The 72,089-nt window shown below is 36.3% G+C and overlaps 5 protein-coding genes and 2 pseudogenes across 7 annotated transcripts; 3 read left to right on the top strand and 4 right to left on the bottom strand.

The window, feature by feature from the left end:
- Positions 1–2,543, bottom strand: part of LOC143563000 (putative protein phosphatase 2C 59 pseudogene) — a 6,894-nt pseudogene extending 4,351 nt beyond the window's left edge.
- A 29,092-nt stretch (positions 2,544–31,635) lies between these two features.
- LOC143562999 (disease resistance protein At4g27190-like) lies at positions 31,636–33,819 on the top strand. The gene is made up of 3 exons (XM_077050652.1): positions 31,636–33,309; positions 33,512–33,562; positions 33,605–33,819. The coding sequence occupies exons 1-3, from the start codon at positions 31,734–31,736 to the stop codon at positions 33,817–33,819; spliced, it is 1,842 nt and encodes a 613-aa protein (XP_076906767.1). The 5' UTR covers positions 31,636–31,733.
- A 292-nt stretch (positions 33,820–34,111) lies between these two features.
- Positions 34,112–39,645, top strand: LOC143562998 (calmodulin-binding protein 60 B-like; annotated as a pseudogene). The gene is made up of 12 exons (XR_013140586.1): positions 34,112–34,116; positions 34,246–34,348; positions 34,502–35,130; positions 35,461–35,621; positions 35,706–35,906; positions 35,987–36,095; positions 36,301–36,460; positions 36,638–36,763; positions 36,915–37,145; positions 37,413–37,536; positions 39,397–39,450; positions 39,544–39,645. The product of XR_013140586.1 is annotated as a calmodulin-binding protein 60 B-like (transcript).
- Positions 39,646–47,955: 8,310 nt separating this feature from the next.
- On the bottom strand, positions 47,956–49,557 carry LOC143562990 (uncharacterized). Its single transcript, XM_077050645.1, has one exon. The coding sequence runs from the start codon at positions 49,339–49,341 to the stop codon at positions 48,193–48,195; it is 1,149 nt and encodes a 382-aa protein (XP_076906760.1). The 5' UTR covers positions 49,342–49,557; the 3' UTR covers positions 47,956–48,192.
- A 1,989-nt stretch (positions 49,558–51,546) lies between these two features.
- Positions 51,547–53,089, top strand: LOC143562991 (ras-related protein RABD1-like). 2 transcript variants are annotated; one of them, XM_077050647.1, is made up of 8 exons: positions 51,547–51,601; positions 51,690–51,762; positions 52,045–52,092; positions 52,199–52,246; positions 52,354–52,425; positions 52,511–52,642; positions 52,741–52,844; positions 52,922–53,089. In XM_077050647.1, the coding sequence occupies exons 1-8, from the start codon at positions 51,588–51,590 to the stop codon at positions 53,004–53,006; spliced, it is 576 nt and encodes a 191-aa protein (XP_076906762.1). In that variant the 5' UTR covers positions 51,547–51,587; the 3' UTR covers positions 53,007–53,089. The 2 variants fall into 2 exon arrangements, with proteins under 2 accessions (XP_076906762.1, XP_076906761.1); XM_077050646.1 differs by having other exon boundaries at positions 52,511–52,666; positions 52,922–53,087.
- Positions 53,090–54,143: 1,054 nt separating this feature from the next.
- LOC143563008 (ras-related protein RABA2a) lies at positions 54,144–57,278 on the bottom strand. Its single transcript, XM_077050659.1, has 2 exons — positions 57,111–57,278; positions 54,144–54,766 (listed from the first exon to the last, which is right to left on the bottom strand). The coding sequence occupies exons 1-2, from the start codon at positions 57,273–57,275 to the stop codon at positions 54,287–54,289; spliced, it is 645 nt and encodes a 214-aa protein (XP_076906774.1). The 5' UTR covers positions 57,276–57,278; the 3' UTR covers positions 54,144–54,286.
- A 1,834-nt stretch (positions 57,279–59,112) lies between these two features.
- LOC143562989 (C-type lectin receptor-like tyrosine-protein kinase At1g52310) lies at positions 59,113–61,980 on the bottom strand. The gene is made up of 5 exons (XM_077050644.1): positions 61,915–61,980; positions 61,768–61,822; positions 60,796–61,191; positions 60,148–60,718; positions 59,113–59,836 (listed from the first exon to the last, which is right to left on the bottom strand). The coding sequence occupies exons 1-5, from the start codon at positions 61,939–61,941 to the stop codon at positions 59,311–59,313; spliced, it is 1,575 nt and encodes a 524-aa protein (XP_076906759.1). The 5' UTR covers positions 61,942–61,980; the 3' UTR covers positions 59,113–59,310.
- Between the last annotated feature and the right edge of the window lie 10,109 nt (positions 61,981–72,089).

Below are 72,089 nucleotides of genomic sequence, written 5' to 3'. Positions count from 1 at the left end.
GTATAAAATAAGAATAAGGTGAAGTTAAATTTTCTTTTTGATTGTGAATCCTAGAGTTAGTGAGGAGTAGATGTTAGTGTTAGATAAAATATAAATCTTTGTATATAAACAACAAACTGGAAACAATCTTAAATGATTTTGAGATTTTGAGGGGTTAAAGCTTAAAAATTTGAGATTTTGAGGTTTATAGAGTCGGAAAATCGTACATGAACCACCATGATTTGATATTCCAACTCAAAAAAAAAAAATTTATAAAACACAACGTTGGAGTCTAAACATGTGCACGAATCACCGCAATTTTTTTTTTCATGTTTTCGACTTAAATAACGATAATAACACCATAAATCGGGATACAACGTCATGTCAAAGCACTAGTCCACGAATCACCGTAGTTCTATTGTTTTGACACCGAAAAATTAGGATGGCGACCGGAACGCTCGCATTCGACTACTTAAAGTATTGACATGTATAACATGGTTTGTGGCCTAGAAAACGAGCACTATAATCCCACCACTCCAGGTAAGTAAATCACCTTCGATTCTTGGAATCTTTTTGTCAAATGGTCGTTTTATAATGTCTCGCTTCCTATGAGGGCTACGAACCCGATATAAATGCAATCTTTAAGGGATTATAAACAACGGGATCCAAGTTAATCTTGTAATCCATAAAACACAATGAAAATCTACTTTTTGCGTTTTAAGGTAAGGATACCTTGGAAATACTATGAAAGTGTGTGTATGTGAACATTTGGGATATTGGTGAATTTTAAACAAGTTTATAAAGAATATGCGATATGAACAATCAAAATAGAGTAAACACGTATGAGCACACGTATAGGACCCTAAGCATAACAATACTAGGTCGTTACGTCTAACCACCTATCCTATTGTCATGGCTCTGATACCAATCTGTCACACCCCGACCAAAGGCGGCGGAACATGCCGAGGTGTAACGATTGTCCATAAGCACATGACACTAATTAAAGTGACAGTATTTAATAAACTCATTTCATTTCACAACATCGAAAATGTCACATAACAATTATCCATAAAATAACCATAAACAAGTATTAATAAGGCTACATAAATTAATTAAGATGAAAGACCAAAATCCTTCAAGAACACTTAAGAAGATAACCTTGAATCTTTGATGTTTGAGAAAGTTTTTTTTTTTTTGGAGTTGTAGCAAGAGAAAATGAAGAGGAAAGATGATGTATATATAGGGTAATGTTGGTGGTCAAATATGGGTGTGAGACACAAGAGTTTTCATGCAAAATGGATCAAGACAAAAACACAAAACAACAAAATAAATAAATAAATAAATAATAAATAAATAAAAATAGGATGTTTTCAAGACCCAACAAGTGTGAAACAATATTGTAACATAAATCCATCATTTTGATTATAACATAAGCTTCGGTTTACAAATCGGGTCGGTTTACATAATAAACAAATACAAAAACGAATACAAACAAGACCCGAAATTGACGAATGTCACAATTTTAATTCATTGTAATTTTGCTAGAAATAGATTGGGCATGTTCAAGTTTCATGCAAATTGGTTGCTGCTTCTATCTTAAGTCTTAAAAGATTATTTGGATTTCCATTTCTTGGTTACGGGGAATGATAAGAAACAAAGGATTATTTGCAGGATTTTCTTTGTGCCGCTGTGCCTATGGAGTATTTGGCGGGCTCGAAACTATAAGGTGTTCAACAACAAAAAGGTTTGCATCAGAAGAACCATTGATGGCATAAATGTTACAAGTTTCATATGGATTAAAAGTAGAATGCGCCCTCTCTCTCTCGAGATGAGGCCACCGAAATCAGTACAAGTATGATTTCATATACTGTATATTTATTTTTTGTTTAATTGGTGTTAATCTACAATTTCATTATGAGTCTTTAATTATGTTTGTTCGTTTACTATGAACATATATGAACAAACGTAAACGAACACAAACAAACATATACGAATATAAATAACTATAAATCGATTTGATTTTTCGTTAGACAACTATTTTCATATTGAAGAAGAATAGAGCCAGATTGGGAAGTGGAGGACTCTCGCTCTTCTTATGTTGAGACCATGGTAATAAATCAATAATACTTCTCTTCTTTAGAAAAAGGTCACCTTGAAAATATGTAATCTAATTAATTCTTCTTTTTGTTTTCTGTATATATATTATAGTCGGGTCATGATTCATATGTGCATGATCTCCTAAGACGGGCGCACCTTCACCCAAACCTATTCGATTTGTCGACCCGTTGTTACACTTATGAAAGGTGATTGGGGTTATGCTTTGATCTTAATGATGACATGGAAATTGAGTCTTGCACTGCATTCTTTATATTCTAACAATAATGCATACTAAATGGTTTTTATTGGTCCCAACTTTTTCATTTTTACCAGCGCTGGTCCCAACTTTCATTTTGGCTGGCAACGGTCCCAACTTTAACATTTGTTGCTTCCACCAGTCCTCGACTGACGGAGCACTAACTCCGTTATGTTTTTGCTTACGTGTCAATCTGAGTTGGAAAAATCATATTACGTGGCAGCCACCGTGGATTATTGGTTTATACATATATCTTATATCCAGATCCTTAACTCTCTTCAACGGCTCAATCCCCAAATCAAATCCCCAATTGATGTCCAGAACCCTAATTACATGCCACTCCAATCAATTAACGACGAACAAAGCAGCAAGCCCTAATCTTTAACAATGGATAATCAAATACGGATTTCCTTCCACACCAATGGGGCATTTGACGTTGCACCACCGATATTAAGGTATGTTGGTGGAAAAAAAACTTCATTCATGTTAGATGTTGACAAGCTTTCATACTTCGAGCTACTGGATTATGCAAAGGAGTTTGGTTCATACAAATCGAAAGTTGGTCTTTGGTTGTATTGCAAGATTCCAGATGATGGTCGTTTAAAACTATTAGTCAGTGATAAAGAAGTCTTTGAGGTGTTGTCTTTGATTGGTTCCAGTTCCGGGTCTGCACAAGGTATGGTTTTATACGTTCAAACTGATAAGTTAAGGAAACCCACAAACAATACCAGTAGCCCTTAAGCCCAGCCCATTATCTCTCCAGCCCAGCCCATTATCCCTGAAGCCCAGCCCATTATATCTCTAGCCCAGCCCATTATCCATGTAGCCCAGCCCAGTAGCCAACCAGAAGCTTGCTTGAGCCCTAGTTCAGGAGTTAGGAGCCCTAGTTCAGGAGTTAGGAGGTACTCTAAGCTCACAGCTAGAAAACAAGTACCACCAATTGACTTAAATATATCACCAACTAAGGATACATGTACACCACTTAAATCACCAACTAAGGTTATTAGTTTGTCACTTGGATCACCAGTTAAGGTTACAGACACAACACTTAAATCACCAGGTGAATGAGCAAGATGTTGAAACACAAAAGATGATGAAGAGTGGAGGTGTTCAGTTGCTAAGTTACAACAGGTGAATGAGCAAGATGTTGAAACACAAAAGAAGTTACTTGAAGACTGTCTAAAACAATCTGCTGATGCAATTAAAGAAGCATCCAGTAGTTATGAAGATTCTGATGCTGATATTAACACACCTGGAGAGAGTGAAGATGATGACATAAGAGGTAAGAAACACAAACAAGATGTTCCAGTTGTAAGTGAAGAAACTGACTGGTCAAAGTTTAAATGGGTTGTTGGGATAAAGTTTGCCACTAGGGATGCTTTCAAAGAAGCAGTTAGAAAGTATGTTGTCTCAAATGGTAAAAATGTTTACATTGCTACAAGTAACAAGAGTAGAGGAGGACGTGTAGGTGTTAAATGTGTGAAAGGATGTCCATTTAGTCTGTATTGTTCATTTCACAAGGGCAAGAGTTGCTATATGGTTAAGACTGTTAATAGTAAGCACAATTGTCAGAGAAACATGGCAAAGAATAGACAACTGACTGCTAAGTTGTAAGATCCGAGCCCCGGTGCGGAAGCGTGAATAATGGTCGTTATAAACGGTGGAGCTCGGATCTGAGCTTGGATCGAATCGTATTCGCTCTTGAAAGGGGGTTTTGGACGGATGAGTGGTGTTTGGGAGAGAGCCTGAATCAATTACAATGAGCAATAGACTGGATGAACAAACTTAAGCAATCGATTCACAAAGATAAAAAGGTGGTAGTATGATTTCATTAACCAAAAGATTGTCATTACAAAGCACTCATACATACACACATACATACAATAAAGATCAGCCACCTCCAGGAGAGCTCATCCTGGAGGCGGCGGCTCTCTCAAAGAGATAAACCCTAGAGCTCACACAATACACTCATACTAGACAAATTAGCAAATACATCTATTTATACTAGTCTAGCATGTCTTGGTCTTCAAGCCATCCACCCTTGGTTGAGACCAAAATATTAATTATTTTTCACCCATAATTATAATAATTCGATGCGTCGGTCTAAAATATAAGTCCCAACAATCTCCCCCTTAGACCGATGCCATCGAATTTCAACTCTATGTGATCAGCAAATAATCTTCCATTCTTCAAATCCATTTCTTTCCTTGTAAGTCATCTTCAAACCTTTCATTTGCTAGGTATGCTCGATGAGTGTCTTCGAGCAGATTTTACTTGGAATATATTCTCTTTCGAAGAATACATATTCCCTTTGAGTAAGCTTCATTCCTCTTGACTTGTTCAAGCTTTGCTCGAATAAGTCCATAGAGCAAGGTCATTCTTCTTGATGTCTTCAGCTTTTCTTATTCAGCAATCTTTAGCATGCTCGGATGTAAATCTTGCTCGGTAACTGAACTGTGCTCGAAGTCTTTGCTTTGATTCACGTGACATCCTCTTATTTCATCCATGCTCGTCGCCATGTGCTCGATCATCCTGTGCTCGTAACACTTGGTTAGAACTTGTATGATCAAGCTGTTTGCTCGATTGGCAATCCATGCTTGATAGAAGAATACTCTTGTTCGTTGAAGTGTAGCTTGCTCGAAGCCTTTAACACTTAGAAGAATCAACCATTTAAGGTTCAGAACCTTGCTCGAAGTAGTAAATCATGCTCGATCGTACCATACTCACAAACAATGAAACATCTCTAAAGAATCTTGGATTATTGATCAACTTTTCCTTAACTTGAGTCTTTTCACTTGATTTGTAGCAAGCAATTTGCAATGAAATTCAAGAATTTTTACTCCCCCAATTTCGTTGCAATTGTCTTTGAAAATTGTGTCTTCAAATCAAGTATGGGTGAAACAACCTTGACCATCCTTATCAAGATTGTTGATTTTGTAATAAACAAGGATAAACAAAACATTATGTTGGTTGACACTCATAAGGGATTAAACCCGTGAGCTTGGTCAACCCTTTTCTTGTAAAGCTTTTTGATGAAGTTGTGAAAAATTGATAAGGCTTTGATTTCCTTTTGCTTGTTGATGATTGGATAAAATTTACCAAAATACCCCTGGTATATATCTTCCATAAAGATCAGCTTGGTCAAACGGTCAACGGCACCAAAAATCTCAAGTGTAATTCATTTACGAGCATGGATTCAGTCCACGAGCACACATAAGTCAAAGTCCATTCATGAGCATACTCAGTTTTTACTCAAGCATGCTTGAAAACACTTGTGTTTTTTTTTGTCTTTCATCGAGCATGCTGGGGAGCTTGCTCGAGGGCTTGCTCGAAAACACATGTTTTTCTTTCATCGAGCATGCTGGAGGGCTTGCTCGAGGCCCTTGCTCGAGAAATCACTTGTATTTTTCTATTGTTACTCGAGCATGCTTCTGTCTTTACTCGAGCTTGCTCGAGACCTTGCTCGAAAATTACTTAGTTTTTCTTCTATTCCTGAGCATGCACAAAAGCAAAGTGTGCTCGAAACCAAAAGATAGATTTTGAGATAAACCAGGATGTGCTTGGGGTTCATGTGCTCGGAACCAAACTTGATGTGCTCGATATAAGATACGCTCGAGATAAGCTGTGCTCGAAGCAACACTTAGTCATTTTACATACTCGAGACCATTCTTATCATGCTCGAGACATCCAGACTTCTTTTCTGCATTATCAATCAATGATTTTCCAATACAGAACCTGCTTGAATATTCCCTTTGCATCTTCCATCTGCTGCTACAAGCAATGATTAGATTGCTCATGGTACCTGTTCATTCTTGACTTCTGCATATCAGATTGTACCAGCAGCAATGTTCTTCAATACTCCCTTTACTGTTCAAGCAGCACACTCATATCAGAAACAGTTACAAGCACATAAAACCCTAATTTTTAGATCAAGAACCAAGCTTCTTCATCTAAAATTAATCGCTGTAGCAATATCCCAGTCATCTCAATATCAACCATCTATCTTCAATCTATCAACAGCCGTTACAGATCTGAGAATCATCTTCAATAACAGTTTTGCGCCAAAACGAGCTAAAAACACTGTTACATCAAATCTAGACCGATATGACCAAATAAACATGAAATTGATGGTGAATCTCTGAACGAGTCATCAACCCAAACATCAATCCACATAAATTTTACCCAAATCATCAAATAATTTCAAAACCCTAAAAAAATTTTCAACACACCTCATCGGCTTAACGTCCATGGTGGATTCAAGAGCGAGATGAATTAGATTCAGAGGTTAGTCTGAACGATTCGGCGACCCGCTCTGATACCAATTGTAAGATCCGAGCCCCGGTGCGGAAGTGTGAATAATGGTCATTATAAACGGTGGAGCTCGGATCTGAGCTTGGATCGAATCGTATTCGCTCTTGAAAGGGGGTTTTGGACGGATGAGTGGTGTTTGGGAGAGAGCCTGAATCAATTACAATGAGCAATAGACTGGATGAACAAACTTATGCAATCGATTCGCAAAGATAAAGAGGTGGTAGTATGATTTCATTAACCAAAAGATTGTCATTACAAAGCACTCATATATACACACATACATACAATAAAGATCAGCCACCTCCAGGAGAGCTCATCCTAGAGGCGGCGGCTCTCTCAAAGAGATAAACCCTAGATCTCACACAATACACTCATCCTAGACAAATTAGCATATACATCTATTTATACTAGTCTAGCATGTCTTGGTCTTCAAGCCATCCACCCTTGGTTGAGACCAAAAATATTAATTATTTTTCACCCATAATTATAATAATTCGATGCGTCGGTCTAAAATATAAATCCCAACATAAGTTTATAGCTAAAGACTTCTTGCCATTATTCAAAGCTAAACCTCGATGGAATGGTAAAGATATCCAGGATGCAGTTAAAAAGAAATATAAGGTGCTTATACGCAAATGGTTGGCTTACAATGCCAGGAAATGTGCATTTAAGATGCTTCATGGGTCAATGAGGGAGCACTACAGTAAACTTGGGTCTTACTTGGCAGCTTTGAAAGAAATAAATCCAACTTCAACCTTTGAGTTGGTAATTGCCCCACCAGGGTTCAATAACCAGGAACCAGGTTCAAACTTGGAGACATTCTTTAGATTGTTTGTGTGTTTTGATGGGGTGAAGAGGGGATTTTTGGCTGGTTGTAGGAAATTTTTGTGTTTGGATGGTTGTTTTTTGAAAACATTTTTAGGGGGTATGTTGTTGGCTGCAATTGGGAGAGATGCTATTGACCAAATGTACCCTGTGGCATGGGCTGTTGTTGATGGTGAGTCTAATGATAGTTGGGAATGGTTCATGGAAGAACTAAGAAAATGCCTAGATGTCCAAGATGGTGGAAAGGACTGGACACTTGTCTTTGACCAACAAAAGGTATGACTTCACTTTGTTAATATCTAAGTTATAAGTTGTAAGTTCTAGATGTCTAAAGCTTATTTGATTTGGAATAATAATGACAGGGACTAGTGAATGCTGTATCTTTGATTTGGAAAAATGCAGAGCATAGAAACTGTGCAAGGCACATCTATGCAAACTAGAACAAGAAGTTCAAGGGTAAAGATTTAAAGACATATTATTGGCAGGCATGTAGCGCTTATAGTGAGCCTGACTTCAATGATGCTATCAAGGAGATGAGAGCAATATCAGCTGATGCAGTGGAGGCTTTCATGAAACAGAATCCTAATTGCTTTGTAAGGTGCTTTCTTAAGGGTCATACATCTTGTGATGTCATAGTTAGTAACATGGCTGAGACTTTTAATGGAACCATAGTTGAGGCAAGATCTATGCATATTATAGACATGTTAGAGTCAATCAGGGTATCAACAATGACAAGGATAATTACTACTCAAATGTTAGCTAAAGATGTTGTTGTGTGCCCAAGGATACAAACTAAACTTGATAGAGGAAAAAAATGGGCTCATAAATGTACAGTGTTCCCATCAGCATATAATGTGTTCCAAGTTAAAGACTTTGCTGATGATCTTGCTGTGGACTTGAATAACCGAACATGTTCATGTAGGAAGTGGGACTTAGCAGGTAGATTAACCATTAATCATTCAATAATTAAGTTATATTCATACAAATGTGTATAAAAAAAACTGTATTTTGACAGGTATACCATGTAAGCATGTGTGTGCAGTTGCTGGGTTTCTTGGAAGAAATGCTGAAGAATTTGTTCATGATTGTTATCTTAAGGAGCATATTTAAGGTCATATTCATACACAATTCCACCCTTGCCTAGTGAGAGATACTGGCCAAGAGTTGATTATCCTTTAGACCCTCCTCCCATCAAAAGTCAACCAGGAAGACCAAAGACAAAAAGAAAGAAAGATCCCCATGAAGATCCTAAAAAGCCAGGTAAATTGACAAAACATGGAGGAGAAATGACTTATAGCAATTGCAAAGAAACTCGTCATAACATTAGAAAGTGTACAAAACCTAAGACTTATAAGAATAAAGCCACATCAAAATCTGGTGCAAGGGGAAGGTCAACAAGGTCAACTCAAGCCACACATGAAAGTCAACCAACACAGCAGTCAGTAGGTTCTAAGAGACCAAGGGGGATGACCAAAGATATGCCAAGTCAACCAACACAACAATCAACAAGTTCTAAGAGGCCAAGGGGAAACACAAAGGCCAAAGGCAAGGGGAAAGCTACTTGATGGTTTATGGTTAATGTTTAAGTATGTTAATAATTTTTTTTGGAATGTTTAAGACTGTTAATGGTTAATTATGTTTATGTAATGATGCTGACTTTGTTCGAGCACATGAACCCCGAGCACATCCTGGTTTATTTTAGAATCTATCTTTTGGTCTCGAGCACACTTTGTTTTACTTGAGCAAACCTTCTTCGAGCACACTTTGGCTCCTTAGCATGCCCATGAAAAGAGAAGAAAAATACAAGTGTTTTCGAGCACACTTTTGCTTTTGAGCATGCTCAGGAAAAGAGAGAAAAAGACCAAGTAATTCGAGCAAGGTCTCGAGCATGGTCTTGAGCATGCTTGATGAAAGACCAAGTAATTCGAGCAAGGTTTTAAGCATGGTCTTGAGCATTGATGTGTCCAAATTTATTCATATTTATTGCACATCTTTTACCTCATTCTACACTCTTTTGGTGGAAATTTAATAGAGAATTGTTGGAGTGTATACTTATATATTGAGTTCTGAATTTCCAGGGGTTGGCGCTGAATAATGAGAATTTTGGAGGAGTAATGTGGAAGAGTGGAGTCTGAAACGTGGAGTCTGCAAACATATGCAAAACATGATCATGTTAATAAACAAGCATGACCATGTCATACACATTTATTCACACATGACCATGTCTTTGTAATAATATGATCATGCCACTCCTTTCTACATATCTAATTAACCCCGTGCAGCAGTATCTTCAAAAGAGAAAGTCATGCCCTGCCTTTTTATTCAGGAATTCATGTTTACCAAATCTAGCTTATGTCCAGTTGTATTCCCATGCCTAGTAACTTCAATCTATAGGGAATAGTTTCTTGGATACCAAAGAACCAATCAGAGGCTTAGATCTACATTTTGCTTGAACATGACCATGTCTCTCTCAAAACATGATCATGTCTCCCTTTTACAATATAAAGAGGTCGTTCACGCAGAAGGAAATGGGGAGTCCTAGGGAGTTTTGAACCCACTGTTTAACTTCCAAACCTTGGTGATTTCCATCCAATTGCAAGCACTTTGAAGGATTCCAACATCAAGAGAAGCATCATCCATCATCTACATCATCTAGCTTGGATTTTTGGTTTGATTCTTCTTGATTTTACCATGAATTTTGTTGTCTTTTCAAGCTTGTATGTTGTTCTTGAGCTCATGATGAGCTAAACTCTTTGTTATCACTTTGATTTAGATAAAGTTTAGTAATATTTGATGGTATTTATGGATTACTGGTAATGATTGTGTTAGTGTTATAGCAATTTCATGATTATTCTTCAATGGTTTTGTGTATTTAAAGGTTTGTTATGCCATGATATTCAAGACTTATGGTTGTTTGGTTATGTAATGTTGGAAAACTCATGATTTAAGCATCCATTCATGGATTTGTATATTTTTTATGCTAGTCTATGGCTTTTGAACTAGGAATGGTGAATGAAGTCTTGATTATTGATTATTCATGATAAACTCTTGAATGTGCATCCTTATGCTTATGTTTGGAAAGACAAAGTATTTGTTATGATTTGTCATGTTAAGTGCTATGTTTATCTAAGGTTTGTTGACACGAACCTCTAGTTTATGTAATCTTGATATGTGTAGGTTCCCAGCCGGATCTACACGAGATATCGCGTACTACGCATGTGCGGAATCCCTACGTAAGACGTTACGAGTATAGAAAACAATACGATTAACACACGATAATCAAACACGTTGTATACCAACCTTAAACACGTGATACGAAGATCACTTGATTACAGACTCTCTCTGACTCGAATACACGAAAACTCGTAATCTATTAACTGACTGATATTAAGCCGTAACAGATGGCTTATATAATCACGACAACTTCGCCTGGCATGTTCAGGCGAAGCTGTCACTAACTTCGCTTGTCTAACAAGTTCGCCCATATCAGCGAACTTGTTAGCAACTTCGCTTATACAAAACATAAAACATTACAAACACGATTACAGACACTAGACACTGAACTACTGACATCATGCACCAACAGACTCCCCCTTGGCAGTAGCTTCATCTCTTTAGCTTCAAACACGTGTCTTGTAATCTTCAACCTTGTATCTTCACGCATGCACTCCTTCTCGAACACAAACCGAGACAACTCGTTGATATTTCCTCGCTTCGTCTTTCCAAGCAGGAATATAAAAGATTTTCTTCTCATTGAGCACCTGCAGATCAGCTTGCGATAAGTTTACCAAGTGCATCGGATCGTACACTCTAAGCACCTCTTGTTCATCCTCGTCTTCCATCACTGCCTCAGCTGTCTCACAATCTACAAACCACCACTTTAGGTCTTTAAGCACATCCTTGGGCATTAGTTTCATCGGTACTTCTTTAAGGCACCGGATCGGTTTATACTTCATGATCATCCAAGGTTTTCCATCAGCTCTCAAACCTCTATCCTTGTCTTCAACAAGTCTTCCCTTTTGTGGTTTTAACAGCTCAAATTTCTTCTCTTTTATACTTTCTTTCCATACAATTTTCCCAATGACTCTAGCCATATTATCGTCACTTCAATTGATTAACCCCAATCTGGCTAAGTCTTTCACTTCACATTCTGGTAAACGGCTATCCCGAAGATCCAATGGATCAGCTGGACCGACCACATACAAGTATGTGTCCTTCTAACTAAGTATGATCGACTAATTTTCAACGAAAGAATACAAACACATCATAAACCGCCCCGGTCACTCTTAGTCATCTGGTTAATGGCTATCCTCAGATTCTACAAGTAGAAATGAGGACCAAACATATCCGAAGAAATGTCCATCAAACTAAGGCAACCGACATAGTTCTAAGCGATAGTGACGTTTTTTTTTTTTTTAAAACAAACATAGAAAGCACGGTTACTCTGGATTGATCATCCCATTCAGCTCAACAAGGTTTTGAAATCTAGATTTGTTAAACGCTTTCGTGAACAAGTCAGCGAAATTATCTAACGTGTCAACCTTTTCGAGCTCAATCAGTTTCTTCTCAGCACAATCCCGTATAAAATGATGACGTATGTCAATGTGTTTAGTTTTACTGTGCTTAACGGGATTGTTAGTTACTGAGATAGCAGCTGTGATTAGGGTTGATATTGTAATTGATTCAATGATTCAATTAGGGTTCTGGACATCAATTGGGGATTTGATTTGGGGATTGTGCCGTTGAAGAGAGTTAAGGATCTGGATATAAGATATATGTATAAACCAATAATCCACGGTGGCTGCCACGTAATATGATTTTTTCAACTCAGATTGACACGTAAGCAAAAACATAACGGAGTTAGTGCTCCGTCAATCGCGGACTGGTGGAAGCAACGAATGTTAAAGTTGGGACCGTTGCCAGCCAAAATGAAAGTTGGGACCAGGGCCGGCAAAAATGAAAAAGTTGGGACTAATAAAAACCATTTTTCCTTTTTTTTCTTGCAATTTTTTCCGTTACCACTTTGCTAAATTCAAGTAATTGGTTTTGTGTTTTTATTTATTTGTTTATTTATTTTGTTACGTTTGGTAAATCCTCTTTGCTAGGTTCAAGTCAAGTACTCGAGCAAAGGACAAACTATGCAAGCGGAAAGAAGCTTTAAAGGGCGGCATCATGGTGTAAAGTTGGATCCGTAGTCTCTCAGACCCTATTGAACTGAGGTTTCCAAGTCTCTTTCAAATTAGTCTATTCATTTCATTTTTATGTTTATAATATGATTAAAACTCAATTTATTTTTATAGTTTTTAGATGATTTCTTTTATGTGAAGAATGAGAACTAATCAATATAATATATCAACTTCATCATTGTAATCACAGGAACACTCAGCTAGTGTTTCAGTTTATCGTGATGAATCGACGAAGTATAGGTAAGCTTCCTCTAATTTTGCTATTATTTATTTATTTTATTGCATTAAATGACAACTGACATAAAATTAAACCAGAAGCATGAAAAACTCTATATAATAGTGTTTTAATATTGTTTTATTAACATTTAACAGCAAACCTTGTGGAGTATATGTTAGGAGATTTTGAGTTTGAACTTCAAGTTCCTTATCTACTCCACTGAAATGCTTCTAAAAAGTGAATGGTGTTGGGGTATGGTACTAAACCCGGCTTACGACCTTAATTTATTATGTCTGGCTTATTTTATTATATGGACTAATACAATATTATTGGGCTGAGGGGGTTTTGTGGAGGTAACCCTAACTGAGCTAGGCCCATTAGGGTACCATGATGGTGGCCATGAGGCTCCCTATATAAGGAGGTCTCCACCTCCTTATTAAAGGTTGTTGTTCTCAATAAGAGCCACCACCATAACCATTTTTGTGTCTGTAAACAAGAGATCCTCGAGATTTCTTAGCAGTCACCTCCACACCCCCAAAAACCATTGCAGGTCTGAGCGGAGGAGAGCGAGATTTGGTTACATCATCCCGTAGAAGACGATCCGAACTATGCCTGGTACGTTTCGTGCTTCTTCATTGGCGCCATCCGTGGGACGGTAACGAACCACGTCTTGATCTTCCCCGTTTCATGTCCAGATCTGTGTTTCTAGAGTGACGGAGGTTAGATCTGGTTCTAATTCCTTTAGATCTGATTCCGTTTGAGCAACAGTTACGTTCGATATTCTTGTTTGTCTCGCTAGATCTGCGTTCATGCGCAATGGGTGCCGGATCCAGATCTGATTTTTCAGTGTTCAATGCTGGAATAAGTTCTAGATCTATAGTCACAAAGCAAAAATTGGGTGTAAAAAAGGAATACACAGGTACAACTCTTTTTGCAGTGGGTACCATCATATTTGCATATCTTTGACTCATGTGGAAAGGCATCTTCTAGGAGAATGACAGGCTGTGTACAGCCTCAAAATAATAGCCATCAATATTATCCCATTTTGGGGTTTCAAAGAATTATATGGTGTGCATGAATGCGTGCAGCCGCGGATCAACACTCCACCGCCCGTGGAAGGCTTCGTCACCATGCATCCGCGCGCCGCGGCTGATGCACCACCATGCATGCGCGCACCGCAGATCAACACTCCGACGCCATACAAGTGCGCTGCGGACAAACTCTCCCGGCCATGCATGCGTCGCATCGGAGGTACACCCCGACGCCATGCATGCGCAGTGCCGAGGGTCACTTACCGCGGGTCAACACCTGCGTGCCACCATGCATGCGCGCCGGCGGGTCCTCTCTCCGCCGCCATGCATGCGCAGTGCCGAGGGTTAAGACTCTATTGCCATGCATGCACGCCACCAGAGATCAAGTCTCTGCTTCCATGCATGCGCACTGCCGAGGGTCACTTAACACGGGTCTCTTATGAACGTCGCGGGTCTTTATGAACGCTAAGGGTCACTTACCGCGGGTCACATGTGTGTTCCTTAGAATAAATTCCAAACAGCTGGAGGTCACCCACACACGCATATCGGTGCTCCTCCATCACCACCGGAGCAACTAAAGTTAACAGTCTCGGAAAAACTCCGCCACCGCGGAAATATCCATGCTCCGCCGTGATGCATGCGCGCCCGCGAGTCATCACTCCGTCGCCATGCATGCGCGCCCGCGGAAACCACCATGCGGGTCGGAAGACGACTCCATGCCTTCGGTTTTACGCAGAAGACTCCGCCTCAATGCATGCGCACCCGCGAGTAACCGCTCCGCCGCCATGCATACGCACCGCGGATCAAAACCCCATGCGGGTCAAAAATAGTACAATATGAGCTTGGAAGACGACACCATTCATGGGCGCCGTGCTCCGACATAACAAACTCTGACCAAGGCGGGTCACCTGCAAGTTCCGCAGGTAAGCACCCGACCACCGTTCATGTGCGCCGATGGGTTTCAACAATACGTCACCATGCATGCGAGCTAAGGATCATCGCGTCACCGCGCATGCATGCGTGTCCCGCTGATCAACTCTGCGCCGCCATGCGTGCGCTTCCGCAGATGAACAACTCTCCGCTATGCATGCGCGCTCAACTCCCGCCATGCAGGCGCGCTCAACTCCCCGCCATGCATGCGCGCTCAACTCTCCGCCATGCGTGTGCGCTCAACTCCCGCCATGCATGCGCGCTCAACTCTCCGCCACTCCCGCCATGCGTTCGCGCTCAACTCCCCGCCATGCGTGCGCGCTCAACTCGCCGCCATGCGTGCGCGCTCAACTCCCCGCCATGCGTGCGCGCTCAACTCGCCGCCATGCGTGCGCGCTCAACTCGCCGCCATGCGTGCGCGCTCAACTCCCGCGGGTGACATAAGCGCTCAGATATTCCAGCCCCGGCACAGTGCCACCATGAAACACTAACGGCGTGTCATCTGGGCACTCACGAGGATCAACTAGCAACCATAAAGAGCCGCATGCGCACTCCCACAAGTTAACTTCAGCCATCATGGATGTATCGCGGGTCATTTCTGGCTCCCGCAGATCACGAGAGAGTTCCATAGCGGGTTGATTCGCGTCATTCCGCGTCCGTAAACAACTTTTGCGGGTTACTACCGGGGCTCGTCACGCTTCCGCATGGATGAAATTCACTCTACCACCATCATCGGGGACTGAAGAAGCGATCTGGATGTCTTTCGTATGATGAATGAAGGTGTTTTCTTGATGTATGAGTATATAGGATTTGCATGAAATGGCACAAAAAGTGCTTATATTAATGCAAAATATATGGCTACGCGCCAAACATAAAGGTCGGGAGCCTAATAATATCCCACATGGCCACGCGCCAAACATAAAGGTCGGGAGCCTAATAATATCCCACATGGCCACGCGCCAAACATAAAGGTCGGGAGCCTAATAATATCCCACATGGCCACGCGCCAAACATAAAGGTCGGGAGCCTAATAATATCCCAAATGGCCACGCGCCAATGTAGGTTGGGCACACCTCATAATTGGCCCGAGGATGGGAACCTTGTAATACATCCACTTTTAGTTGATATGTTTTTGCAGGTTCGGCTACGAGTCGCACAAGCACCTATGACATTATTATTATTATCTGGCCGTTTGTGCCTCCATTATTATTTTGAAAACAAGTTGGGATAGTCATCCTGCGTAGAAGAGGCCCTTGTGGGCCAGTCATTATCATCATATTATAGCTCATAAGCCGCAACTCGCGCATGCTCCATTATTTTATAGCTCGTAAGTCGCCTCGCGCGCAAGCTTCATTATTTTTATAGCTCGTAAGCTGCCTCGCGCGCAAGTTGCATTACATTATTATCGAGATGCGCACTCTATCTTTTATCAGGCCCCGCGCCACTATTGTTATGATGCGTGCTATATCTTATTCATGCCAGTGCACCATTATTATCATAAGGATCACAACATGTCACCATCATGGAGAAAACCTCTCAAAACTAAAAGACAATAAAGACAAGGCCGAAGAAAGGGGAAAAAACCGCCTCATATCCTAACACACCTTATGAAGTCCAGCGCTCCACCTAAACGCTTGCACGCCTAGGAGCAACACTGGACTTGGGGGGCTTGTAGGGGTATGGTACTAAACCCGGCTTACGACCTTAATTTATTATGTCTGGCTTATTTTATTATATGGACTAATACAATATTATTGGGCTGAGGGGGTTTTGTGGAGGTAACCCTAACTGGGCTAGGCCCATTAGGGTACCATGATGGTGGCCATGAGGCTCCCTATATAAGGAGGTCTCCACCTCCTTATTAAAGGTTGTTGTTCTCAATAAAAGCCACCACCATAACCATTTTTGTGTCTGTAAACAAGAGATCCTCGAGATTTCTTAGCAGTCACCTCCACACCCCCAAAAACCATTGCAGGTCTGAGCGGAGGAGAGCGAGATTTGGTTACATCATCCCGTAGAAGACGATCCGAACTATACCTGGTACGTTTCGTGCTTCTTCAAATGGTATTTGGTTCTACAATATACGTGAGTGTGAAGATTATATATAGCAAGATTATATCATGGGATAGAGCAAGAGATCTTGCTAACTGGAGTGAAATGCCAAATGTTGTAGATGCTCTTTTAAGTCTCGTCATTGCCAATGGTGGTGAAACAAACACGAGAATCACCTTATCTGAAGTGCAACTAAGATATACAAAAAATTGAAGGGCAACTAAGATATGTAGAAACCTGCAGAACTACAACAGATTTCGGCTATGTGATTATAGACAACTACTACAAACTTATAAATTCAGTTGACTTATATTATGGTGAGCGTTGATAGCCTAAATCTGAATTTTTGAGATTTTATGATAATAGTGTATTCAATAAATCCATCTATATGAATTTTGGTATTGTGAGATTGCACTGCATTGTGAGTTTATGCCCTACAGTCCCGCGCTCCTGCAGTGACTACAGATTATTTGTTTCAAGTTTCCCTGTTTGACCAATAATGAGTTCACTTTTCATAAAGTAACATTCTCTCTTTGACTTTTCCCTGGTGTTTTCATCTAATCTAGGTCTCCAAATGAACCGAACGAACACGAACGGGGGCATGTTCATGCTCGTTTATTTAACTTTAACCAAACACAAACACGGCCAAGAATGCGATCACGAACATATATTCGAACAAATATCTATGTTCATGTTCGTTCATTTAGAATGTTCACAAACGTAAATAAACACGAACGAACAAAAACAAACTTAAATGAATATAATAGAGCAAACATAAGCAAACACAAATGAACATAATTGGCCAAACATATATACACATAAAATATACAAGCACCTTTTTATGTTTATATTTACATAAATAACTACTTACGTATTTATTAATATTAAAATTTAAACGAACATAAACGTAAATGAACCAACATAAATGAACCAACATAAACGGACATTCATGAACGAAAAAAACATGTGTTCGTTCGTATAATTAAATGAACAATGCAAGTGAACTTCTTGTCGTACAGTTCACGGGCGGTTCATGAACGTTTGTTTCGTTTGCAGGTCTAATTGGGGTTTTTTTATAGGTTTAAAGGATCTGCAAAATGTGGAACTGGAATCATCAGGAATACGTAGTTAAGGTAGTTTAGAAATTTCAAATATTAAAGCTTTTGTTGCTTCAAAATTAAACTTTTGGCCTATAATTATGCGATGATTACATAGTGATTAGTTGTGATGTAGGATTTTTGTTTTCAGCTTACTTGCATCTGCTATTGACAAGATCCTCTCCTGCTTTCCACATTTAACAAGGTATTTATACTTTTAACCAATAATGTTACCATAATTTATGTGGTTAAAATTAGGGGTCAATGATTAAACTTATACATGTTCTCAGTTTGTAGTTCTTGATAAATTATAAGGTCACTTCTATCATGGGCGGGTTGAGTAACGGGTCAAAACATGTTTCGGTAAAAAAAGTAAACTTTTTAGGGGTCGTGGTCGGTTGACCCAACATACTTTTTTGTTCAAATATAAAGAAATAATAACCTAACTTTATGCACACAAAAATTCATGTGGTTTTATGAATTGAAGTTACGCTCTGGACAATTTTGACTTTTTGGCCCATCTAACCCATTCTACATATCGTTTCACTCATTTGACCTAATTAACCCAAGTTAGACGATTTATAAGTAAATGGGTCCAAATCATCACATCAGCAAACAATGATGGTATTGTTAAAGTGAAATAAGTTATTATAATCTATTATTAATCTATAGGTTATAGATACAACCTTTGAGAACAAACCCAATGGGTGCGTTGCTTTAATGATGAGAAGACTGTTCTAGCCTTTGATATCATTAATAAAAAGGGAATTTTGTATTATTATATCTTAACTAATACAGGTTGCAAAATGCACGGGCTGGATTTAAGAGTAATGTAATATATTAAAACTAACGAACACTTTTTTCTTTATTTTATTTTATTTATTTTATTTTGAATTTTATAAATAATTAATGAGCTAAGCCTAAATATGATTAAAAACTATATTATTACATTTTAACCTAATTTTTATGCGCATTATTTTGTATGTTTAAGGATTAAGAAATTACGGTTGATGAAAGATCAATGCGAATAGCATTTAGATCTTCGAAAGCAAGGATCTGTGAAACGTTTGCAGTATAATGCTACATTTCGTCATGTGATGGTTCTTTTTGCCCTGACCCTAAAGTCATATAAAAGTTGCTTAATACAATAGTGACGTTCAAGATACTTTACAACATGTATACATGTAAAAATTTCAAATTGAAATAAAAGCAATTTGTATATGTTGGATTTGTGTCTTTGTGATATTCATGTTCGTTATGGCATTGCATCAGATTTGTTTACAGGATATAGAGCGGGACATACTGTTTAAAACTCATGATTGCCATAAAGCGTCTTTTGCTTATGGATGGAATTTATTGCGTGCGTAACAAAACTAATTCAAAGAAACTATTAAGTAAAAATCCTTTATCTTTACCGTCTTTATAATTTTGAATTAAATTGTGTTAGATTGGATATATAATTATCACTATAATTGGAAAGATGATCTATAAAGTGTTGGAAACAATGGACCGGTCCGACTAAAAAAAAAATCCAACAACCAAACAATTTGAATCCAAACTTGAAATGAAACTAAAAAATCCGAAGTAAAAAAAAAACCAAAAAACGACTGAAGCTGAACTAAAATGAAAACTACAACCAAAAAAATCAAACCAAAACGAAATCAAAAAATTATAACTAGAACTGAAACGAAAAAAAAAAAACTAAACCCTAAACCAAAACGAAACAATAAACAGATGAATGATTTCATTATCTTCATATGAATATGTCCAATACACACTAAACATGGTGTCTTTCCGATAATTTCTTTACCGTTAACGGTAATAAATTTTCAAAACTCACGTAACACGCGGGCTAAAAGCTAGTACTTTAATATATGTTAACAGGGGGTTGGACAGTGGACACTTAATACAAAAGATAAAAAATTAAATAAAACTTAATATAACAAACAAATATACCTGACAGAATTTTCAACCCAAATTATGAGCCTTACTTTTTACATAGCGACCAAAGCATAGATCACAACTAGGGCCGGCTCAACGAATGTGTAGGCCTAAATCTAAATAAGATTTTGGGGTCTTTTATGACAATTGTTAAAAAAAAAAAATTGCTTACTACAAGTTTTGAAATAATCACATATACTTTAGTAACATAACATTCAAGACTACCACCACATCAGTACATTATTTTGAATTTGCTTTACCTATTATAATATCTATATACAATGTTTTTTGGATTTGGAGACCTTAATTAAGTATGGGCCAAATCCTTAACTTGTTTTCGCTGATCCACGGGTTGACCCTAATTACGAGTGGCAAAGTAATTTTCGTTTTCTTTACTTTTATATTTTCATAGTGAGCACGAGCATAGTGGATTCAAAATATTGACCTCTAATTCAGATTTTAAAACGGTATAACTTATAAATTAAGTTCTAGCGAATATTTTTATTTACTATCGAAAGAATAACACTTTATATATAAGTTATTAAAATGGTACTCAGTTAATTGTAAATAAATAACAACTAGCAGGTTTACACACGCGTTGGTGCGTGCGTGTTGACCGATTAATATATTTAAGAAAATGTCACATTTATAAAACATCTCTTTTCAAATGTTTTTTTAAGTTATAACAATAAAAAAAATAATTAAATTATATGTACCATGGTGTGCTATAAATTTACACAAAAGTTATCTTATTTACATGGTAAATAACCGAAAATTTTATTTTCTACTGTCCTTTGATGTGCTATAAAATTAATAGATGTAATGTTAATTATTAGGAAAAGGTGATAAAGAATAAATCTTTGAATTGAAAAGTAATTTAAAGCCTAGGATGCGAACTTGGAAGGAAGAAAGTGGGTATGTATGGTAAGCCTCACAAAAGAAAAACTAATAAAGTATGAATATGAAAGGATCGAATCAGATGAATTAAATATAAATCTAGAAAAGGGTTTAGCATATCCATTTTAATTATTTTATGTTTATTATTTTCTTTGATTATTTATTTTAGGAAAATTGGTTTTTATTGGTCCCAACTATTTTATTTTTGTCGGCGCTGGTACCAACTTTCATTTTGGCTGGCAACGGTCCCAACTTTAATATTCGTTTCTTCCACCAGTCCGCGACTGACGGAGCACTAACTCCGTTATGTTTTTGCTTACGTGTCAATCTGAGTTGTCAAAAAACATCTTACGTGGCAGCCACCATGGATTATTGATTTATACTTAATATAACCTCAAACTTTAGGGTCTAAACTGAAATTATAAATTTGAAATATATTAAATTAATAGAAAATAACCCCCCCCCCCCCCCCACCACTGTAGCCCGTATTCCCAGCGAGCCGCCGCCGGCAACGGCGTGAGGCTCCGACCACCGAAAAACACCCCCATTTCAGCCGTTCTTGACCCGTTAATTTTGAATAACGTAGTTAGATGGCAATAAACAACAATAATTAACATTCTAATTATATTTTAACGCCTTAACCGTCGAACTAATTCCCGTAACCTTCACCGGAAAATCGGCCATAAGCAATTAACACTGATTAATGATTTTCATCGCAATTACTAGTATAAATAGGACCCACACACCAAGCTAAACTTGCTCATCCTCTCAAATATCACTGATATATCCTCTTTAACCCCGTAATCCTTCCTCCAAGCTCGGAGCTTCGGCCAACTTCGTTCACCCCTTTCCCGGCATCATTGGAGGTAATTAAAACATGGTTTTGAATCATTTTAATCCACTAATCAAAAACCCTAACTTAATTTTAACAAACATGGATTAGATTAATCAATTGGATTTCTAGGGTTTGCAGAATTATGGATGAACCTGTATTATTATATACAATAATCCACGGTGGCTGGCACGTAAGACGTTTTTTGACAACTCAGATTGACACATAAGCAAAAACATAACGTAGTTAGTGCTCCGTCAGTCGCGGACTGGTGGAAGAAACGAATATTAAAGTTGGGACTGTTGCCAGCTAAAATGAAAGTTGGGACCAGCGCCGACAAAAATAAAATAGTTGGAACCAATAAAAACCAATTTTCCTTTATTTTATTTGTTTTTAATTTACATTATTTTAAAGTAAGCAGAGAAAAATAAGGTGCATGATCATTGTGCATTTAGAATGACTTCAGTTTTGTTGAGGGTTGCAGTAACTTAACATATATTGTAAGTTTTAGTAAATTACTTTTACCATTCCCTTATGGTAAAATCTCTATCTCAAGGGTCTAAGCATAAGTTATCGACAACTGCCATCATTATCGGACAGAAAACAATACAAATAATTTACAAATTCTCTCTCCATCTTTACCAATCTACCAACCATGATTTAGCGTGATGAAACGAACAATGACGGTAAAGTATATATGCCCCTGTTAGTAAAAACATGCATGTCGCTGGCTGGAGAGCAAGACCCTTGGACACTTCCTTGGTTTTGCAGAACGCGTCTTCGGCTGGAAGGGCCACCAAACCGTCCGGACCCTCCTCTTGTTTCGTCAATGTTTAGAATTCTCGTCGCCTTAAGGTTCAGAGTCTTGTAGCGGTTCTTGCCAAGCTCATCGTCCGACATGCTAGCGGCTAGCGCTCTCGCTTTCACATGCCCATCATTGGTGATGAGAACGATGGACATGGCGATGTATTTATAGGTTTGCGAGTGGTGGTGGTTATCATTAATTATAGTTATAAGGCAGCTATAGGAGAACAGACGCAACGATTAATGATCATTATTTTGTTTTCTACCGGGTGTCTACAAACGGCACTAAATTTTATTTAGTTTAATTTAATCGAGATGACATGAAACCAAACATTATCCTAAAAAGTAAATATGTTACGGAATAACTTTGTGACAAATCTTTTTGCAACGGTTGAAGTTGACGGTTGCCTCAAGAAAGGAGCTACGTGGAGAGGTTTAAGTTAGGCCACATATCAATGATGCGAGTGATTCTAAATATCGTTGGCCCGTTAACTAATTCCCGACCCGCTGCAAGTTCGGTAACCGGGTTGGGTTATTTCCTTGATTTACAAGTTTGGTGAATTAAGGGTATTTTAGGGATTACTAATTAATGTGTATTAGAATCCAGGTTTATCTCAAATTTAATGTTTAGATATAGATGAGTTTGTGTTTGTATCTAATAGGGAATTTGAGCCTAGCTAGGATTGGTTAGGTTATATAAACCCATGTAATCAAGTTTTTGAGTAAGTTTTCTTGATCAATAGAATTTGGGAGTTATCCAAGTTGTTTGTTCTTGATTTACCGATTCACACCTGTGAATTGGTATCAGAGCCGACATCAAGAAACGAAAGGGATAACACAAGTCGTGGCCTTCAATTGCAAGGAGGATTGATTAGAAGTCGCTAATTGATCTTCAATTGGCAATTGAGAAGGAAAGGGTGGTCACGACAGAATTCAAAACAATTAGACTGTAATTGTTTTGATAAAAGATCCAAGGTCTGGACCTTGAACCATCTACTCTTCTTAAGTACAGAAGGCAACGGAGAAGAGGATCGATGGGGGAACCGAATAACCGAGCTAGGGTTACGGTTAAGGAGACCATCACAGCCACACTTCACTACCCTATGTTGAATCAAACGAATTACACAATATGGGGCATGAAGATGAGGGTAAATTTCAATGTACACGATGTTTGAAATATGATCGAACCCGGGACAGGTGACGATGCCAAGAAAAATAATCTGGCAATTGCACTATTGTTCCAATTGATCCCCGAAGAATTAGTAATGCAAATTGGGAACTTGACTACTGCCAAAGAGATGTGGGAAGCCATTAAAATCTGACATCAAGGGGCAGAACGAGGAAGGGAGGCGCGACTTCAAACACTCAGCTCAGAGCTCGATGGGTTAAAGATGAAAGACTCAAGCTCGATCGATGAGTTCACAACAAGAATATCTAGTACTGCAGCAAAATCCGCCTCACTCGGTCAAGTTATCGAAGAGTCCAACCTCGTGAAGAAATTCCTCAATGGACTACCAAGACGCCGCTTCATCCACATGGTAGCATCCATTGAGCAAACTGTTGACTTAAAAACAATTACTTTTGATGATATTGTAGGTCGTTTAAAGGCGTTCGAAGAACGGATTAAAGATGAAGACGATCTAACTGAGAATCAAAGTAAATTAATGTTCAATAATTATGACACCGGGGCCAAGAACCGATCCTATGAGTCAAATAGGGGACGCGGTAGAGGCGGGTTAAGGGGTCGAGGACGAGGGAAAGAATCAGGTCATGGTCAGGGTTCAACTAACCCATCTCAAAACCGAACTGATGAGGGTTCGAGCTCGAAACCGAAGAAGGATAGATAACAAGTCAAATTCTTTCGGTGTGACGAATATAGACACTTCGCATCCGCGTGTCCGGAACAAAGGAGGGCCAAGCGGGAGGCTAATCTCGCGAAAACCGAGGAACTGGATCCGAACCTATACATGGCACGAGTCGAAGACAATGTATTCTTGGATGAAAAGAAAGTGATTCCAAGTCAATTTGAATACGAAACAGCTGACACGTGGTATCTTGACAACGGAGCGTCAAACCACATGACCGGAAACCGGTCATATTTTTCGGAGTTAAACGAGCGGGTTTCGGGACGAGTAAGATTTGGTGACGACTCGTGTGTGGAAATAAGAGGAAAGGGGTCAATCGTGTTCACAAGCAAAACCGGTGAACACCGACTCCTAGCCGACGTCTACTACATACCGAGTCTACGGAGTAATATTATTAGCCTCGGACAAGCCACGGAGTACGGATGTGATATCCATATGAGATCCGACTACCTTCTCCTACATGATAGTGGAGGAAAATTAATTATGAAAGTTCAAAGGATGAAGAACCGGCTTTACAAAATCCAATTGATAGTTGGAACACCGGTTTGCCTACTTTCAAAGCTTGATGACCCGGCATGGTTGTGGCACGCCCGTCTCGGTCATCTTAACTTCGAGTCCATGAAGTCTCTTAGCACCAAAGGAATGGTACGTGGTATACCTAATATTTCTCATACTACTAACATATGCGACTATTGTTTAGTAGGAAAACAGGCTCAACAACCATACCCAAATCAAGCTTCCTTTCGGGCTATAAAACCACTCGAATTGCTTCACGGTGATTCGTGCGGGCCGATAACACCGAGCACCCCGGCTGGAAATCGCTATATCTTCTTGCTTGTGGACGATTATTCACGATATATGTGGTGTTATTTATTAAAATCAAAGGACCAAGCATTCGGGTTCTTTAAACGTTTCAAGAACGCGGTCGAAATTGACACGGGTCTCAAGGTAGGAACGCTACAAACTGATCGTGGGGGTGAATTTACATCGATCGAGTTCAATGATTGGTGTGAAAAACAAGCCCTACGAAGACAATTGACAGCCCCGTATTCGCCTCAACAAAATGGAGTTGTTGAAAGGCGAAACCGAACCGTAATCGGGACTGTCCGGTGTTTATTAAAATCGATGAAGGTTCCTCAAGAATATTGGGGAGAGGCGGAAATGCACAGTGTTTACATCCTGAACCGGGTTCCTACAAAAGCCGTCGATTCGAAAACACCTTATGAAGCGTTGCTCGGGAGAAAGCCGAATATCGATCATCTAAAATTTTTTGGGTGTGTGGGTTTTGCAATCGAACCTAAAGTTAACCTGAAAAAGTTGGATGATAGGAGCCGACCCATGGTCTATTTTGGGTCAGAACCTGGATCGAAAGCTTACCGAATGTTCGACCCGATTAAAAAGAAAATTCATGTCTCCAGAAGTGTAACTTTTGATGAGAAAAGGAGCTGGGAATGGTCAATTTACAGGTCTGAACCCGACCCAAAAGAGTTTATTATTGAAGTAGGGGCTGATCAACAGGTCGAAACCGAGCGAGCTACACAGGCCCAAAATGGGCAGCAGGCCCAGAATGAGCCCATAACAGCAGACCAGGTTGTTAATTCTGCACATAGCCATGATCAAACGGGCCAAACTCTGCAAAATCAAATAACAGCAAACGAGTCAGATCAAGTTGCTGATAATGAACTAATCACACCTCTCCGGCGATCCGCCCGAACCCATACGGTACCACAAAGGTTCAAGGACTTCGTAATAAATGATGGGGTTAACCGAGAACAAAAAGAGTTTGAAGAAGCTTTAATGTTGCTCGTCGAGGACGAACAGAAGAATTACTCGGAAGCAAAAGATAGCAAATATTGGGTAAAGGCAATGGAGGTGGAGTTGGAGTCTATTGAAAAAAACGGTACGTGGACTTTAACAAACCTACCTAAGGGCCATAAACCGATCGGGCTCAAGTGGGTTTACAAATTAAAACGAGACGCAGCTGGGAAAATTATTAAATATAAAGCGAGGCTTGTGGCTAAAGGCTACATTCAGCAATACGATGTCGACTATGACGAAGTATTCGCTCTGGTGGCTCGACTCGAAACCGTACGAGTCCTACTCGCCTTAGCCGCGCAAGAAAAATGGCAAGTCCACCATCTCGACGTTAAATCAGCGTTTTTACACGGGAACTTGAATGAAGTCATATTCGTGTCTCAACCGGAGGGTTACGTAAAGAAAGGAAAAGAAGACAAAGTTTACCGTCTTGCGAAAGCCTTGTGCGGACTCCTACAAGCCCCTCGGGCTTGGAATCTCAAGCTTGACGGAACGCTTAAGAAACTCGGGTATGAAAGATGCATTGAAGAACAAGCTGTCTACACGAGACATATCGGTAACGAGATCGTAATTATCGGTGTGTAAATGGACGATCTAATCGTAACAGGATCGAACGTGGCTCAAATTAAAAGGTTTAAAGAAGAGATGAAGAACCAATTTGAGATGAGTGATCTCGGTTTGCTAAACTATTATCTTGGGATCGAAGTTTCTCAAGACGGAATTCGGGTTAAACAAGAAGCTTATGCATGGAAAATCCTAAAAGAGGCCGAGATGGAAAACTGTAATAAGGCCTATGTTCCGATGGACCCGAACCTGAAGTTATCGAAAGCCGAAGACGAGGATGATGTAGATCCAACGGAGTACCGAAAGCTGGTCGGTTGTCTCCGGTACCTACTCCAAACCCGACCCGATCTGGCGTATTCTGTTGGGGTAGCTAGCCGGTACATGCAAGCTCCTAAGGTGTCCCATGCTAATGCAATCAAATAGATTCTAAGGTACGTGAAAGCAACAACGGGTTATGGAATCAAATATTGTCGGGATAAGGGGGTGTTGAACGGGTATTCGAATAGTAGTCATAACATCGATGAGGATGACGGGCGGAGTATCACGGGTCATGTATTTTATTTCGGGCTTTCACCGATCACATGGTGCTCACAAAAACAAGGTACTGTGGCATTATCATCATGTGAGGTAGAATATATGGCGGCAAGTGCAGCCGCATGTCAAGCCGTGTGGCTTAGAGATTTGGTTAGCGAGGTAACCGGGAAGGAATTACACAAGGTGGTGTTGAGGGTCGATAACACTTCAACTATAGCGCTCATGAAAAATCCCGTGTTTCATGGCCGAACCAAACATATAAAATCCCGATATCATTTTATTCGAGAATGCGTTGACCGGGAAGAGATTGCTGTTCAACACATAAGCGGGAAAGAACAACGAGCCGATATCTTAACTAAAGCACTCGGGAAGATTAAGTTCGTGGAGATACGAAAGCTTCTTGGAGTAGAAGACCTCACTAATTCGAGTCAGGAATTAGGGGGGTGATTGTTGGCCCGTTAACTAATTCCCGATCCGCTGCAAGTTCGGTAACCGGGTTGGGTTATTTCCTTGATTTACAAGTTTGGTGAATTAAGGGTATTTTAGGGATTACTAATTAATGTGTATTAGAATCCAGGTTTATCTCAAATTTAATGTTTAGATATAGATGAGTTTGTGTTTATATCTAATAGGGAATTTGAGCTTAGCTAGGATTGGTTAGGTTATATAAACCCATGTAATCAAGTTTTTGAGTAAGTTTTCTTGGTCAATAGAATTTGGGAGTTATCCAAGTTGTTTGTTCTTGATTTACCGATTCACACATGTGAAATATTAATAACTTAAACGGAGTCTATAATTATAAATAGAATTTCAAGTTGAACATTATCTTTGGAATAAAACCAAATCCCCAACTCCTATAAGCTATAACATTCCCAAATCTTATTCTCAATCCTTCAAAGTTTAAATAGAAATCCATATGTTAGTCACGTTCGACATCGAAGGTAACATATTTACTCTACAACCGATTCAAGCAGTTGCCTCTACCATGTTCGTCTGTTTTTCTCTCCCTTTTCTTTCAAGGAAATTAATTTTTTTTTGTCTTTGTTATAGTATATATAAACGATCTAATATGACAACACACAGAAGTGGGTTATAACGCTTCTCGTATACGAAAACAAAAAAAAAACCATAAGCACTCGTTATCCTCCGAGAGGGGGCCGGTTAAGGCCCGGGTTCTTATAATGCTTCGGTGCCGGTTCATCACCAGACGTGGCCAGCGCTCCCGCTATCTCATACCTGGCCAACATCCGGTACATGGGCCGCGGTGCCGAAGATGGCAAATATGAACTGGATGTTATCGCCACTGGCCACCATTGTGAGGAACTATGCATTGAATGCAATGAGTAATAATATAATAGGCTGTAATTATATTAGAAGATTGGGTGAGGAGGATGCTTGGATAAGGCAATGTATTGATAGGATTAGAAGGAGTGACGGTTGTCGATTATTACGGTTAGAAGATGGTTAGCGGTTATTGAGAAACGACACAACGGTTATTTAATCGGTGTCTTGAAATGTCACTTAAAATTTAGTTTTGCGCATGATATTTACTTGATTCATTTTATTTAATTATTTGTTGACATAATACCTATCATCTGGCAAAAATTAGAATTCTCAAAGAAAAGAAGGATGCGTTGGTAAACCGTAATCCTTAAATTCTAACAATACTATAATTATAAAATAGGTTTAGGAATATAATACAACTAGATTTTATCCCCTGTATTACGGGGGTTGTTTTACATTATTCGTTTTTAATATTTGTATATGTATATTTGGATTTTAATTTTATTTATTGTAAGAAAGTTAATAATTAATATAGTTGATATTTGATCATGAAATGGTTTCACAAATAAATGTTATGTTATAATCCGGTTTAAAAGATATTTGGGTTTGATGATACCCATTACTGTTTATTTTCTTTATTATAAAATTGTTTCTTAATTATAAATAATATCTTTTTTTGTTAAATAAAATAGGATATTAATTTTTAGTATATTCCTATTTTATAGGATTTTCATATCAAATATTTGATGAGATTATTTTTTAATATAATGAGATGTTATAACCTGTTTAAGAGTTATCTGGGTTTGGTGAGACCTTTACCCGTGAATTCGTTTAAAAGTTATCTGGATTTGGTGTCCCATGACCCGCTTATGTTTTTTACTATAAAATTGTTTATTAATTATAACTAATATCTTTTTTTTTTAAATTGGTTATTAAATTTTAGTATATCCCTATTTTATAGGATTTTCATATCAAATAATTGGTAAGATTAGTTTTTAATTTAATGAGATGTTATAACCCGTTTAAGAGCTATTTGGTTTTGGTAATACCCATACCCATGAATTTGGGTTAAATCAATGAGAGGTCTCCATTTAAAAATCAAGAAATCTGATGGTTTCCATAAAAAGGGGAAGCGACCACATCACGACACATAGGATTTTAGGGTTTTCGTTTATATATATTATAGTAAAAGGATGGCAAGATTGCAACGTGGAATAACAAAAGAATTGCAAAGTGTCACTATCAATTTTAATTGTAACAGATGGAATAGAAATTTTATTTTATAATAAAAATATATTTTGAAAAAAAGGTTGGGAAATATGTTTAAACGTAGTAAATAGAATATTCATTTTAGTTATTCTGATTCTCTTTTTAATTAAATTATATTAGTAAAATGAAATGTTTTTGCATGCTTCTTCTCTTGAGATTTGGCTATTTGTGAAAACCATTATACGTGTAAAATATGTATGATGCAAAGCTATTTAAAGATTGCAAAGTATGCAAAGTACACATGTTTTTATCTTTAAAGTACACTATTCACATCTTTCAATTGCAATGACGGATGTCTAAAACGTAAAATTGTGAAATATCAATCAAATCAGTTAGAAAATGTACTTTATTGACATCCGTCAATTTTAAATGGCAGATTTACAGGGGTAGTGGTGAGAGATCCGCCAGCTTGTCTGGCGGAAGAGAGACCAGTTAGATTTGCCATTTGAATTGGCGGATCACAAGCCAAATGTAAGAGTTTTGTCATTTCAAATGACGAAACACCTGTTTAAATGCCACATCACCAGATAAAAGCTGACATTTTCTGAAAGGACTTGTGTTCCGCCATTTAAAATGACAAAACACCTAGAAACATAAATCTTTCATTCTCTCTCCTAAAAACCCTTTCACCACACTTTTTTCTTCCATTCTGAAAAAAAGTTCATGTTTAGGGTGGGAATGGTGAGTTGGTGACAAATGTAAAATCTCTCCTCACTAATGTTGTGTTTCCGAGTTCATTTATAAAAAAAAATCAAAGAAAACAAAGTTTTCTCTTCTTTATCTTTTTCTTTTGGCATTCCTCCTTATCTTTAATTTATTTTCCGTCCAAATCTTTCCAAATTAAAAACATACAAATTCATTTAATTTAATCATCATTTTCTCTCCCTTCCCTCATCCTTCCTTTTCCATCCCATTCCATTCTTTAGGAATTTTCCCTGTTTTAACCAGCTTTATATCGGTTGTAATTATTTTAAGTTTATCGTTTCCCACTCAAATCCTGTATCCTAGAACAGTCGATATGTCATATGCACTGTCTGAAATAACAAGACGAACATGGAAGTTGCATATTAAATATACATTATTATATTTATTTTATTATGCAACTTCCATGCAATTTCCCGGAAGGCCAGTAGCAGTAGCAGTAGCAGTAGCAGTACATTATTATATTTATTTTATTATGCAACTTCCATGCAATTTCCCGGAAGGCCAGTAGCAGTAGCAGTTAAGCTTTCATTTTCCATTTCCATTTCCTTTCAGCGATGACCAATCGACTTCACCAATTAAATACATTATCCACTGGATCATCAACTTCAATCAACTGGAGTACTGGACTTACGAAGATCTCATTATAGGAATTGAAGTATGTTCTCTTGGATTAATTCTATTTCTTTCTTTTTTATGCATGCTCTAATTATATATGCTTCTCAAAATCAACGTTTAAATCATCTATTACCTTGCTCTGATCTCATTTGAGTCGTATTAGTTACGATTTTACAGTGTAATTGGTGGATTGATAGCCTGTAAGTTAGTTAGTTAGTTAGTTACATGGCCACTGAAAGTTAATTAGGGTTTAGGATTTAGAGCTCTTTTGCTATAAATATGTATAGCAATTATTTAACAGCATCAAGTGTTAGGTTTTGTATGATTGTTCAACAATTACAGTCTATATGTGGTGTAAGAATTAGATTTTAGACGCGATTGCGGTTATATGAATTATATTTGGTTAGGTAATTTTATTAAGAAACAGAAGAATAAAAAGGTATGGATAAAGTCCAAGAGACCTGATGATGTATTCGTTTTGCAATGTGCAGGAACAAATACTTTTATGATGCGCGCGGTTAACCAATGATGTGGATTTTGCACAAGAGCAGGTTTGGGTTTGGGACCTGATGATAAATTAACCGAGACGTATTGTGTTTGTTAAAGCCCATAAGCTAAATAGGATTAATGGAGTCTTTAGTTGTGGATCGCTTGTCTGCAGATGTGGTGCACTTGAATAGTCACAAAATCTCTTCCTTGACCCCAGAACTTCAGTTTCCCCCCCTTTTGGAAAAATTGTTCTTAGAAGAGAACAATAGTTTGACAATGATACCTCCATCTTTCTTTCGGCATATGCCAGTCCTTCTAGTACTGAATTTGTCTCATACAAGCATACAATCTTTGCCTCCATCCATTTCCAAGCTATCTTCCCTTGAAGAGTTCATCTTACGGGAATGTTCACTTTTGATAGAATTACCACCTGAAATTGGAGAACTTAAGAATCTCAAGTTGTTTGATCTTGAAGGAACGGATATCATGTATCTACCGAAAGAAATTGGCAAATTAAGGAGTTTGGAATGTTTAAGGGTCTCTCTATCTGCATATGCAGATGACATTAAAGACAAAACTGGCATACAACACATCATTCCAAGGAGGACAATCTTAAAGCTAACTAAGCTGAAGGAGTTAAGCATCAATGTGAGTCCAGAAGCTGAATGGTGGGAGGTAGAACTTTTGGAAGCTATTATGGAAGATCTTCTTTTCTTACCAGACCTAAGAACTCTAAAATTGTACTTACCTACTGTCAAAGCATTGCAGCAGTTCTTAAAGCTTGAGAGGTATAATGTACCAATATATTTAAGTTTATGGAACTACAGATTTTTGACTGGTCATTGTGAAGAGCTCCCATTATCAGTGCAACTTGATACTGAAGAAACTTTCCTGAAACTGGAGAAATGTGTGAAATATGTGAATGGTGAGGAATGCAATGATGAAATGGTGGAATTGATTAGAGATGCTGGAGCTTTATACTTGCGTCGACATTGGACTATTAAGAAGCTTTCAATGTTTGACATAAGGAGGCTTAAATATTGTTTGTTAATGGAGTGTAATGAGATGCAAACTCTGGTCGACCAAGACGATTTTTGTGAACAGAAAACTAAATCAAGTCATAGTGAAGTTGAAATACTTGGGTCACTGCAATACTTGAGCATTCACTTTTCGAAGAAGCTACAAAGTATTTCCAAGGGTCAGATTGGCAGAAACAGTCTATCATGTCTAAGGATGTTAGCTCTGCATACATGCCCTGAGCTCACTAGCATTTTTACAGAATGCTTGCTTCATAATCTGCAAAATTTGGCAGAAGTTATAGTTGAAGATTGCCCCAAAGTCAACTGTCTTGTATATTCGGAAAGTGCCCCTTCAAGTAATGGTCCATTTCTTCCAAACTTAAGGAGGATATCACTTATTGACCTACCTGAGCTAGTGCGTATTTCTGGTGATGTCTGCATTGCACCACAATTAGATACTTTACTTGTTTTCAATTGCATGAAACTCGACTATCTTTCCGATTTGGAAATACCTAGAGGTACAATGGCAATTAAGGGAGAGATTGAATGGTGGGATGCATTGAAGTATAGAAGATCAACATGGGAAAGTATCTTTGTGCAACTCAAAAGAGACGGGAGTTTGATGGATCAGTTAGCAGAAGATACAAACTCACTACAACACTTTCTTGAGCTTAAAATGAGCCCTTCACTTCCTGGTAAATTTTGTTTATGTGAGTGTTTTACGTAACAATATCTTAAGAGCTCTGCTTTTCTCTATTGAAGGTTTTCTCTTCATAAAATGTGAATTCAGATGATGTTATGTACCAGCCCAATTTGTATATTGATAGTTCACACTAGTAAGTCCGATGACATGTAGAGGTTATCCAGATAATTTAAGTATTTGTCTTCTGAGTCTAGGTCAAGTAAATCAAAATTCATCAAGGGATACCAAGGAAGACATGGAACATGCTGATGAGCTTCAGATTGAGTGTGAGGAAGACATGGAACATGTTGATGAGCTTCAGATTGATCACAATGTGGACTTGCCTAATGAAACCTGGAAAATGTCTACTCAAGTACCTTATGATGATGGCTGCATCCAAAGAAAGAATCACCTTAATAGAAGTCTGATAAAGCCTTTCCAGAGGTATATCTGTAAACTTAACCTTTTTCTTCCTTCTCTCATATTAAGTTACATTACTTACCTTGATATATCTGGGTACTAGTTGTAAATGTGCGCTTATGGGCTATAGTTTTTATATATACAATATAACGTAAGCATTACTGACAAAAAATAGAAACAAGACAAGACAAACATGTATATATATTTTTTCTGAAAACATACCAATGTTAGTACATGTACAAACATTACTTGACAGTTTCAAATTATCTTCCAATCAGTTTTCTTTCTATAAGTCAGATCCTTGTGCTGATAGTTTGCAGTTACATTTCTTTGATAGCTAATTTTGGTAATTATTTGTTGGTGTTTAATTGGACTGAAATGGTCATTTAATGATGATGAGGTAGAAGATGGTTCTGGACCTTTTAATCAAGAACCAGAGAGCAATGGAACTTTAAAATAATAAAATGAGTGAATCAGATTTAGTAACTTCATGATTTTTTCTTTCACCTTTCTGGAATTATTTGTGAAGATTGTTGTGGGCATTGTTTCCTTTCAGAAATGCTAGAAACATGATACAACGATATTTATCTGAAGAATTAACAGCAACACGGGAACCGTTTATTCTTGGACTGGTACTATCATGTCTTCCTTTCTATGTTAGAATTTGTTAATTTTAGCCTGCTGTTACCTTTTGATTTCGTGTGTGACGTGTTTGCTTATTGTTGGCAAGTCATTCTTTGTCATAAGATCCTTATGTTCAGTAAATGCTTACATGTTTCTGTTAGGTGCACGATGAGATGAAACATCTAGTTGAAAAGTTCTCAGGCATATTACCAAGGTTGTATCTTGGGATCTCCGTCTCATTTTATGTTGCATAAACTAATTTTATTTGTTTATATATATATTTGTTCCCCTTTTTATAGACCTCCCTCTGTTGCACTTCAATCGCATAGTACAACATCATTGCAGCTTCGTTTTCAGACCAAGCTTTTCCATACTTATTTCACTGGTAGTAGGATAGAATCCGAGGACGCCCGTACCATCAAACTAGTGTTATTTGATGCTAATCTTAACAAGATTGTATCACATGGACCTTTATCTGCACTAAAGATAGTGATTGTGCCTCTTGATGGTGATTTTGATGCTGATGATCATGAAGATTGGTCTCAGAGTTATTTTGATGACAAAGTCATAAGTGCAAGAGAGGGCAAAAGGCCATTGCTAACAGGGAATTTGGTAGTAAATCTAAAAGAAGGCGTTGCAGATTTAGGTGATGTATTTTTTACTGATAATTTGAGCTGGAGAAGAAGCAGGAAGTTTAGGATAGGGGCAAAAGCCAAAGATGCAACTGATGGAGTGAGAATAAGAGAAGCAATAAGTGAAGCTTTTGTGGTAAAAGATCAGAGGGGAGAATGTAAGTTCCTCTTTCTGTTTTCATCAATCTCTGCTACCGTCTTTATGTTTTTAAAAGTGATCATTTGTAATAAAACCAGATGCAGTTTGAACTTTTGTAATAATAAGATAATCAGATGTTTGAGTGGCTGGAAAATCCTGATTTTTTAATGAATCAATAGATATTTGACCAAAAGGACAATTTTGTGAAAAGAATGTGAGGTATCTTGTGAAATGAAAAGTCTTTCAGATTAGTTTATTAAAGAAAGGGTATTTAGGTGATTCTGTGTTACCTCTAGATAATACCTCTGTGTATATATACATATTATATTTATTTATATTTGTTATTTAGCATACAAAAAGCACCATCCTCCATCCTTGGGTGATGACATATGGCGCTTGGAAAAGATAACAAGAAACGGGGTTTTGCATATTCGGTTGGCATCTCACAGCATATATACCTTGAAAGACTTTCTACAAGTGTATACTACCAATGAGTCCTCACTATGCGCAGTAAGAGTTTCTTCATTTAGTTATTTCCATTTTTTATAAATCTGTCACTGGTTAATCAATATTGTTTTTATGTGTATGATATAGCTACTTGGTGGGCCCAATAATAACATATGGAAGGCGATAATCAAGCACGCGAAAGCTTGTATTTTAGATGACAAGGTGTACATGTACAGCTGTGCTGCAGGTGGGATCGGGCTTTTCTTCAATTCTATTTTGGAAGTTGTGGGAGCAACCTTTGATGGTGACAATCATCTATCCATAAATGATCTTAATGATTTTCAGAAGGTTAATGTATTTCCTACTGATAAAAGCTTGTTCAAATTTATCATGTAGCATTCAGCTGATGTTATCAATATTTTTTTCAGTCTATGGTGGAAGGGTTAAAACATCAACTTTTCAAAGATTTGGATGGAATGATACCGATTAATGATCTGTCAACGGTTGCAACCCCGGTGATAGCAACCAATCTATATGGTGACCTTCTTAAACTTGCTAGTTAAGGCATACTGGGTGTTAATATCCCATCTGCAAAATATTAGTAACTTGATTAGCAATAATACGTTACATTCCTGCTTCTGTTACAAAAATTGGTTGCTATTGAACTTCCAATATGTTACCAACAAATTGGCAGTGTCTAGATGTTATCCCAAGCATTTCATTATTTGTCTCCTGAGTGTAGGTAAACTAAATCAAAATTCGTCAAGTGATGTCAAGGAACACATGGAACGAGTTGATGATCAGCTCCTGATTGATCACAATGTGGACTTGCAAGTTAAAGGGCACCCGAACGATGTGAGTAAGCATCTCCAAAATAAAAGAGGACGTTTCATACGCCAAAGGTATACGTATAACCTTAATCTTTCTCTACCTTCTCACATAGCATGTTTCAATATCTTTTTATCATATTCCTATGCATAAAAATGACCCACCCATAAAGCCAGCATTGAACTCCCTTGATAATATATAGAAGGTAATACACATATGCGTAATATAGTGATTGTTCTCAGAAAGTACAGAAAAAGTATTATTATCAAGCACCAAGTGAAAATGAACATGGGTATAGATGTTGTAAAAGAACCTGATGATGGCCATATCTGGCGGAAATATCGGCAAAAGGTCATTCTTGGTTCCAAATACCCAAGGTATGTAAAGCACCGAATTTGTGAGAAATAGTGAAAATATACTTTTGGTCAAGTACAATAAAATTAGTTTTCTACAGTGTCTAGCTATATTAAAGTGGTGCCCTGATATATACAAGGACTCAAGTTCATTACAGTATTTTTACGTTTGCAGACACTATTATAGATGCACCTTCAAACTTATAACTGGTTGTTGTGCATTGAAGCAAGTTCATAGATCTGATGAGGACCCATCTGCCTTTGAAGTCTCTTACTTAGGAAAGCACACCTGCCATACAGATTTAAGTAGCAATCATTCCTCAACTGCAACTGATTCGGCTTCTATAATCACTGATAGTCATTTTGAGTATGCCAAAAGGCCTCAAGTATTAGGCTCTAACAAAAAGTAAGTCATCAGACATGTGTGTTTATAATAATCCTCCTACTGAAAGCCATTATTGATTGTATATGCGCATATTACCCTATTTAGTCAGGGGTGCATCAGTGCATGTAGATTTTCTCCTACTTGTGGCCCTTATAAATATCAAAAGAATGCAACATGAAGTGGAAAATATTTGATATTGTATTTCTGGTTTTGGGAAGTGTTCATAGTAAAATTGACATAGACAACTAATGACCCAAATGTCTGACACATACATGCAACTGTATGCAGAGATGAATCCTGGATTACATTAACTGATTCAAATTTGAGAAGCCTAAAAAACAGTGGTTCTTCAAGTCCAGCAGAATCAACTTATACAATCACTGATTACGCTTGGACTGAACTATACGAAGAAGTAAGTCTTCATATGTGTGTGTGTGTGATATCCTATCAAATTATTTATAATCATGAGCTATGCGGGTATGTTTGTCTTTCCTGGAACTTACATAACCTATATGTCTTTATCTTATAAACAGGCTCTTTCTACTCCAATCATAAATGAATGAGTTCAATTAGAACTACAGCAGCAGGTAGAACTCCCAATTTCTTGAAAATTTTACATTATCTTTTGCATAAATGTAATTTCAAGTTATCATTTATAAACTAAATTCCAAACACAAAATATATTTGTGCAGGATCTGAAACAATACCTAAGAAGTCGAGGGCTATGTTGGATAGCTGTTTCAAGCACATTTCCAGTTACTTATCTTTTACTACTAGTCCTACATTTGGGGAACCTTCTGATGAACCAAATGCATATAAAGCTAAAGAACTGTTTCCATTTGTGGGTGCATTGAAAGAAATATGGTATTGGCTTTTAAAGAATGAACCATCTTAATAAACCTACGTCGTAAATCGCATGTATAATTTGTGTGACATTGAATAAACATTTGGGTGCGATCATACCAGCTATATTGCAACTACTGCCATCTTAAAGAATAATTCTAGGATGAGTTACAGCTACTTTAACTTCAATATTAGTTGGATTTCCTTTACCAGCATGTCTGTTGCAATAATTTTTTTTTTCAATTATTCATCCAAGATAGGATAGGAAAGACCAGCATTACCTATATATGTATGATGTTGACATGTTAGCAATGGTTTAAATAAGGTTTAGAAGTTAAACTGTGGTTTAAATAAGATCATTAGGTCATACAGTTGAATATGGTTGTTTTGTTGTCACTTTACTCCTAACCAACCATGATGGGTTAGCTTATATAAGTCGAGTTATGTTTTGTTTTGTAATGAAGCTTTGAGTTTATTTTTATTGGCTAATAAAAGTGTTTTGGGAGTTACAATTCAAGTTGTTATCAAATCAAGTCTTGCAAAAAAAAGTTCAAAAAACTACAGAGAAATCGAACTTTTTTATTTTATTTACCTGGTCTTCATCACAATCAGCAAGCTAACCAGTCGAGTCGAGTCGAGACTTGCAATTGACCTTTTGGTGGGGGTGATGGTTAAGGCTTTGGATCTTTGAGGTCTCAGGTTCAAAACATGACTCGAAGGGATTTTTCCTACAATTGTGGGTTTTTTCCTTGATTGTGTTCTTGGGTGAGTGAGGGCTAGAACGTCAAAATCAGTATAGACGATTAACATTCTATTTTAGGAAGACTCACTCAGGTATTGGGGGTAGTTTCAAACGCTGTTAAAAAAAGTCTTTAGCCTAAGCCCAGTGTATCCTTAGCACATGGCCAAAACCATAGTAGTAGCAGCTTGGTACATAGTGTTAGCAGCTTGATACGAATATAAACGAACTTTTCGTCGAACGGTTCACAAGTAGTTTATTGAATGTTCGGTTCGTTTACAGGCCCAAGAAATCCCATATGAATACAAAGTTGCTAGAGTGGTAAAGTTTAAAATTCAACAAAAAGGTTAGTCCCAATCTTCATTCATCATCTTATTCATCTTTAAAGTTTAGTGACAGTCTTCGTCATCTTCATATTCTTCATCACCACCAATCGGTTCTATTCGGGTCTTTCGGTTTCTCAAAAAACAAAAAATCAACCGTCGGTTCAGTTTTTTCGGTTAATTCGGTTTTGGTTCGGTTAATTCGATTTTCTGCTCACCTCTACTAAATTTTGGTCCAAAAGTATTTCAATCCCGGCCGTACAACAATTACCCATTTTGATCTTGTATTAAGTTATTTATAACCGTGAGGGTATGCATGTCTTTCCACGGAACTTACATATCTCATATGTTATTACCTTATAATCAGGCTGATACGACCGCGTACATAAAACAAGAAACTTCATTTGAGCCACAACAGCAGGTAGAACTCCCAGTTTCTGGAATTTAAATATAATTTCAATTTTAAATTTCTTATCCATAGACTATATTGCAAATGAAATATGTATTTTTGCAGGATATGAAGCACGACCTAAGAAGTCGAGGGCTATGTTTGATACCTGTTTCAAGCACATTTGTGAAACCTCTAGATGAACCAACTGCATATAAGGATGAATAAATGTTATAAGGAATACGGTATTGGCTTTTAGGGATATAAATCATCTTAAAAGGTTGTTTTGCATGTATAGTTTGTGTGACACTAATAAACATTAGGGTGTGTTCACAGCATCACTCCTGGGTTTTGTTCAATGTCAGTTAGCGAGATAGTAGGTGAGATGCATACGGTCTCTGGATGTGCAAAGGTTTAGCTCTTTTGACAAGGTCTAAACCGATTAGGAGGTCTGAAAGATATGGGATGCGTAATACATACCATTTGGCTGTTTACCTACATAAAAACAAATGTGTTAATAAAACATAATAAATGGTACACTGAAGTTGTTATAAACTTAAAATTATGAAAAGTGTTGAACTTTACAAGTGTAGTTAACTATTTGCATTGGCGGACCTATGGTGTCCTAAGGTGGCAATCGTCACCTTAATTTTTTTTTCAATGTTATATATATATATATATATATATATGCTAATATCCCGAGCGTCCCCATAAAAATTTTCAATTGCCCCCTTAAACTTTTGAAGCCGATGCCAATCATTAGAAACTGACAGCTAAAAAAACCGAATATAATTTTATAAAATTAAATTAAATATAATTATTTATATAATTTAGTAATTTTGACCATAACTCATTAGATCATGTCCAAGTGCTAACGTCATTAGCCCATTACCTATGAGTCTATGTTTAAACAAGCCTAAGTACTTAACCCATCCAAATAATTTTAATTAAACCTCATTAGAAAAAAAGAGCAGTAATCATTCCCAGCGAATCGGACCAGGCAACCAGCGACGCAAAGAGATCGAATTTAGATATTTTTAATGATATTTGACGTATTTTTGTTGATTATCTTAAGTTAGATTATCTTTTATATTGATATTTGGAATACTTTTGTTGACTAACCTGGATGGTAAAGGCTGTTGTCTTTGAAAATGAAAACCATAAAAATAAATAAATGAGGTGTAGAGACGGTGTAAGTAAAATTACAGGTATATGAGTCATCGTTTAAAAAAATTGTTTTTTTTCAACTTTTAACAATTAGGTTTTCTTTAAACAATCAACGAATAAAACCCGACTATTCAGAGTAACGTAACGGCAAAATACGGTTGAAAACAACATTGGTAACCCAAGTTACGGGGAAACATGCCACCCAAAAGCCCACCACAATAAACCCTCCCTGTTGGAATCAAATTTGAACGTGAGACATTGCGGTGTTATGCTTAAAGGGCCTGTTTACAATTAAATAATTACTTTTTTGGTTTTAATTAAAATAAATTGAATTGAATGAGGTGTAGAGGCGGTGGAAGTAATACAATGGCTCTGTCACAAAGTAGAAGACTCTAGAAAAGAAAATGGCGTCGTTTGAAGAGGCACCGGCGGGGAATGCAAAAGCAGGAGAGAAGATATTCAAAACCAAGTGCGCCCAGTGTCATACCGTCGATAAGCCACAAACAAGGTCTTAGTCTTATTAAACAAACTACTTTAATTGTTACTATTTATAGATGATTTGTGCTTTTACAATTATTATGATGTAGTGTAAGGAATTGATTGTGATTTAAAAAGTTTATAGAAAATTTGATATACTTTGTTGTTGTTTAATTTTGTTCAATTAATTTAGTCAAAAACAGATAATGTTGGTAGCTAGCTAACCATCATGGAATTGATTTTGAGATGAAGCAATAGTTATGTTTTTAAAAGAATCAGGGCTAGCTGCATTGATTGATTCAAGGAATGATTTATTTCTGAATAATGATATTTGGCACTCATGATTGTAACATTTCTCTTATAATTAGTTCATAATCAAATGCGTATGCCGTTTGTTTATAAATAACCAGGGGTGTTCTTCGGGTTTCAGGTTTTTCAGTCGAGTTCTTCGGGTTTCAAAGTTTTAAATCCATACCCGAAACCCAACCCAAATCTCTCACGGATTTTTTCTGGTTCGGGTAATTCGGGTTCGGGTTTTTTCGGGTTGGGTTAATCGGGTTTCGAGTATCCTAGGAAAAAAACTGCATTGCTAAATTTAAATGTAGCATATTCTTTTTTTACTAGTCTAGTAAATAAACCAATAACAAAACAAAAATAAACCGATAAAAAATCATAAAAAGAGTCAAATGTAACAAAGTTCAACCATAATAAATAAAACCGACATAATCATCTTAAGTATGTCGTGATTAGGTTGTTGGATTAAAGTTGTTTTTAATCATAAATTGAAATATTAATAAACAATAAACAATCGATTTGGACTAAATTTTGATAACGTCAGCGATTAAGACTTGACCTATAATACCTAAAATATATATGGTTTTAAAACTAAAAACTTTATTCGGGTTTTTCAGGTTGACCCGAAACCTAAAATTCTGACCCAAGAACCAACCTGAATTACTTCGGTTCAGGTTCGTGTTAGCCTTTTCTCGGGTTCGGGTTTCTCAGATCGGGTTAGTTCGGGTACGGGTTTTCTCGGGTTGGATTTCGGGTTTCGGGTAAAAGTGACAGCCCTATAAGTAACATGTTTTGCTTGGTTATTTCAAGATTATTATTATGATTATTTTGATATGGAATGTGTGGGGATCATGATAGGACCGAATTTAAGCGGGCTTTTTGGAAGGCAATCTGGTACTACTGCAGGCTATTCTTATTCTGCTGCTAATAAGGGCATGGCTGTCATTTGGGAAGAGAAAACACTCTTATGACTACTTGCTTAACCCTAAGAAGGTATTAATAATAAGTTCCACATTATATTATAGGTTGTACTTTTAAAACAGCCTAAACCAAATTGATACTTTCTAAGACGGGCCGTTTCGACCCACTTGTTTTGTTCTGCTTTATTATAGCTGTTTTATTTTTGAATCTATGCTTTGGAATATGCCATAGTTTTTGGTATATATGATTTTTGGTCTGAATATAGTTTGTGAATGATATACAGTATATTCCCGGAACAAAGATGGTTTTTCCTGGCCTGAAGAAACCACAGGACCGAGCTGATCTCATTGCTTACTTGAAGGAAGCAACCTCTTGATTTCAAAGGCGGTAGTGAGTTTATTTGCGTCGTTTACATCATAAAAAGCTGTGTCTCGTTACATTTATATGACCATATTGTTTTGAACTCGAACGATTTGTTATGCTTGACATAACTCTCTTCTTTAGGAGATGTTTCTTATGTTTTTAAATAAAGTTGTCTTTGAATTTGGGTTATATTCTTTTTTATATGTATATTCATGGTGGTTATGGATTCTCAGCAAGTGAGGACGAATGTATTTAATGGGACATGAATATAGAAGATACGCAAACCAAACTAGTGTCTGCAATGTCATTAGAATAACGTGCATACGTAGACGATACGCCGTGGTTGTGCACACGTAGACGATACGCCGTGGTTTTCGTCAGTGTATTTATGATAGAATAAAGTGGATATGCAAGTTAAAGTGGATAGTGGATACATGACCATGTTGTTGTCTTAACTCAAGCATACAAATAGAGCTTGTTGCACATGCAGTGTATGTTGTTTCAGTAAAGTAAATTAGAAGCTGCAAGTTTCTGGTTATGGTTTATGCAAAGTAATTGTTTGTGTCGGATCGCTGACTGGCCTAAGAAGTGCTCCATAAGTTGTGGTATTTAGTGAACGTATGTTAGTATTTATGCTTGTACCTTACACACAATAATTACCACATAATATGTGAACATAATCATATTTGGTGTGAACGTCAACATATTTCGATATATCATAAAAGGTAACGAAGCGTGTTGCCTTGACGCCTTGTATTGTTGATTGTCGATACAAATCTACGATTTAGAGCCCTGACTCAGATATAGACAAGACGCTAGAAACTTGTTTCTTCACTCCTAGTTAAAGGGGTGTTTGCAAACACTGATTCTTTTGCTCTGTGTCGTAGATAACGTCAAATGTTGCTACAAAGATCCACCCAGCTAGTGTTGGAGCCTTGAAGCTCAACATTGCTTGAAAGGATGCTCTCTTTGTACAAGTGTTCTTGACGGTTGGTCTAGTTTGGTCGTTCTTCATCGTCACGAGCTTGGATTTTAGCTATAAACATCCTAAACACTTTAGGCTCAAAACAGGAGCGTACATATTTGCATACATACATGTTAATGTAATAATTTAGATTATTAATTGTCACACCCCAACCAAAAAGATGGCGGAACATTAACTATATTCACATTTTTTCACTATTTTTTTTAGTTTGATTAAAAACAATCGGGCCCGCACATATTTTTAAAAACTCCTTAACAGCAGCATTCATCCCCAAAATGGTACACAGCAGCATTCAACGATTCTTCGTATGCTGCCTGCAATTCATCATTTCAAAATCACAATCGCTTATTTGAAATATATTGAAGTCTGAAGCGGTTCATTAATCCAGTTCAGGTAATTGATTATCCGATTTCACTTGGTCCGTGTTGCTTAAATCCTAGTGTTATATTCATTTACATGTATAATGCTCAATCATTGCTATCATTCTTAAATTTTAAACATCAAAATAGTATTAACTATTAAGTTATTTAAGTGTCAGTTCATCGAAAATTTACTTAAATTATATGCTGCAAATTGCATAGTCATGTGATGAGGACATTGATCGGGTGTAAACTTGAGAAATCACAGATACTTTTAACATACCTGAAGTGAATCCATAATATAGTGAGGACATATATAGTCGGGTCACCACGGCTCTTTAGGCTACCATGTAAATGCATCACTTTTGAGTCAACTAGTAGTAGTCGAGTATATTTTCTTATGTCATCATTCATAATATGATTTTTGGTCTTATCGCATAAGTATTAAAATCTGGTTGTCGGTATAGCATTCATTATATTCCACCGGTCCCAAACTTTTTACTATGAACACGGTTTAGTAAAAATGTGATTGTTAGTTGAATTCCCTTAATAATGAGAATATAGGGACTTTTGTTGATCAAATTCAGTATTTTATAAATGTTTAAGAGATAAATTGGTAAATTTAGATTATAATTTGGGTAAAAATTAAATATTTCATCTATCTTGAAACTGATGGAGTAGTTACATTGAAAAAGCAGCTGAAATTTTGCTTCATTATAGTAGATTGTAACCTATATTGAATTATTTTCTGTGCTGCTACTAGATGTAGTCTCAATTATTAAGACATGCCAACGATTTCGCAATTCATAACTGCCAATGAGAGAGTTTATTGGGGAGGAGTCTTCATACTAATTGGCTTTACTTTCTTTGGTGGTTTTCTGTATACTGCAGTTATATCAAAACTACTTCCTCCTTCTGATAATGCAATTATCTTTGCAATACAAAATGACAGGTATGAGTGTTGAAATTGTATTTCCTCTTACACCTCATTATTTATTTTAAAGGAGTGCATTATATATTTTATGTTTCGGTAAATGTGGTAAAACAAAGTCTAAGTTGCTACTGTCTTTGCAAATGTATCTGATTCTGCCATTATTTGCAACAGGTATTATTGCTTCTTGGTGCCTTTGACACTCCCAGTGCTTGTGGTTGCTGTGTACTTTTATTGGCTTAGCATGAAAATGTTTAAACACGCGTGATCTCTCCCTCACAGGTCTGTGTCTCTGATTTCTCGGCCATCATTAGTATGTATTCTCAGCATCAAATCTTCGGTTATTAACAATATTTGAAAAGTGCCATTTAGGATACTTTGGTCTGTACAATTCCTTATAAATTCTCTTGTTTTTGTTCTTGTGGTGTAGACATTAATTTGTTATCAGCCTGAGAAAATCACAGATAAATTGATCTTCCTTAAAACAAAACTACAATAAGTTTACGCAAAAAGCTTGTTATAGCAATCACTAGGCTACATGTAAGTGCATATTAACTTAGGAGTCGGGGTGGTTCTTCTTTATCTCACATCACAGTACAAAACTTTCTTATTGTTGCATGAATAAGGTTGTTGGTTAACGAGTACCAAACAAAATGCTACTTTTGAGTACGCACATAGTTTACTGAAAATGTGATTGCTAGTTGAATATCTAAAGGACCGTCATAACTCATAAGCGAGAACTCATTTTTTATCAATGTCAATATTTTGTGATGGGTAAAATGGTGAATTTGGATCACATAAAAGCAGCAGCTAAGATGTAGTAACACTCTGTTAATATGACCTTTGCTCCTTAAACATAACTTAGCAGCTTCCCTAATCCTGTAAAGATAACTCCACTACACAAAGTAAGTCCAAGGTGATGAGCTTTCTTTGGGTATGAAATAGATCGGAACTAAATTATGTAACATAGGAGGATCGGATAATTTTAGTTTTCGAGGAGGTTGATGTATTTGGGAGAGGAACTGGAATAAAATTAGAACTGGGGGTCTCTGACTCTTTGTATATGTTTTAGCTAACTTCTGGCTAGTGTGTTGAATGAAGTGTTTGTTGGTCTTTTAAAAAAAATCCAATTGTCATTTCCATATGAAGAATCTTTAAAAGTAAAAGAACGTGGAAAGAAAGATAATAAGGCTTGGAGGTGCTCACGTTCAGATGTGTGAGCTTTACATAACGTTTATAACAATAAAACTCGTTTAATATTTTCGTGTATGTTAAAAACCGTGATCAAATAAAACTTTCCTCTTTTACTTTTAATCTCTTTGGGTGTTCTTAGTCATATATATTTCCCTCTTAAAAAAGAAAATCCTTCAATCCTTAACCCTAACTTTCATCCTTGCACCGAAAGTATGAAACGATACCAGATTGTGCTAGATATTGTTGAAGGAGGCAAAGAGAACTTACCTAAGATTTCTTAGGTTGGTCTATAGCATAAACTAGTAAAATGTCTCTTTGTATAACCCGGCAATATCCTTGCTAAAGCAGAAGAAATGTATAGTAGCATATTAGACCTTAATCTTTTTAATTTTAAAATGTGTTATACTTTAGTCTTTATAAAGAACTTCATTTTAAATCAATTAATCTTAATTTCTACTTATGATGGTTTTACATGATATTAAGTTTGTAATAGTTTTGTTGTATTTCTATATTCAAGGTTTTGTTAGCTAAAATAGTTTTAATATATGGATAATAAAAGTAACAACTTTTAATATTTTTTATGTAAGTTTAAATTTTGTATATAATCATCTACTTGAATTAACTAATTAGAACCCACAAAATATTATATGGCTTATACTACTATAAATGGTATCAGAGCCACATAATGGGTTAAAAGTCACTTGAATAGGGTCTGTTCAGATATAAGTCAATTTAGTCAATGGCTAAATTGCAGGAATGGTGATTTTGACATGCATGTAATTGATAATTTGATATGAAGATATCAACATATAGGGATTGTATTCATGTTGTCTTTTATTTTATTATAGTTGATAGAGGAATCTTGTATGTTGGCTTGACTTACCTCTTGTGAGTTGTTATTTGATTTCAACTTTTCTTTCCTTGCGGTACAACTCATCTATGCTCGGATTTTAATCATCAGCTATATCCATACAGCTTTACAAATTATTTTATTATGCAATAATAGTTGTAAGATATAAACCTAAGACTTTTAGTGTGGATATAAACAACCACTTTTTGTCTACTTAGCAATAATTACAAAGCTCATCTTAATAGTTAACCCTAAACTTTCTTAAAAAAAACAAAAAAAAAAACAGGAGATTCCCTTGCGCGTCTAGGTTTCAAAAGTTGAGGTGTGAGCAGTGAGCTTTATGTCTTGATATGTAAGCAGTAAGCTAAACCAGGAAAGACTACTAGCTGGGTAAAAACATGTTTGGGTCAAAAGAGAGTTGAAACAAGTTCCAACCATAACGGATTGATGGGTTATCGAGAAATCAAAGTTGGGCATTGAATTGGGTAGGTTCACAAGTAATTGGTGATAACGACAAATAAATCACCCGCTATATTATTTTTATTGGCTGCTAGTGGCAAAGGTTGTAGGTGGTAGTGTTGCAGATGTGGTGGTAGTTGCAGTGGTGCCAGAGGTGGTTTTGTGGCGGTGTCAGCTACGGTAGAGGGGCATAGGCGGTGGGGGGTATCCGCGGTGCTAAATGTGGTGGTAATGATGAAGGAGACAAACAATGGTTGCTAAATGTGGTGGTGACGATGGAGACAGACAATGGTTACGAGTGATGGTAACTCATTTAGACTTGTTTTTACATGGTCATACGCTTTGACCCGCACCATATAAGTAGATCCTGTTTTATGACTTGAGTGACCCACAAATGAACCCAAATGCAAGCTTTTTTCTTTACCAAATCAACTCATTATTTAAACAAAGGACACAATATATATATATATATATATATATATATATATATATATTTGACATAAATTAATGGTACCATTGTGGTGTATAAAGCAGATCCAAAGGATTATTCATTGAGTAACGTTTAAAAACAACAAATCAATTAAGTAGCAGAAGCAAACGAAATTGTACAGGTTATAAAAGTATAACATAATGAAAAGAGATACAGATCAGTTCTACCAAAAATAAACATTAAAAAAAATACAAAAACAAAAATAGCAATCCTTATTAAACCTAACACCTTTATAAACTGATGTTTACCACAAAAAAGAGTTCACATATCATTCACCGTCATGCTTCATGAGACCATAGGCCAGCCATGAATATGAGGCGAACCCGTAGGGGTCGAGCGTTGACTACTTTCAAACAGACTCAGCTCCACAAACGGAGACCGGTCCATGTGTTGCTCGTCCTGCTCCAGTTCCATTGCACGAAAAGAAATCGACCCCAGTTTTGTTGACGAGTCATCTAACGGGTCATGGTTATCAATTAGCGACAAAGTGTCATTATGTTCCCCAATAATCCTTCTTGTAGCCTCCATATCTTGCAGATTCTTCAAAGCTAAAGAATCTGCAATTGGGAAATAAACAAGTATACAAATCCCGACCCCAACACAACATAAAAGAGAAAGAAAAGCCAAGAATGCAACAACTTCAAACACTGCATCACCCGGCTCGAACAGAACGGATAAACCGAGTAACAAAACCCGTAATGGATAAAAACCAGAAACAAAAAATATCAATGTGTACACCCTTTTTTTCAAACCCTTATTAATGACCAAAATTAGTATTCGACTACCGATCCAGAACAAATAAAGTGTCAAGATGGCAGCAAAAAGACCAAGAAACATGGTGCTTAATAAAGGGTAGAAGCATCTTGCCGCATCATTTGTGTACTCGGTTGTGATTTTGAAAAAGTAGCCTTTTTTGTTCATGTGTAAATCCGTCTCGAATTGTGGTCCAACTAAAATAACTGTCATTTGAAGAGCAAAGATCAGTAAACCCCACAGAAGAATGTAAACCACTGTTCTCAAGTTCCATTTCTGACTTAACGGCCCCAACTCGGTTTTCTGCAACGAAGCGCGAAGAAGAAAAACGAGGGTTAGAAACAGACACGGTTCTGAAAATCCTAGGTTCGAGACGATGTAGCATTTGCATACGGTTTCCTGCCATTTTGAATCAAGAGTGTGTAATAACCGACCGTCACGCCTTAAAAATTCAAGTCTTAAAATCTCACCAAGACCCCACAAGATTGCAAAGAAGATGAATATTATTCTAACAACCCAGGGGCCACTGAAGTATCTAAGCTCGGTTCGACTTCGACTACGAACGTGGTCTCGGAAATAGAACGAGTACACTACACAAAGCGAACCAACGAGACCCAACACAGCAACTAAGGAAATTGTAACCACACCGAGTGCATCAGCAAGTACACTTGTCAGGGGCATTACCCAAAAAATAGATTCCACGCATGCTCTCTGCCCGCATGGATGTTACACAAAAGCCCCTGCTAACACTTAGGTTTCCAGTCACATTTATATCAAAATCTGGAATCAGTTTCACAGAGAGCTCTTCGAGATAAAAGAGCAAACACTTAACAATTGTTGAAACCGCAACGGCCCATTCTTAACCAAACAAGAACTTGTGCGCAATAAGCTTTCGTACACCAATACAAGTCACTATGTTATTATTATGTCTCCGTGTAGCTAGCCAACTAAACCACCTACAACACAAAGATATAGATATAAATATAAACATACTGCATACCGAAAAGAATGCTCAAAAGAAACCTTAACCATGCATCAGTTAAAAGTTAAATTCCTATGTTAGGTGACTTTGCATATACCTAAAAGTTGAATTGTTGGCCTAATTGATAATGCAGTTCACAAAGCCCTAGATATTTGCAGAGTAATTGATTCATCCTATTTGAAGCAAAATGTGACACTGTAGGAATCTAGAGATTTCATCATGAATTATGTGAAATTGATGCTAATAAACCTTCCAGTACAAAGTGAACAACATAATATAATATACATGAAAACAAACTTCTGTGTAGCAGATCCATTAATTGTCATCAAATTACTTGATTACATAATAATAATAATGTAAGCGCATGATTAGACGGAGATTTTAACCTAATTACATAATGCATGTAAGATCAAACACATAGCAACTGAAATCATTCATAATAACAAGTCAAAATCCATGAATTAAAGCGTGAAAACGAAAATGAATTGCAAAATAGAGGAGAATTAGAACCTAGAAGAATCAGTAGATGAGAGAGTATGACGTGAGATTTTAGTTTAGGGATCGGAAATAATTGAATAAGGAATAGAAAGGTGGAATGGAATTGAAAAGAGATGACTTACAAGGGTAGAAGGTGAATCGTGGATCTTGTTGTTGTTGGTTAGGATTGAGAAATGGAATTGGAAAAGAAAGGGGGGAATTGAAATGAAAATGGAAAACCTAAAAGAAGAAGAAGAAAGAACAACTTTGTTGCTGACAGCCTGTCGCCAGCATTACCATTAGACCAACCAACCAATTTCATATAATAATATAATTACAACAATTTATATATATATATATATATATATAATTTTCTTTTCTCTTTTTATTTTTATTGTTTTCAATTATTGGATTTTTGTTTTAAAACTCATTAATTAATATAATATGTTGTCCATGTTATTATTAGAAATTAATTCAAAGTTTATAAATAGGCTGGTAGGGTGTAAAAAAGTCTAAGTCGCTCACAAGCTGTTCCAGAGCCGCCGGTAAAAATTTTAAATCAAGTCAAGTTTAAATAAGTTTGTGATCGAGCTCGAGCCTAATAAATAAGCTTATTTAATAAACAAGCTCATGCTCGAGCTTCATTTATTGGGCTCAAGCCGGCTCACAATCTCATTTATATAATTTTATTTATAATATTTAAAATATAGATTTGTAAATTTATAAATTAATTAATAAATAGTAAACAAGTCGAGTTCGAACTTGAAAAACTACTCATGGATCGAGCTCCGACTCAGCTTGTTTACAGCTCTGTAATTAAGAAAAGTGATTCTTAATAATTGAATTATATAATTGGCAATGATAACTGAAGAAACACTAGTCTAACCTTTGGTAGGCTTAGCTTAATGTCTCACCCAAGAATTGCTTAGTACCAAACCTAACCCCGGGTGGGCTTAGATCGGTATTTTCCGGTGAAGATAACAACTATTCCGGTCGCCGCTGGCTGTCAACCTGCACCACAGAACACCGTGAGCTCGTTACGAGAAGAGGAATATGGGGTTCTTCTCCTAACCACACTCCGGCGTGAGAATCGGTATGGTAAGTAGTGGATATGCTTAAGGAGAATGAGAGAGTATCGAATCCCTTTATCGTTGTTCTACAATTAATAAATCGTACACACTCTCTAGCTAAACAAAGAAACAACTACAACGAATGTACACCGACGCAACCACCTGCCTAACATTTAGTTACCTTTGAATTAATATAAAATGAAAGGTATAACGGGAAATAAGAAAATGTGTAATATAAAATGAAAGGTATAACGGGAAATAAGAAAATGTGAGTCATCCTCTCCTCTCCGTCTTTTTGACTCGTCCATCATCATCATCATCATCATCATCATCATCATCTTGTTTGAACTCAAAACCAAACCTCACTCTAAATCAATCATCCACCGACACCAGCAACAATGAGCAACGAATAGTCAGTTTCCATTTCATTTCTCCCTTCAATACAATTTCACTATAATAATAATAATAATCTAATCTAATCTCCTTTTATTTAATTGCAGCGATTATCTGTTCAAACTCCTGCTCATCGGAGACTCCTCCGTCGGTAAATCATGCCTTCTTCTCCGATTCGCTGTACGCTTTCAACTCATTTCTTCTTACACACTTCCATTCCATCTTCATCATCATCCGATGGAGGCTTTTGTCTAATTAAAACTCTAATTCCTAGGGTTTATGTTGTGTACTCATCATATATTAATTAATTGATTTCTGTGCAATCATTTAGGGAAATGAAATATAGCTTTATTTTATGTGCACATCAGATATTGATTGATTGCAGTAATGTTTAGTATTACTATGTTTAAGAATCAGTAAAATGTTTAATTTGCTTTTTATGGTTTATTATTTAACTTTCAGGATGATTCTTATGTGGATAGTTACATAAGCACAATTGGAGTTGATTTTGTGAGTTTTTTTCTTTTCTTTTTATGCATATGTGTTTATGTTAACATTATTACTTCGAGGCTTGTGTGTAGTTTAGGTCGCGCTAATTTGTATATCGATAATGCAGAAAATCAGGACCGTTGAGCAGGACGGGAAGACAATCAAGCTGCAGATAGTGAGTACACATAAAAACATATCCTTTATTTGATAATTTATGGATTGAGTACTTTTATATCTTGTGGATTTTTAGGATAGCATTATAACATCTTCATCTTGATCCAGTGGGATACTGCGGGTCAGGAGCGGTTTAGGACAATAACAAGCAGTTACTACAGAGGAGCACATGGAATAATTGTAAGAAGTATTGTTTTTCCAATCATTTTTGAGTAATCATATTGATAAAACAATGAAGTTAGTCGTTTAAAAAAATTTGTTTCAGATCGTGTATGATGTTACTGAGATGGAGAGCTTCAACAACGTGAAGCAATGGCTGAGTGAGATTGATAGATATGCAAATGAATCGGTCTGCAAGCTTGTTGTTGGAAACAAATGTGATCTGGTTGAGAACAAGGTTGTTGACACACAAACAGCTAAGGTAATGACGCATCGTTATAACGTCTCGGTCAACCCTTTGGTCAAAGCTATCGTTTAACCCTTGTTGACTTGCAGGCGTTTGCAGATGAACTTGGGATCCCGTTTCTTGAGACCAGTGCGAAGGACTCTGTTAATGTGGAACAGGCTTTCTTGACAATGGCTGCTGAGATAAAGAAAAAGTAAGGTTTTTTGAACTATTAGTTGCAGTCTCGAGTTTTTAATATTTTATATTTATGTTGATTGTTTGGATTTGTAGAATGGGTAACCAGCCAGCGGGTGACAAGAGCACAGTTCAGATCAAAGGGCAGCCGATTGAACAGAAGAGCAACTGTTGTGGTTAATATTGTTAAGGTTCACATGACTGGTAAAAGTGTTTGTAAAATGTTGCACCTTTTATATTTAGTTCTGTGAACATTAGTTCTTTGTATCATTTGTTTCAACTTCTGGTAAAAAAAACCCTGAAACTGCTTTTCTGCATCAGTTTGTTTCTTTTACATTTTAAAATTGTTAAGTGTTGCTAATATACTGACACTGTCAATAAAAATCCTTTTTCTGAATTAAATAGATTTCAAGTAATTTTGGTTGACTTTGTTAATATCAAACATAATGAATCAGTTAGTGGGGCAAGTATTTTGATAGTATCTGTATAAAATCTGTTTTCTGAAATAGTTAGATTACTAGTATATTTTGGTTGACTTTGTTGTGATCAAACATGAATCAATCAGTTGGTGTGGCAAATATATTGATACTATCTCGATAAAATCTATTTTCTGAATCAAGTATATTACAAGTATATTTTTGTTGACTTTGCTGAAATCAAGCATGAATCAATCAGTGTGGCAAGCAAATGTATTGATGCTATCTCAATAAAATCTACTTTCTGAATTAAGTATTACAAGTATATTTTGATTGACTTTGTTGAGATCAAACATAAATCAATTGGATTAATATAAATGGTTTAAAATTGTTATCTAGGAATATTATGGTTGTGCAATGCCTCTTTCATAAGCAAATACAGTTGTATTGGGGCAGCAATCTGTGACACTATATGGAACACTATACGAAATAAATAGGTTTTTAGTTGGCATATATAAACTGTTTATGAAATGGATGGTGTTTGAATTTACCTGTTTGATAAACGGGTTATATATACGTGTTAACTTGCTTAACTAAATTAATTAAACAAGTTGATCCATTCAAGTTGTTTTAAGACCTTTTTGACCCATTTATTACTACAGAGTTACAACCCGCTAACTCGTTTTTACAACTTGATAACTAGTTTAGTACCCGCTTGACTCGCTTAGATAAATACATTTCACGGGGCCGTAAATTGGAATGAGTACGGTCTAAGGTATTTGGGTTCACCATTTCAATCTGACAAGAATAACTTCTACAGAAATTTGAGGTGCAAATGTTAGAAAACCAATATTCAAAGATAATAGAAAACATGCAGATGAACCACACAGAAAAAGCATGAATGAAACCACATATAACAAGAAATCAATATTAAAACCAAAATCAACTAGAATCCATAACCACCTCGTGATTTAACCAACCACACGAGAACCAAAAATACATAATTCAACACAATAGAACACAAACAAGTTTCTAACCAAAACAGTTAGGAAGAACAACAGGCCTTCTTTGCATTACCCTCTTGTGCTCCAACAACAAGCGTCTCACCCTGTTTCACACTAGCAGGTCCTGGCTCACCAGCCGAAATAGATTTCTTGCTAATAATCCTGTATATCTCACCAAGAATTGTTTGAAACGACTTCTCAACATTTACAGCTTCTAAAGCAGATGTTTCAATGAAAGAAAGACCTTCTCGTTCTGCAAAACTTTGTGCGTCTTCAACAGCAACAGCCCTAAGATGTTTCAGATCGGTTTTGTTACCTATAAGCATGATCACAATATTGGCATCTGCATGGTCCCTTAGTTCCTTCAACCACCTGCTTATGTTTTCAAAGGTTGTTGGTTTAGTGACGTCATAGACCAGAAGTGCTCCAAGGGCACCCCTGTAATATGCACTGGTTATTGCTCTGTATCGCTCTTGTCCTGCTGTGTCCCATATCTGAGCCTTTATTGTCCTTCCTTCAACCTGAAGATGAAAATTTAAAATTCATGATAATGATTTTAAAGCGATATGATACTGACGTGGCTAATTTAGCTACAGCAGTACCAAGAAAAATCAACAATGAACCCAAAAAAAAGAATAATATAGGCATCACAGAGATAATTCCAAGCATATATTGGTTCTCAAAAGCCTGGGGAATATGTGGCAAATTCAATCACTTTAGGTTTGTTTGGGTTATGAAGATTGATCAAATAACATTTGGCTAAAAAGAGAAATTGTCAAAACGGGTCGAGTCTAAAGTCGCGCGAAGGGTATTTTGTTTTAATGCATACATCCTCTTGAATCTCCTTATTACAAAATGATATAGTGTTGTAATATTAATGTAAATGGACTTAAAAATGGTTTGGGGTCAATACTCAACACAGGCCAGTTTAACCTGCATTAAAAGGTTGCCCATTTTGACTCATTACCCAATGTCCATGCAGGCCCGGCTCCACGAAAGCAAAAAAAATTTTAGGCCAAAGGCGAAAATTTTTTAGGCCTTAAATAAAAGGAGTATTTGTTGGGTTTAAACAATTTAATTTTAATATGGGCTTAATTGGTTATAATTCAGGTTATGTAAAAAACTTTTATATAAAAATAGGATTAATCATGTCTCATATGAGACTAGAACACATAACCTTTTGGTTGGGAGTAATACCTCTTTACCACTAGACCAAACCAATGTTTATGCAAATGAGTTTAAACACTAAATATACATATTGTTTTAATAAAAATACATATAAATTAAAAAAAATTCGGGCCTAGCGAGGTGTCGGGCCTGTGGCCGTCGACCACCCAGCCCCCCCTATGGGCCGGCCCTGCGTCCATGACCTGCCCGTGTTCCAATCTCAATGCTTATCCCAAAATGAGATTGAGCAAGAACAAGGTATGAAGGTAATCACAAAAGTAAAGAAGTCTACACTGACGTGACGAGATAACAGGGGTTTGTTAATGCAAATGCAACTTAAAGTAATGTAATGAATTGGTCATAAATTTTGTCTTTGGTGAATTCAAATGTACCATTTTGTTAATAGTTACACAAAGAGAGTTTGAACCCACAACAATATGCACAAGGGCCACTTATGGTTGGACAACATTATAAATATTTTAGGAACTATTTATCCAGATTTAAGAAAAAGAGAGAGTACATATAGATGGAATAGTGCAAACATTAATTACCTGCTCTGGGTAGCTCTAGTCTGTACTACTGTACTATGCATGTGCATACAATTTTAACAACTCAAGAATGTACATTAATTGACTGCATACAAGAACTCACATCACATGGCTTAGAAAATTGATATAAGCCAATGGTCCATGCTACCCTACTCAGACTGAGACATATTTACGCTTATAGATTTGCATGAATCCTATGATACTAGCTTACGCCTAAACAGAATAGACACATAAGGGGGATATAATCTACCATGTTTTAGTAAAGGCAGTAGACCAAAATAAACAAAAAAAATATACAATCATACAACTATTTCAAATGTAGTAATTAATACTATTCAGATTTCAGTACGGTGCATACGAGCCTAGCTGCTCGTGAGCTAATAGAGATCGGTTCGTTAAAAACTCGAATCGGACCGGGCTTAAACGAGCTTGATCCCGAGCTCGAGCTTTTGTATAGGTTCATTCAGCAAACGAGTGTGAGCCTGAGCCTCACATATCGAGCTCGTGTGAGCATTCTAATTATACAAGTTTTGTTTAATATATTAATACAATAACTATTATTATATATAAAAAAAAGTTATAATAATTATAAGCATATATGTAAATAATCATAAAATTATAGAAATAAACCAATTAAAAAATTAATAAATAATAAACGAGCCTAGCTTGAGCTTGGCAACTACTCACAAGTCACAAGTCTAGCTCGAGCTTTAGAAATACAACCTTAAATTATAACAAACCGAGCTCTAGCCGAAGCAAGCTCGGGCTCGGGCTCAGCTCATAGTTTGCACCCCTAGATTTCAGTACATTTCAACTAATCACATAAAACAAATCATTCAAACGAAACATTGAAATTAAATCACTCGGTACTAACTGTAAATTCACATTTTCAATTCTGAAAGACAGATCACGGAATTCAGTTAAAACAGGGACAGATAATCAATAGATTTACGCCAAGCGAGATTGATTAAAAGCAATCGCACAATCAATTTCACAGAATTCTGGATCTAACAACACAATTACGCATAGATACAAGTTATTAGTGCATCAATGCATCATAACAGTTGATAATAATAATAACATCACATAACTCTAGGAGATCTAATAATAATAATAATGAATAAAGTGTAAGGAAGGAATTAGAGGTTACTTGTAGAGTACGAGTAGCGAATTCGACTCCGATAGTGGATTTGGATTCCAAACAGAACTCATTTCTGGTGAATCGAGAGAGGAGATTGGATTTACCAACGCCTGAATCGCCAATCAATACGACTTTGAACAAGTAGTCATACTCTTCGTCCGGTCTCCTTGCCATCTTCTTCTCACGGATCTCCGCTTCTTTCTCTCGCAGTCGATCACGCAGTTGATGTGGAATCGGTTGTTCGATTACGATACGAGAAATTTGAACCCGAATCGGATCCAAACAGCTAATATTTTAGAAGATGGTCCCTTCACTATTTGCTTATCTGCACTTTCAGTCCCTTAAGTTTTAATTTTTGTAAAGTTAACCTTCTAGCAGTATAACAATTTCTTTAATATTATGATCCTTGTTGTAACTTCTTTTGCACAGTTTGGTTTAGAAGTGGCACTGTACATGCGTATAAGTTGTATGCAGGCGCAACTCGACATCCGGAAGGTGTGATTCTAGTGCATAGTTAAGCGGAACGGATGCACTAAGGTTGTCCCACGACCTTAAGCATTATCGTGGAGAAAAAAAATTTGGTATGATTTGGGCATGTACCAGTAGAGTTGCGACCTATGACGTAAAAACCGAGACTTGGATTGGGATTTTATTAAAACCGTATCTAAAAGAACGAGTTTCTAGTGATAGTGGATAACATATAGAATAATCAAAGTCTCGTAAAGTATTAATTAAGTATATACAGAAACTTAGTTATGATCATTTCAAATAAGCGTTAATCAAATTATGTCTTCTACAGATCTAGTTATGCCAACGATAATTCTAATAAAACATAACTAGTATATATTATCTAAGGGTTTTGTGTTTATGGAGAGGTTGAAGGGTCATGGAGCCCTGCCAAGTCAGCATGGTGAGCGCTAAGCACTACCACATAGGGGTGTGCATTTGGGTAAAGGAGCACAAGCGTGAACTAAATAGCGGGTGTGTAGGGCATATATTATCCATTTTTTTTAATTAGTGCAAACAAATTATTTCACTTCACTTGCATTTCACATTTCACCTCACCATAACACATGTTTTTTGTGTAAAATGTGAAATCTCTGTGATCTATGTGTTGTCTAAGTAACGAACTCACATCTCACTTTCACACTTCTCATAACATATAGTCTAACAGAAAGAGTGTACATTAATAAGAATTCAAACTCAGCCTCAAGGTGAAGGCTAGTAGTGGTTAGCCAAAAGTCAAACTCTTGGGGCCTGGTTACTTCTAAAGCAAAGCCTCAACCATGGTCAATTTTCTCTTTTGGTGGTCACTATAAATCAATAATGACAGGAGGACATGATAATGAGAGATTCAAATTGCCGGTGTTTCAATATACCAAATTACCCTCCACCATGTGGTTTGACAATTATTTTAAAAGACATGCCAATACACCATGACTAAGCCTAGACCAATACAATCAAATTTTGTAATCATGATAATAAGCAAATCTAGAACTTTATTATAAAAAGGTAAAGGTTTTGGTTTAAGGGTGAGTATGCAACATCTTTTTATTTTTTCTTATGTTACTTTTAAACCTTTAAGATAAAAAAAATTACCATTACAGCATCTAATGAAGGTTAATGATCAAAGCGGGTTTGACTCGGCTTTTTGTTGGCTAAGTTTTGCCTATCAATCAATATACATAAAGGTGAAACTTTTATCAACATAAAGGCGCCTAATTCGTACGTTAATTTATGCATGCTAGATATTACCGTTCTTAATACTTTGTCTATCATGTGCTTTAGAGCTTTAGAATTATTTGTGTTAGGTAGAGTATGAATAACATTTGCCATTAAGACTATCGAAACTACGTAGTATAAAACTTGTTTAGCTAATGCTGGTTCAATTTTTATTGCTGATGGAAAGGAAGCTTTGTCTTTAATCTATCTAATTTCAAAAGCCTAACTAGCTATCATTTATTAATTGCACATGTACTTTTAATTTAGATCAAAGAAGTTCTTCACGGACTTAAGGTTAAGAAAATAGCATGAACTACAGCGTTTTAAAATGAGACACCCTAATGGTACAACAAGGCCAATGCTAATACAGACAATGTTTGATAATAAAAGCATTTTGCCACATAATATGGGTAACGATAATCATCCTAAACTTTATCATTCCTTAAATTCGATCTAATAAACATATGACACCACTTAAAACAACCTCCTAAGCTGTCAACTGCTGTAACTGATGGACCACATGCGACATCCTAGGACGCATCGAAGGAACATGTTGTGTGCACGAATACACAAGATCAACCACCTTCTGCACAACCCCAGCTTCCGGCATCCTAGAAGGTGACGTGGAAGAAGATGCAGATATCACAGGATCAAGAAGCTCTAAGTAACGGTGTGACTGGACGAGTGGCGTGGCCCACTCAAAAATGCTCTGCCAACCCACCGAGTCAACCGCTTGAGAAGCCGGTCTACGCCCACTTATTATTTCTAGAAGCAGAACCCCAAAGCTGTAAACATCACTCTTTGTAGTTAACTCGTTTCTGTAGACAAACTCGGGGGCAAGGTAACCGTGGGTCCCACCAGCCATCACGGTCCTACCATGCATCACTTCCCATGGCACAAACTTTGATAACCCAACACCCATTAGATGAGCATTAAAATCCTCATTGAGTAGTACGTTGCTTGCACGAATGTCACGGTGGACAACTTGTGGCTTAACTTTGTCATGCAAGAACCTGTTGTTATTGGTTTAATTTAGTTAGCAACGTCATAAAGTTGTATAAATTATACAGTAAAGTACACGGATAGTCCTTGTGGTACGTCCATATTTCACTTTTGGTCCCTAACTTTCTCCACCACTAATCCAAACTTTTGCATAAACGTAACAAAAATGGTCGCTGACATGGATGGGGGTTAATTTTTTCTGTTAAATTGGTGTAAAACTTTTAATTTTTTTATTTTAACCCCTATCCATTTCAGAGATCATTTACGGATATACCACAGGGACCATCATGTACTGTGTACTTTAAAATTTTAACGAACTTACGCAATCCCCTGTGCAAGGGTCGTGGCAACGTTCATTCTCATCGTCCAATCTAGTGTCCGACCGCCCATAGGAATATGGTGCAACCATCTATCTAAAGGCCCGTTTACCACAAATTCATACACGATGTAACGGTCACCATGATCATAACAGCATCCTTTCACAGGCACTAAATTTGGATGGCAAAGTCTCGCCACCCTCCCGATCTCTGAGTAAAATTCTTTCTTTCTTTGAAAAGTTGACCTTTTTAGCCTTTTGACCGCCACGCGTGACCCGTCCGGTAAAAGCCCGCTATATGTTCCACCTGTCTTGGCATCCCCGATAAGGCGGTTGCCTTCACTGAAGTTCTTTGTTATTGACCTTAGTTCTTCACGCGTGAAGATTTTCCATGATGGAGGGACTAATGCTGACTCAGCATTGATTGATGGTTTTCGGGATTTTTGTCTTCTTTTGCTTCGTTTGTACATAAGGAGCCATATTACAACCGCAAATGTAGTGAAGAGAATTAATCCACTAACTGTTGCGAGTATAATGAGGTATTCCTTGTGACAATGCATATGCTGACATTTGTTCTCTAAAAAAGAATGAAAAAATTATTATATAATAATATAAACATTACTAAAATTTGATCCAATTGGCAATTATGCAAACCTGCAATAAGCATGCATATAGAAGGTAGAGACGTGTTGCATTTATCAGCCACAAGGGATGTGGTTCTATTGGTCAACATAGTACACAAAGATCCTGACTCATCATTGTAATGGTGGAAGCATGACGAATTGGTGCAGGTAGTATTGTCAGACCAATTCCAGTTGACTGAATTGGTTGTGTTAGTGGCTATGCCCCCAATCCAACATTGGTTACTAGCCATTGATTTGGTGCATAGATCGTGAATAAAGTTGAGTTCTGGTAGTGATGTTATTGCTGCAAGGTTGCCATGGTAACTTCTGCAGGTGGTTTCTGACTCGTTCCAAGATTGAGTCTTTTGAATAGACTTAAAGCAGATTGTCTTACTTGATCCAGTGACCCAACCAGGAGGACATGGTGCTGTTGACATAGAAAGCCCACACACAAGATCACAAGTTCAAATCAGTATCTCGAATGATGCTATTTTCTTTATTCCTTTCTCTTTTTTATAACCATATACTTATATTAAGTGCTACTAATGGACGTAGATGAAACTTTATTATAAATGTACAAACTGAAAGAATACTGAATACATAACCAAAACAAAAGGTGATAATCCCACATGAATGTATGCTTATTCGAGGGAAAGTTAAGTTATGACCTTGGTTTTAAAAGGCGCGTCTAAGGCGCTCATTGAGGCGGTACGTTATGTAGTGAAACTTGGTCAATACTAGGGTCTGTAGGAGGCTTATATACAAAAACAACCAAAGCTATGAAGAACTCATGAAGTTTTACTTGATAAAAAGGTTGATACGTAAAACATATGAGAAAGAGACAACTTTATTTGGTTGTATGCAGAGCAATGCCTCAAGCTTATTTAAACGAAGGTTGTGGCAATATCAATGTATGCAAGATTAATTCTGGATACAAGGATGGCAATTGCAAAGGCATTCAATACATACAATTAGTGTAACATAATACAAGCAAGAAGCTTACCTTCACTATGGCTTTCATTTTGAGAAGATACATACAAAATAGACTCATTAGACACCTAGAATAAGAACAAAAGAAGAGTGACATGTAAGCCAATATCTGCATATAATTATTTAAAATAAACTAAACTTCTAGTGGTTAATTACTCACAGCATTTGCAACTTCAAAACCAAGCATCAAGCAAGTAGCCAAAAGCAAAACTCCAGCTGAATGGATCATCTTATTACCTAACAAAATCTCAATTTTAATTAAATCATATTTCATAAACCCCCAAATATTTATTAAAAAGAAAATCAAATGTTAAATAAATAATAAATGAATTCTTAAACGTACGTAACCAACCATCAACAGCGTTATTGTTTATTGGATTACATCTAAACAGAAGGCAAGCGGGCAACAAGCTGCGCCGCTACCCCTAAATTAATTCTCAATGTTTGAAATGGTGGACACAGTTTTCAAACTAATACCAGTAATAAGCAGATATATGAAGAGTGGTTACCTTGAAATTGAAACCCTAGAATCAGGGAATCATTATCGGTTAGATCGAGAAATCGGAACGCATGTAAGTAGAAATTTGCGGGTGTGAGTTGATTATGGGGAAGCAGAGAGGATGAAGAAGAGCTTGAAATGGTTCGTTAATGGCGATCCAAGGAAGGGCATAATAATGGATAATAATGAAGAGGGTAGGGGTAGGGGTGTAGTTGCGAACAAAGGACCAAAAGTCAAAGTCAGTCAATGCTAACAAGTTGCTTTTTTTCAAACAAATATTAATATTTTATTATTGTTATTATTATGGTCCGTTGCTTAAGTTTTGACTTATGAACCATAAGACACGTAACTCGACATTGACTTGTGCTAGAGTTAAGACCGTCCGTTTCGCTCTTAGAAAATGCATTTGATGGAGCTGTTTTATGGGCGTTGTATATCAGCATAGGAGCTTTTTGATTAAAATGAGTGTAGTAGATGGAGCCCCTTCAAATCATTATCCTATTATTATTTTATTATCAAAATAATCAAAAAAACAAACCCACCAATCACATTCCACAATTTCCCCACCTTCCCCCACCCAACGATGTGTAGGAAGCGCTCCCCCTCCAAAGCGCCCCGAGGGTGGTGTTCTCGACGCTTTGGGGGCTTTTTGGGTGGGAAAGTGCCTTACTACACATGGTCTTAATATTCATGGCAAACCATATTTGTGTAAATTCACGTTGAATGACATTTAACAATTGTATGAGAAATTAAGACACATGAAATGAAACAAGATTTTTATGAAATACTTGGTAGCATTAGATGTACATATTAAGAGTGGAACAAATATCTAATTGCATGCCACAAATATCTAATTGCATGCCACGTCAAAAACATGTGAGGTAACATCACATGATCTTATACATTGACATGAGAGTGATATCCACTTTCGATAAAAACATTGAGAGAAAATGATTTTGTTTTGACACCCTCACCTCGGGAAGTATGTATTTCTCAATAGGCGGTCCATGTTTGGGGAAACACAAGGTTGCAAATGGTTTTGACAATTTCGGAGTTGGTGATGGTTGAAGGCAAGGTGGTTAGAGAATGTTGAGAGGAATAGAAATGAGGACCCTCGTGTAGTATTCTAAGAGCATCTTTAAGTTCGACAATGGTGTAAACTCGTTCATCACCATATATGTTGATTTGAATCGTCTCAAACTGCTATAGTAAACAAAACCGGCATAGAAATCATGTACATGATTGAGAAAGATTAGATTGGTGAGAGCTATGAAATGAGAGAGATTTCGAGAGTCGCCTTTCAAAAGTAGACACATTGTTCAATTTGTGGAGTTGATATTTGGAGACGATATAGCCATTTGTTATGGTCTTCCCTAAGTGTGACTAGTGCTTTAGGATTGAGCAATTGACTCTAGTGCTTTAGGATTGAGCAATTGGTGGAGGATGAGCCTTCTTCTTGGTCTTTGTCGTTCTTGTAAAAAGTAAAAACACACAATGAAAAGTGTTTAATACAAAAGAGGAGTGTGGGTGTGTGCCTGCATGAGTAATAATGCTCATATGATGACCAAAATACATGAAAACTTTTAAATGCCACTATTAAACTTTGATAACTTGGTCAATCTTGGTTATTTGATATATGATAATGTAGCTAAAGAATATTATACAATAGGTCAAGTATATTTTTAATCGTCATCATATGTGTGAATGAGTGAAAGCTGATGGGCATGTTCATCAAAATAGAAACATGCACCAATAATTTATCAAATTTTTTTGACCAGAAGATAAACTTATCTTATTTTGTAAAGATAATTGCAATGATTTCGAACAAGAATGTTAGTTCGTTAGAAGTAGTGATTGTGGCCTACATTTTTTTTATCTTTGTACATATAGTAGCAAAGATTTCAAACTAGAATGTTAGAAGTTGTGTGATGAAAACAAGCCATTCATGTTGTGTGTCCTATATGTGTACAAACAACAATTAAATCTAACAATTATTTTGATGAAAAGTTGAATGCTTGAAGAAAAGTCCAAAGAATATGTAGTAACATGGGGGATAATGATCTTGAATGAATGGTGCTTGAAGATGAATAATATGGTTAAGAGCTGTTTAGATTTTAAAATTTTAATGATTGTTTTCTAGCAGCCTAATTCTAGCCTCGATATAATTAATAATTAATTTTTAAGTAGTTTTATAAAAATTTTGGCAATGTTTTCTACATATCGAACCTTATCGACCATGCTAATGCCTTTTAAACAGTATCGCTTAAAAATGATATCTTAGTTCAATATTTTTTATTATGCAAAACCATTTTTTTCCTTAAATCTAGCGCTTTTTGTTGTCACAAAAACATAAGCTTCATTGCATAATACTTTGTTGCATCTATAATACTTGTGCACATGCTCTTCTGGCTACAACATACTCAGATTCATTGGTTGTTAAAGCAACTAATGTTGGCTTAGTTGAAACCATGACGCATGTGATAACCATATAGATGTTGAATTAGAAAGGGATATCAAGATTGTGAAGATGTTAAAAGGATTTGGTATTACTAGTTTAGGGGGACAATGTTGTGTCACATTTATTGGAACAGTGATTATCAAACCCATGTAACTTATAGGAGGAGGGGCGTTCATGGGTAATACCCATACACCGGTCAATCCCACACTATTATCTCATTTTTACCCTTATGTACTCACAAACCATAAAATCACCAACAACACCTGCCCACAAGTACCTTATAATATTTTGTGTTTTTTGTTTTTTATAATCTAAAATAAATAAAACAATTTAATGTAATTAAAATTAAAGTTTCATTAAAATTAAAAATATAACATAACTGAAAACCGGAAAAATAAACTACGATAATTCAAACCAAAAAATTAAAATACTAAAATTTAAACTAAATGATTTTTCGGCCAATTATATTGTTCGATGATGATGTTGTCGTGTCTTCCTTTTAGGAATGCTCAATGATGTTGTCGTGTCTTCCTATTCGGCTTGCTCGATGAGATCTTCGAAAAATTGTATGCTACTATCGTTTGAAAAAATGTCGAAATTAGAATCATTTGACAGTATGAATATCCCGGTATCATCGTTTGAGAAATTAGTCATTGAGGGTTTGAGTGAATAAAAATGGTGAATGTTTGAATGAATAAAAATGATGAAAAATTTGAGTGAATAAATAAAATGATGAAAAGTTAATGGTATTTATATGTAATAATAATATTTACACATTTATGTTTTCCAAAGTCATATATTCTTTATGGCAACGGTTTGCCTTGGATTGCAATTTGAAAATCGTGAATTTTTTTTTTTTTTTATTCTTACATGTGTCCCTTCCCTTCTTAGAATTAATGATGGTTACAACTGATGATAAAGACACTTTGACATATTCTTGGTGATGACGAAAAGAATAACAGATGTTGCTAATTAGTAAATGTTGTTGGCATGGACTCGCTACTGAGAAAGTAACTTACTATTGGTGGAAAGTTACCACTAATTGAAAACTTGTTCCTAACAAAGTAACTTGCTACTAATGGAAGTTATTGTTGACACTGAAAAAAGGAATTGGTGCAAGGTTGGCAATAATGGGTCAAGTTACCATTGTTTGTAACTCACCTTTGATGAAGATTAAAGAATATGACGTTGATGACAAGTTACCATTGACAATTGGCTTGATACCAATGAAGATAAGTTGCTATCGAAGAAGATGTTGTATTGACATAAAGTTATATGTCGGTGTCACAGGGCGTTCTCGTACTTCCACGTAGCTATAAGTACACAAGTAGCCACATGAATTATTAACACGTACATTGTTATCACATTGTTACCGCTATAGTTCTACTTCTATTGAATCAACTGTTTTCTTTGATTATAGTCTCTGATTTGTACTACGATGATTCTGAATATGTATTGGAGTAATTAATTATGAGAAACCATGTTCTTATTTACAATTGTTCTTTAACATTTGTAATTATCGTTTTTGTTTGTGAGTTGTGACGGGCGACCCGTAGGAAAGCAACTAACTGATATAAAAGATATAATTACGCTTACGAGACTAAGTTAATTCCATGGAATTAGTTGACTATGGTTGCTCGTGTGTTTGCAGGTTTAAGGAGCTAGAGAGCGGTGTTACGAGAACACGGACGAAAACGGTGAAGGAAACAGAGCTGGAACGCGAGAGATACGAAGAAATCAAGTCGCGGAAATGAGCTCCACCGTGTCCCACGGTCTGGACCGTGGGCCACGGTCCACCTGGTGCAAAAATTCCAGATTACACCGTACTGTGGAGAAGAAGGAGACCGTTGAGGAGACCGTGGCCCACGGTCGTGCTGGTGGATCTGTTGACTTTTGGTCAACCGTGGACCACGGTTCACACCGTGACCCACGGTCTTGGACGGGGACAAAGTTGCATGTCTTTTAATAGGCCGCTTGGGAGTGTCTTTTCATTACTTTTTCACCTTGGCCGGCCTATAGGCGATTTTGGAAAACAAGAACACTATTTTGGGTCTTTGTATCATTGGTTTTATGTTTGGGATTGCTAGTAACAAGATTCTTGACACAACAATGATCTTTCGAGCCATGAGTGGCTAGTTCAAAGGTATTCCTCTTGGTATGTAAGGTTATTTACAAAACACTTATGTTAGTTGTTCTTGAACTTGGATTGATTATCTAAATGTTTATGTTAGTATAATCATGATGTTTGTGTGATTGTTTGTAACTTGTCCATATTGTTTCTATCTAGCTTTTAACCATATGTTCTTGGTGTCGTTGGCAATCGAGATTTAGTGGGAAGAACTAGGAAGAAGAGTATCGATTGATTGTTAAGTAACAGCCTCGCATTATAGGAATCCGAGTACTTAGTTCTTGATTAATTACAAACAATTGCATGTACACAAAACCGAGATATTATGGTTTATCCATTGAATGTTAACAAGAGTGTTGAGTAATAACCCGAACCCCGAGAGGAATGCTTGTTTAATTAATCGTTTACAACTTTCGTTTAGTTTAATTTAGTTTATAAAATCAAATCAAAACCAACTTGGAAATTACTTTTTCGTCATTTACATTTATATTAGTTAATTGTTGAGCTACTTATTAACACACTTTCCACAAACTCCTCGTGTTCGATACCCACTTACCGCTATCTATTTAGTAGTATTTGGTTTAAGTTTGAGTGAGCCTTCGACCTCACGTCAAGTTGTGACCGTCCATGAAAACCGTAAGTGTTAATCCAATCAACGATTGTTCTGCTGCTAAAATCTAACAATTAATTTAAGGTATCATAAGCTTAGCTTTGGTAGATCCATCAAATCGATCTACAATAGTTTTGTAAAAATAAATGGTTTTATATAAAATGGAAAACAAATTCATTTAAACAGTTAAAACTAAATAATATGTATAAAAAAGACATATGATAGCTGATTAATATTTAAATAAAAATAAGTTAAAAGAAACTGATAAAAAACAACTTATATATGGTACACATAATTTTGTGTGAAGTGACTAACATAGATAAAACCATAAATCTGGTTGGATTTCTTTTTACCAACTCAATCTAAACGTCTCTATGTATATGAAAATGTGAAAGGGTCACAAAGAATGAAAGGACCACACACTCTCTCTTTAAGTCTCTTTTAACACTTTTACACCATGTATTTTGAGACATGGATGATGGATAAAAAGTGTGGCAATTTCTTCTTTTGTGAGGATAGTCACCACATGTGGCATATATAATACTTGTTCTATGGACTAAGGTGGTTCTCTACTAGAAAATTGAGACGTTTTTACATAAAATGGGTAGGAAATGCGTAGGAAACATCATTTTCCGACAATTTTCCGATGAAAGTTATTTTGTTTGAAAAATCACTGTGGTTAAAAATTTGACAAATTTCCGAAAACAATGTGGTTGGAAGTTTTTGTGCATTTCCGACCATTCTTTTAATATTATTTTAAATGTTCTCGTGCATTTCAGACACAAGTTTTCCTACACATTTTTTTCACCACCTTTTTAGTTTCTTAAAATTTTCCGATGCATTTCTGGCCTTTATTTATAAAAACTTTCTTACGTGTTTTATTACAAAAGTAGTTTTAAAAAAGTTGATAGAAAACATAACAGAAAAAATCATAGACTCTTCCAAATTAGAACATAAAAGACGAAGAGCTAAAGGGATATTCATGCCCCTATTCTCTATGTTGATTTGAGTAGGTAGCAGATTATCGGAGTTTCGGCAACCCAAACTGTTTACTTTGATGGGCACCAATCGATTCCATTGAGTAACTACGACCCCATCAAGTAAATCATATAATCGATATACTTACAAATAGATCAAACAAAAAAAAAATATAATCAATATCAAAATCTCATGCCCACGAATCCTGTTCAACTTAACGTTATAAAAAGCCATTTATGTCTCTCATAGCATTACTATTGAATTGAGTAATTTGAGGACACGTAAATCATCCTCTAGACAAACTTTTATTTTCAGTTTCATAAACCAATAGTATATTATTTTAAGGTTGTGATTATAGTATATATTATAAAAACGAGAAGTTATGACTAAAACGATATAACTTTTATCATCTTTAGTTTATTGGAAAAGTTTTAAAATGGGTATGTTGATCATAAAAAAATATTCAACATATACGCATGGAATTGTAACATTGTTAAATTAGTCGTGGAACAAATTCGATCAATGAAATAAAGACAATAAACTGATCGATTATACATCATTTGGGCCAGTACTGAAATACTTATAAAGCTGGTGTGGCAAAACCTTTTATCTGGCACATGTCACGAACAAACCAAATAGGAGCTTAAACATGAAGGATTAGGCTAGAAAGTGATGGGCTACAAAGGAGCATAAATGATGAAGGAAGGGCTCGCTCCACTTTGCCCAACTGTAGTTAGGCTACATTAGAATTAGAGTTGTACATGTCTTCAATGTTTAGTCTTTATTGTAGCCTAAGCATACCCGTCACCTTTCTAGCCTAAACATACTCGTCACCTTTCTAGCATAATCATTCTTCTTTAGGCTCTTTTGTAGCCTGTTCGCGGCATGAGTCAGATAAAAGTTTTGCCACGTTAGTTTTGCAAAGATTTTAGTAACTCCAAATTCTATATATATATATATATATATATATATATATATATATATATAAACGGTGACTAACAAGCTTATAAGTACCAATTTTGAAAGTGAATTTTTAATATCTGTTGTAGAGAATTTCTTCATATCTATTTTAAAAATTGTCCGTGAGTTTGTTAGAGCATTATCCTCCAACCCCTCATTTTGTGTGAGGGGTGTTTTTATAATTTAGAGAGTGATTTAGGGTGTTATGAGTGAAGAGTTTTTATATTTTAGAAAAAGTAGTGATTTTTTTGTATATTTGAAAAGTTACTGTTCATCCCCTATAATTTTTTAATATATTTTGAGAGTGGTTGTGAGTGAAGGAAAGAGAAAAGGTAATGATAAAAGATATAAAAAAATATTATTTAATTAAAATGGAGAGAGAAAATGTAGTGAGTTTTATATAATTTTTGATTTAGAGACAGGGAGTAAGATGAGAATGCTCTTTATATATACAAAAAAAAAGAATTAAAATAAATCAATTATCAAACGCTATGAGAAGATTAAAACCAATGAAGTTAATAAAAAAATCAATAACAAAAGAGAAATAAATAAGAACTACATTATTTATATCTGTTATTTAGTCACTCAAATCATTTTTGTTTAAAGAAATGCATAGCATTTGACTATCATGCGCCACTATGTTTGGTGATATAGTGCTTTCACATTTCTCCTTTGACGGCATTAGCCATGCAAACACCACTGTTGACTAAATCTCGATCTTAGAACAAAAGTATAGATTATTATAAGGGAAAATGTTTATTGTTTACACGTCCATTATAATTAAATAAATTAATCAAATGTCCATTTTATTGAACTATAACGACTTTCTCTTCTTTTTGACCTTTGATAAAAATGATATATTTTTTCAAAAGCGTCAGATCTAAAAGGAAAGTGTTTCATCTAGTCGACTTGGTTATGAAAACAATACAAAATGTATACTTTTTTTATAATTTTTTATTTGTAGAAGATTGGCTTAGATAATTTTGAATTCCTCGCATGTTTTTTATGCATTTCAAATATATGTAAAAAACTTTTATATATCTAAAATATAAATATAAATAGTTGAAGTAAATTACTAAGGAGCTTTGGTTGTCAAATGTGTGCAGTTTCCTGCTAGTTTCCTACACCAATTCCATTTTTGTCATCTCCCTCCATTACTGTCTCCACTCTCCACACGTGTACATACACAAATTATATATACATATATAGTCATATACTCATGTATTTCATGTGATGAGTCCATTAAATTATGGCAGAAATGACAAATTTTCAACATGAAGTGACGGATCATTTATGTTTTTCGTAATAAGAAACATTAAAAGATTATGATCCCATCTGAGTTGCATGCATCTTCCTAAGTTGAGCAAATCATCCTAATTAAGCCAAATTGCCGACATATAAGCCATAATCTCTCTCTACACATACGCACCTATCTATTTTTTTTTAAAAAGATTAGTAATTCCCGCACAAGATTTGTATTTTTAACACTAAGGTCGCATGTGTCAAGTCCGTAGTATGTGACTATGTCCATGTGAAGCGCTTTTCGCCCAAAGATCTTCACATTGCTAACATTTTCGATCAAAGAATACATAATACATGCTCATTTTCTAGATTTGAAAATTAATGTTCATTTAGTGGATTATGACTGATCGTATATTCATTTTGGAAACAATCCCATCACATGGTAAATGAACACTTTAACACAAATTATTTATTAATATAACTAATGTTTTAAAAACCGATATTTTACTCGTATTTGATTTAGTTGTACCACCGGTTGAACTGGAATGTATCGGGAAGTTCAACCATGTTGAATAATTTACCTTACAATTTCATGCAAATACAATTTCAACTCAAAAAATAACCTAGAGTACATTAATAAACATCATACATGAACCAAACATCACACATGAACAATGGTCGAATCAGATAGAGAGTCTATACTTTGTAAACGAAATTAGTCAATTACAAAAAATTTATAAACAACATTGGATTTGCATAATACAAAATTGGTTGATTAACGAATCATCAGTTACCGTGTTTACTCGTTTCAATTTTATCCGCTATGTTAAAAGTCAGTTTAAAAATATGGGTCGCAAAAAATATAAAAAATCTCATGGATTTAAAACTGGTTTGCGGGTTTAAACCAGTATTTTTTTTTTAAAACCGGCGGCACAATGTTATAGCAAACCGTCCAAAAATACCTGGCACTAAATACCGGTTAACTAAATACCGGCTGCCTTACGAAAATCCGGTATAGCCGATTCAACCGGCCGTTGCGTGCCGGTTTTTAAAACATTTGATATAACTTAAATAATAAAATATTTTTTTGAATGGACTTAAATAATAAAATATAAAAAAGTTATTTGATTAAAATAAGCAATGCAACTGTATTTTTAAGTCACCAAGTTCTGTTTGATAATATATATATAAGTAGACCACCACAACGATCTACTCCACATCAATGAAATGAAGGGGTATTCAAAGATAAACCTCATGAACAGCAACACCAAATCAAAATCCACTGATTTCTCAGATCAAGCAATCAAAACTCCAACACCCCAAAACCCCATCACACAAGATCAAACCAAATACCAGCTTGATGATGATTATGATTACAATCGCTATTCCGGCAATAATAATAATAATAATAATAACAATGATCAACTACATGATGAACACTTTCCTATGGAAAACTTGAA

The sequence above is a fragment of the Bidens hawaiensis genome, unplaced genomic scaffold, assembly GCF_021521415.1.
Source record: "Bidens hawaiensis isolate Kalapana, Puna unplaced genomic scaffold, B.hawaiensis_p1.1 tig00021192_1, whole genome shotgun sequence".
NCBI classification, from domain to species: Eukaryota; Viridiplantae; Streptophyta; class Magnoliopsida; order Asterales; family Asteraceae; genus Bidens; species Bidens hawaiensis.
Note: the sequence above shows the minus strand (reverse complement) of the source record. Positions and strands in the feature narration are given on the sequence as shown.

Bases quoted from the DNA above. Each gene is read 5' to 3' on its own strand.
- LOC143562999 (XM_077050652.1), top strand. From the start codon at position 31,734: ATGGAGTCTTTAGTTGTGGATCGCTTGTCTGCAGATGTGGTGCACTTG. The intron at 33,310-33,511 runs GTAAATTTTGTT...TTCTGAGTCTAG, and splicing joins AATGAGCCCTTCACTTCCTG to GTCAAGTAAATCAAAATTCA. The intron at 33,563-33,604 runs CTGATGAGCTTC...ACATGGAACATG, and splicing joins CAAGGAAGACATGGAACATG to TTGATGAGCTTCAGATTGAT.
- LOC143562990 (XM_077050645.1), bottom strand. From the start codon at position 49,341: ATGCCCCTGACAAGTGTACTTGCTGATGCACTCGGTGTGGTTACAATT.
- LOC143562991 (XM_077050646.1), top strand. The intron at 52,247-52,353 runs GTGAGTACACAT...ATCTTGATCCAG, and splicing joins AGACAATCAAGCTGCAGATA to TGGGATACTGCGGGTCAGGA. The intron at 52,845-52,921 runs GTAAGGTTTTTT...TTGGATTTGTAG, and splicing joins GCTGCTGAGATAAAGAAAAA to AATGGGTAACCAGCCAGCGG.
- LOC143563008 (XM_077050659.1), bottom strand. From the start codon at position 57,275: ATGGCAAGGAGACCGGACGAAGAGTATGACTACTTGTTCAAAGTCGTA. The intron at 54,767-57,110 runs GTAACCTCTAAT...TTTCATCTTCAG, and splicing joins TCGCTACTCGTACTCTACAA to GTTGAAGGAAGGACAATAAA.
- LOC143562989 (XM_077050644.1), bottom strand. From the start codon at position 61,941: ATGCTTGGTTTTGAAGTTGCAAATGCT. The intron at 61,823-61,914 runs GTGAGTAATTAA...TTCTTATTCTAG, and splicing joins GTTTTGAAGTTGCAAATGCT to GTGTCTAATGAGTCTATTTT. The intron at 59,837-60,147 runs GTAAGTTCGTTA...CAATAACAACAG, and splicing joins ACCCTTGCACAGGGGATTGC to GTTCTTGCATGACAAAGTTA.